The sequence below is a fragment of the Gossypium arboreum genome, chromosome 10 (genome assembly GCF_025698485.1).
Source record: "Gossypium arboreum isolate Shixiya-1 chromosome 10, ASM2569848v2, whole genome shotgun sequence".
Taxonomy (NCBI): Eukaryota; Viridiplantae; Streptophyta; class Magnoliopsida; order Malvales; family Malvaceae; genus Gossypium; species Gossypium arboreum.
In genome coordinates, this window is record NC_069079.1 from 51,070,120 (window position 1) to 51,142,208 (window position 72,089).

The following is a 72,089-nucleotide window of genomic DNA, read 5'->3' on the forward strand; positions in this document are numbered from 1 at the left end:
GAAGCCCCAATTCTAGTGCAACCCGAGTCCCAAGCAAAGAGTTTGTCATCTATAGCGACGCCTCTACTTGGGTTAGGTTGCGATTAATGCAAGAAGGTCGAGTTGTGGCCTATGCGTCGAGGCAATTAAAGCCACATGAGAAAAATTATCCGACTCATGATCTCGAATTGGCCGCCATCGTATTCGCCTTAAAGATTTGGCGACATTACTTATTTGGTGAAAGGTGCCATGTATACTCGGATCACAAAAGTCTCAAGTATTTGATGACCCAAAGAGACTTAAATCTGCGACAAAGACGTTGGCTCGAGCTGTTAAAGGATTATGAGCTGATCATTGACTATCACCCGGGAAAGGCGAATGTGGTTGCGGATGCCTTGAGTCGTAAATCGTTATTCACATTACGAGCGATGAATGTGCACTTGTCTATCCGATCCGACAGTGTGTTAGTGGCTGAATTGAAAGCCAAACCATTATTGACACACCAAATTCGAGAAGCTCAAAAAGTCGATGACGAGTTGGTTGCAAAACGGGCTGCGTGTGTTCCGAACAAGGACTCGGAGTTTCAAATCGACGATGACGATTGTTTGAGGTTCAAAAGTCGTCTGTGTGTCCCAAAGAATTTGGAACTCATTTCGATAATTCAATGAAGCCCATTGTAGCCGAATGGCAATCCACCCGGAGTACGAAGATGTACAATGATTTGAAACGCCGGTTTTGGTGGCATGGTATGAAGCGAGACATCTCCGACTTTGTTTCGAGATGTTTAATATGTCAACAAGTGAAAGCGGAACATCAGTGCCTTCGAGATTACTTCACCAATCACGATACCCGAGTGGAAATGGGATCGAGTCACAATGGACTTTGTATCCGGACCGCCATTGTCGACAAATAAGAAGGATGCGGTTTGGGTCGTGGTAGATCGATTGACTAAGTCGGCCCACTTTGTCCCCGTCGTCGGATTTTTCAATGGACAAATTAGCGGAATTGTACGCTTTCGATTGTGAGATTACACGGGTGCCTATTTCTATCGTGTCGATAGAGATCCGAGATTTACCTCGCGATTTTGGAAAAAGTTGCAAGAAGCTTTGGGTACCAAGTTGCATTTCAAGACCGCCTTTCACCCCCAAACCGATGGTCAATCCGAGCGGATAATTCGGATACTTGAGGATATGTTAAGATGTTGCGTCCTCGAGTTTAGTGGTTCATGGGAACGGTATTTGCCGTTGATTGAATTCGCTACAACAACAACTTTCAATCAAGTATTAAGATGGCACCCTACGAGGCCTTGTACGGTCGTAAATGCCGTGACGCCATTGTTTTGGACCGAGCTCGGTGAAAGCAAGATTTTCGGGTGGATTTGATTAGGGATGCTGAATGTAAAGTGAAAGTAATCCGTGAAAGTCTCAAGATAGCCTCCGATCGTCGAGGAAGTCGTGACGCGGATCTGAGGCGTAAGGATATCGAGTATCGTGGGTGATAAAGTGTTTCTCAAGGTATCGCTTTGGAAAAAGATACTCGAGTTCGGCCGTAAGGGCAAGTTGAGCCCGAGGTTCATTGGACCATATGAGATATCGAGCGAGTCGGTCCAAAGGCATATCGTTTGATTTTGCCCCGAACTCAAAAGGTTCACGATGTCTTTCACGTTTCGATGCTTCGACGCTATAGATCCGATCCATCGCACGTGATTAGTCCATCAGAAATTGAAATTCAAGCTAATATGAGTTATGAGGAAGAACCGATTCGTATCCTATCACGAGAAGTGAAAGAGTTGCGAAACAAGCGGGTTCCGCTAGTGAAAGTGTTATGGCTCAAGCACGGATAGAAGAAGCTACTTGGGAGACCGAGAACTCTATGAAAGAACGATATCCAAACCTATTTACCGGTAAGATTTTCGGGGACGAAAATTCCTTAAGAGGGGGGGAGTTGTGACAGCCCAAAATAGACCCTAGCCGGAATGTGGTTTCGGGACCACAAAACCGAGGCATAACAATAATTTAAAATTTATTTCGATGCCTATAATATGTGAGTATTCATGTATGACATTTTTTGATGATTGATTTAGTGTTATAAAGGTGAATTTCACTAGAAAGGACTTGTGTGAGAAAATTTAGAATTGAGATAGGCAAATGTGGAAGTGGCCTATTGATGCACACTAGGAAATGTTGTCCTTGCATGTCAAATTCCCCAAATTTGACTATAGTGGCCGGCCATGGTGATGAATATGGGCAAAAAAAAACATGTCTTAAACATGTTTTGCTAGTGGTGCATGTTAGAAATGATAAAATAAGAGTATGAAAAAAAAAAGAGAAAAAAATGTTCATTCTTCTCCATAGGCTTGGCCGAATGTACTAAGGAAAGAAAAGAAAAATTTGTTCATCCTTTCTCATCTTCTTGGCCGAAATTACTAAGGGAAAAGGGGGAGGATTTTTGCTTCATGCTTGGGTTGGAAGAGACCTAGAAGGAGATTTGGCTAAGTTTACATCAAGATTAAGGTATGTATGAGGTTGTGTTGGGAGTTTCATGCATGGTTTGGTTGCTAATTTGATGTGCATGTTAGCCATGGCTCAAATCTTTGTTATGCCATGGAAATGGTATTTGGCCAAAGTTGTTATGGTGATAAAGCCATTGCATGCTAAGTGTGAAGCTTGATGATGATGCATGCAATGATGGATTTTCTACTCATGAGTAAGATTTTGAGTTTTCTCTTGTTTTATCATGATTGAAGTTGAAAAGGAGCATGATTGTCATATTCGCCATGATGCATTCTTGAGCATGATTCATGCTTCTTGCATGTTAGTTAAAATTTGTGTTTTGGATGGCTATGGACACCTTGAAAATTCGCCATGCTCATATATGCATATATATGATTGCACATTATGTTTGGTTATGAACTAAGTGATGAATATATTGGTTTAAAGAAGAAAATGTGGAAGAATGCTTGTGAAATTGCAAGCACAATTCGCCTAGCACACATATAAGTGCTTGATGCTATATTATAAGTTTTAATACAATGTGCAAAGCATTAATTAGTAAATTGCATGCTGTTTTTGTGAGGTATTAAGTGCAAAATTGACCTCAACATGTACATGAATATTCGGCCTTGGATAGCCTATTGAAGGCCTTAGCATTTCCTTGATGCTCAAATAAATTGTATTGAATTGCTTGATGTAGTTTAAAATGTGCATGACCATTGTGTATTCAAGCTAAAGAGTGGCCATATGACCATTTAAAATCCTTGTCATATTCGCCATAAGCAAGCACAATGAGGTTTTAATAAATTGAATTTGTTTGAATTAGCTCAAGAGCTAAGAGGGCCACAATTGGACAAGGGAAGGAAAAGGTGATCGAATAGCCGAAAAAGCCGTTCGACAACATCCGAGGTAAGTCCTCAAGAAGTGACCTTACTTGAATTATGTGAGATGAAATATGGATGTGTATGATTATTGATTATGTGTGTATGAGTATTTGAATTCCACCCGGGCTAAGTCCCAAGGCGAATATGCTAATGATTATAATTGTGTTTGAGCCTTAGTAACGAAAATGAAATATGTATGTCCAATGATTATTGATGTATGTGTGCATGAGAAATTGAATGATATCGGGCTAAGCCCAAGACAATTATGCTGAAATTATATCCGGTTAAGACCAAGGCAATTGTGCTAGTGGCTATATCCGGCTAAGACCAAGGCATTCGTATGAAGTTATTCTATCCGGCTAAGACCAAGGCATTTGTGCACGTGATTATATCCGGTTATATTCAAGAATCTTGGGCTGGAGGTGAGTGTTGGTTGCTGTAATGAATTCAATTAGCACACTCGAAAAGCCCAAAGGATAAGGTACGTTATATGTGCATTGAAAGTCGACATGTTTGAGCAACATTCGCTCAATCGACTAATGAATTTCAGTTATTGAATTGATTGATACTTTGTGAAATTATATAATGATGAAGTGTGAAGTAGGAATGTGTACAAATGAAATGATGCATTTGGCTATGTGAATGTATTGCTGTAATTAGAGTTGATTATATCCCTTGAGACTTACTAAGCTTAAAAATGCTTACCCGCTGCTTTGGCTCTCGCTTTTCTAGATTTCGCTCGATGCAATCGGATTTGGGATCGTTGAAGTCGAAGTCATCCACACTATCAAGCCTCCATTTTGGTATAAATTTTGGTTGAACTTGAGATGGCATGTATAGGACTACCCTTGTTTGTTAAATATGTTGTAATGTAAGTATGTACGGCCATGCGAAAATGGCTCGAAAAGGAAGCATGAACTTAGACTAATTGTGGGTTGTATGTATATATTTGGTGTCATGATGTGGCTATGGCTTGGAAATGGGAATGTTGGTCATATGATCAGCCATTGGCATGGTTAAAATGATCATATATGAACCTATGTATGGCAAGACTAGTTGAATCATGGAGACTACCAAATAGGTAAGTCCTACCTTAAAACAGATGCTGCCAGCTGCAGTGGCGTGAATGTGAAAAATCACCAAAATTCATAGGAATGGAATTAAATAGTGAATAAGCTATGTAAATGAACCTTGATGAGTCTATTTTCATATGGAAGAAACGAAATGGTCATAGGAGTTACAGGTTAAGAGATATTAAAGCTATTGTGAGACAGGGCCAGAATGGTTTCTGGGTTCCCTGTCGCAAATTTAAAAATTCACTATAAATTATCCAAAAAGAATTAGGAGACATACCTTATATGTACAGATTCCATTTTGAGTCTAGTTTCATTAGAAACAAATTACACCAGCATTAAAGCCCTGTACAGAGAGATATTCAAGTTATACCGTGCGAAGGTCAGAGCAGTCGATCCCTGTAACATGGGTAACTTTAACTAATAAACTGTACCAATTGGCCCGACCAAAAATCCTAGAAATAAAACCATGGATGTATATATGAGTCTAAATTCAGGGAAAATTTACGAAACCAGTTTCCGAGTTTTGAAACTCGAGATATGATTTTTAAGGCGACAGTGACGCAGTTTTCCAGCCTGACTGGAAATGTCAAATTGGTGGGCAAAAACATGTGAACTTGGCTTGTTAACCCCTCGGGTCCGACACCGGCGATGGTCTCGGGTTTGGGGTGTTACATACTGACTTTTCTTTAATGGTCTAATTACCATATAAGGATCTCAAGTTTTGAATTCCATAGCTATTTGGTACTTATAGCAACTAGAACTTAACTTTTTCATTTTATGCAATTTGGTTCTTTCCCTAATTTAACACATAATCGATAAAACTTTCTTATCAGATTTTTTTTTCATATAACTTTCATATCATAATGTAGACCATGCAATAATATTAAAATAAATTTTCTTTCTGGCTCAGATTTGTGGACTCGAAACCACTGTTCCGATTTCATTGAAAATGGATTGTTACATTTCATGTACAAACTGGTCTTGCATTCTCACCTGTGAACCCAGGACGTAAAACATTTTAAAGCTAAAGTTTTATACTATTTTCAAATACCATTTTAAAGCATGATCTAACGATTTCTAATTATTCACTGAGTTCTCCCCGAATTCACCTACTCTTCTTTTACTCCTCAAGTAAGTATATGCAGATGGCATTGGCGAGGCCAATGATTTGGTGAGGCACCTGACTGATATTGACGAACCATAAAGATGGGTAATGGGTTATGTTATATGATTTTTTTTTGAAGAAAAGTTATAACATTGATTTAATTACTCGAATAATTAGTTTAAGGATAAGTTTAGCATGTTTTATTTTAAAGTTAATTTTAATCCTGCGAACCATGTCTTGAAATACATATGTTTTTTTCATTATTAGTATAAAGATGTTAATCATGTATGTTTATTTTTTTTACTACCTATGCACATCAATTATTTGCACACCCTTGTACGATACATTATTTACATGCGTACCCTTAGATTGTTGAAAGATTGACTAAGTCAGCACACTTTATTCTAGTCAAAACAGATTGCCCGCTTGAGAGGTTAGCAGAATTATATGTGTCTGAGAATGTAAGATTACATTAAGTTCCAACATCTATTATTTCTGATCGTGATTCGAGGTTTACATCAAGATTTTGGAGTAAACTTCATGAGGCTTTGGGCACTAAACTCAATTTCAGTATAGTGTTTCATCCTCACATGGACAGGCAATCACAATGAGTAATATAAATTCTAGAAGACATGCTATGATATTGTATACTTGAGTTCGAGGGTAGCTAGGAAAAATATCTATTGTTACTTGAGCTCGCTTACTATAATAGTTATTAATACAGTATTAAAACAACACCGTTTGAAGCTTTATATGGAAAAAAAATGTAAAACACCGTTGTATTGGTCCGAGCTGAGTGAATCCAAAATGGTAGAGATTGATTTGATTCAAAAAACTGAAGACAAGGTTCGAATTATTCGAGATTGTTTGAAAGTTACATCTGGTCTTCAAAAAATCGTACACGGATTTGAAAAGAAAAGATATAGAATCTGTTTTTGGTTATTGAGTATATTTAGAAGTTTATCCTTGGAAAAAAGTGCTACAATTTGGCAAGAAAGGAAAGTTGAGTCCGAGATATATTGGGCCATATGAGATTATTGAAAGAAACGGTCTTGTAGCTTACAGATTAGTTTTTCCTTCTAAACTTGAGAAAATTCACAATGTGTTCCACGTTTCAATGCTAAGACAGTACTGATCCTTCACATTTGATTCCTCATAGTGAGATTCAAATACAGCCAGATTTAACGTATTTTGAATAACTAGTGAAAATTTTGATTCGAAAAGTCAAAGAACTTCAAAATAAATGAATACCATAAGTAAAAGTCTTGCAGCATCGACATGGTACTGAAAAAGCTACCTGGGAAATTGAGGAATTGATGAAACTACAATATCCCAATTTATTCTCGGGAAACAATTTCGAGGAGGGAGAGTTGTAATAGCCCGTTTTTCAATGGTGATAGAATAGTGGTTTTGGGACCACAAATTTTCATTGTTTTGGCTCATAAATACTATTTATAGAGTCATAAGTTTGGTTAAGAAATTTTATCGTTTAGATAACTAATTAATGGAAAAGGAGTGTAAAATTTGTTAATTATAGCATTAAGATGATAAATAGTTTAATTGTTAAATGAGGGATGACTTATTTGGTAATTAGACCATAGTAAAAGTAGATGGATGGATTTAGACTTTGAATTAATTAAAATGTGTGATAATTTAAAGGATAAAGTTGTAATTAGTTAAATAAAACTCAAGTAAAAATAAAATAAAAATACTATCATCTTCTTAAAGGGATGAACCACCAACAATTGAAAAGTAAAAACACTATTGATAAAGCTTAAGGTTCAGCCATCAAGAGTTCTTGCATATCAAGACTTGGATCAAAAAGATAATAACCAAGGAAAAGAGAAAATAGCATATTCGTCCCTGCTTGTTGATCGGAATTAAATAGTAGGTAAGTCCATAGTATTTCAATATGTAAATAAAATTCTACTTATAGTCTTATATTATTGTCCTTTAGTTAATATGTTTATAGATAATTATTGTCTGAATGCACATGCGTGCCCTTGTTTGTACCTCGGTGCCCCTGAATGCACATACGTGCCCCTGTTTACACTTTGGTACCCCTGAGTGCACATACGTGCCCCTATGTATATAAGCTAACAAGTTTTTGTGGATTCTTTTGAAGATAACTGTCGCTGACATTTTGGAAGGATCAATCAACCGACTCACACTATACATCTAGGTTGGTAGTTTTTGCATCTCTTGTGGTAGTGGCATGTATATATAGAGAAAAATGTGGTTTTGAAATGTTGGTAGGTGTAGTTTATGAATGAGATATGTGTTTTGCTTTGGCTATGTTTTGTATTTATGAAACTACTTATATATTACATAGATGAACACATTGATGTTTAGTTGTTGAATTAAGTGGTTTTAATCATGATGCAATGCTTATTTGATCAATATCATATAAAGGATCTTTTGATCATTTCTTTTGACTAAATCTTTAGTATATATATGTGGTGTATTTGAATAGCATATTGGTTGGATGAAATAGATTGATTGATTTGGTATATTTAAATGTGTTGGAGTAGTGCCCAGGTTTATTGAATGTGTGCATAATTGGAGTGGTGGAATAAGTATGGTTTGGTCTTAAAATGGCATGGTTTTTGGGTTAAATTTGGTGCACACAGCCTGGGACACGGGCTGTCACACTTCCGTGTGATATACACAGCCGTGTGTCATTTGAGAGTTTCTTAGTGTTTCAAGTCAGTGAGTTACATAGCCTAGCGTACGGCCTGGTACACGGGTTTGTGAGGCAACTCAGTGAGTTACACAGGTGAGGACATGGCCATGTTTCCCTAGTTTGAATGTTACACGGCCTAGGGTGTTTTCACATGGCCTGGCCACACAGTTGTGTGACCCTTGCTTTCCAATTTTTACAACATTTTCTTAAAATTTATGTTTTGTTTCAAATTAATCTCAAATTGCCTCAATGCTATTTTTAGGGCCTTGAAGGCTCAATTTAGGGACGAAATGCTTATGATTGATATGTATTGAATGTCATTTATTTATTTAATATTATATTGATAAATGTTTCCTGGTTGCATGGTAATGCTCCGTGACTGTAATCTGGCGACAGAGACGGGTTAGGGGTATTACATTTAGTGGTATCAGAGCTATAATTTTTTGATTCTAAGACTAACGTACTAGAGTAGAGTTTAGTATATACATGCCACATATACCCTGTGTTAGTGTGATGCTTTTGATCCACTCTAATATTGTATTTTTCTTATTGATTCAAGATGTTGGCTGAGTCAAACTGGGCTGTAGTTAATGAAGTTGAAAGTAATGTTCAAGCTTCTAATCCTAAAGTAAGTAATAGTTCATCGATTTCAGAGTCTTTTGATTATAAAATAAGAAACGTGTTTCTTGGGATGATGAACCAATGGTTCAATGAATTTAAGCAAAAAAATCTTGCAACTCTGCCGCCACTATAATGCCCCGAATTTGGGGCCTAGAAGTATTAGGTCTTGAGCATGGGAATAGTTAGAAAGTTGTACATAAATGTTTAGTTATGCAAGAAAGTGACACAATTGTGTATCTGCTTCATTGGCTAAGTGTTCTGGGAAGAGTCTGAGAAGTCTTGGGTTCAAGCCTAGGCATGTGCAAAAAGTTCTGTTTTTAAAAGGTTTAAGCTCTATCCCTAGTCAGTGGGCTTATAAATAAAAATGGGTAAAATATGACAGAAAGGGCCTACTAGCCTAAGGGATAGGTGGTGTGTGATTGTTCCATGAGGTCTGAGGTTCGAGTCTTGCTTTGTACAATGGGAGCAATTTATTTTGCTGCTGTGTCGTGGAAGTGCTGAGGTTTGACTGAAACACTGAAGTGGTTGGTAGCATTCGAATTAAGTAGTTGGGGGAGGAGTGATCGGTTTGAGTGATTTGAGGAGGGATGCGGGGAGAAAATCATGGGAAGATGAGGTGAGAGGGAGTGTTGGTGCCGAAATTGGACTGTGTGTAACACCCCAAACCTGGCCCAGATGTTATGGCCGGATCCGACATGCCACATCGAAGCGTTCAAAACACTTCAGGTTGTTGTTCTAGAAAAACTTACTTAGTGTTTTAAAAGATAATTTCATTGCAGGTTAAAGTGAATGGAAGCTGTGCACCAGGTAGGAAATCGAAAAAGAGGAGGTGAGTCCATTGGACTGCTTAAGTACCAAGCTCCCTTCGGATCCAATCCTAGACATGCACACCGCCATTACCACACCTTAACGTCATGTATATTTTCAGGAAACCAATTTGATTAAGTTCTTTTTAGGAAAAGTGATTAATTTTGGAAAATATTTTCATTGCGGAAGCTTTGCTTGTTGTCGTGTTATTTTGAAATCAACTACTGTTTTTGAAAACATGCCTAAAAGCTATTCAATTTCAACAGTTAAATATAAGTAATACCTATCTTAATAAAACATATTAAAACCATCAAAAAGAAAGAAATAATTAAGCGGCCTTATTACAATTTAGAAACCCAAAACCTTAACGTAAATAAAAGGATGTCCAGTTCACCGAAAGAGAGTCAAACCTGCAGAATGTGTGGCCACTCCGAATCCCTCACAGCTCCAAGCCTACTATGGTTGGGGATTACTTGTGTGGATGAAAATAAAGGGGTGAGTTTGGGGAAACTCAGTGTGTAAATTAACCTAACCATAGCCTATATCGATTCAAACCCCAGAGAACAAAATAAGTTGGCCTTAGCCCAGAACAGAATTCAGAATAAAGCCCATAGGCCCATAATAGAATAGAATAGATATTACATGTTTATGCAAAACCCAACCCATATCCAACCACATGCACCCCCATACCAACCTTTCACCATGTGGGGAGACTACTCGACCCACCCAACCGCTACACGCTAAAGAAATATGCAGCATGGCTGCCAGAACAGATAATGTGACAGAGTCACCAGAATAGATAATTGTGGCAGAGCCACCAGAATAGATATATGTGGCAGAGCCACCAGATCAGATAATTGGGGCATAGCTACCAGGACGCTTCCTTCATAATATAACCCATGTCCCCATGCAGCAGATATACAATCATGGCATACATCATACAGAATTAAATCATCATGCTTTTCAGTCAAAAGTAACCCTAAGGGTATAATGGTAATTTTGCACCTAGGGGTATATCAGTAATTTCCATACATAGGGGTATTCAAGTAATTTCACTATTCTTAAGGTTTCCATGTATAACATAGCCATTTATGTATGACCAGAAACACTTACCGTGTTTTCTTATAGAAATTAGGCATGTTGGCCCACTATCTCGATTTTGGCCCATTAAGCCCAAAAAATCGAAATGCACAAAGTCGTGCACTCTACAGTCTTATCACTTTAATCTACCATATACATCAAACTATTAATCTCACGAGCATTCGCACACTCGCATGTTCTCAAAATACTGATTTTTCGGCATTTCAGCTCTCCGACTTTTACCGATCTAGTCTATAAGAGGGTGTCAGTTACACACCTGTTTGCGATGATATGCTGAGGAGATCCACACACAAACTACCTACAATTGGATTACTAACACGTTAATCTAACTATCAAAAACGAACTATGTATTAACCCCTTACCACATTCGGCCAAAAGCACCTTAGGCACTAGCGATCCTACCTTTGCCGAAGTTAGCGATTATGTCTAGATCCAGTCATTCCACTTGTCCAAGCCTTCGATCAACAGCCTTTGGATCCCACTATTATCAAAATAAAATAGTTATAACATACCTTAGAGCTACAAGCCCAAATCGACAGCCTCCCTAACCTTTAGGGGTTTCGGCTTTTCTAAAACCCGAAATAAATATTTAGTTCCAAAAACTTACCACCGGTTCCTTCAGTCAATGATTCCAATTAACTCATACTCGATTCTGATACAGATCTAACCCCTCAAATGATAACAAAAGTCGAGCCTTTAGTGATCTTAAAATTTAGCTATGACCCTATGGCTATGAGTTTTCGGCTTTTTGTAACAATGAAGAAAAGATGAGGGTTTTGTAGTGACTTTGGCGACAGAAACTTGGGGCTTAGAGGGCAAGAGAATCGGTCAAGAAGATGAGGGAAAATAAGAGGGTTTTTCCTAGAAGAAAATGGCACAAAAGAAATCAGGCTTTCGAGATTTCGACTTTTTGAGGCAATCGACTATAGGCTTAAAACAATAGTAAGAAAGTAGTGTAGAGTAGAGTGGTAGAAGGATTAGGCTATGGAGAAAAGAAGAGGATAAAGTAGATGGAGAGAAAGAGAAAAGAAGAGAAGAGGAGGAAGGATGGTCAGAAAAACAGCACAACTTACCCCTAATGCCAAACTTATACTTGGCATTTGACCTAGCCGAAACTTACCCCCTAAGGAAAACCCTTGGCCGGCCAACTCTTGCTCCTTAAGAGTGCACCATTCGGCCAACACTACTCTCCCTAATCATCTCCTAAATCCTCTCCCTTATCCCCTCCTTACTCAATCTCCTGAGTAATTCAAACTCCTCCTGACAGTCTTTTACTTGAGTTCCAAAACTTCCCCTTTCTAATCATAAAAATAATTCCCTTAATATGCTGTCATTGTAACTTGAACCTCAGCTCTCCCTAGCATCTGCACGCCACTTTTATAGCCTTCCCAGTGGCGTCACATGCCACTTTGCCACCTACTTCTTTGTGTTTTATTTTACCCAATTAATACTTAAAAGCCCAATTAACCAGAACCCCTTTCTCTTATGGAACTAAAATTAACTAAAGTTACCGAGTTTTAACTTAAGCTTGGGTCTTCTAGAGGCCCATTAACATAATTAAACCTACACCAAACAGACAAAACACATAAATTTTAAATTTTCCAACATACACAGAATTCCCGAACATTGGGGCATTACACTGTGGGCACACAAGAATTCAACTTTGGTTGCTCCCTTTCCTAATTTTTGGTTGCTATCAATTGCTTTGGGTTCCTTTCACTCTTTTTTTTAGGTGGCCAAATATTGCTATTGACAATTCGAGATTTTTTTTCGTGTTGGCCTATCTTGGTTCTTACCTTTTTCTTTGGAGGTCGATAGTGCAAGGAAATTTTGGCAGTAGCTTTCGTCCTTGCTTATTCTTTCAGGTTTTCACTTCTCTCTTTAGTCGAATGCTCTCTCTGCTCCTCTCTCTTTTCTTTTGGGACTAAACAACTTCCTTTCTTTTGCATCCTATTACCTTGGCCGTATATTACTTTTCTCTCCCTCTCTTCTTTCAGTTTTGGGCAATCCCTCTTGACTCTTTGCTTGTTCTTCGCCGATTTTCCTCCTCTATTCTTCCTCATTTCCTCCAACAGGCGTGTGTTGGCCGAGCATTGTTAGTTCAATCCTCCTCTTCAGTTCTTTGCCAAATCTATTCATCCTCTTGCTCTCAACTCCTGTTTCTCGTTGGTTTGGTAAGTCCTTCGATAAGAGACGAGGGTGTGGTTTCGATTGTTAAATTGCGTTAGGGTTCTGAATCCCTGTTATGTTAAACTTTGTTTGGCAGTATCGAATCATAGTGAACTTGTTTACCTGTGGATTGGTAGGCTCCACCGGTTGAAGCAGTGGGGGGTAAGTAACGTTAATGATTTTGTTTAGCGATTGTCTTTGTTTGGTCGGTTCTAAGTAACGATGGGCATGAAATTGTTATTTGGTTTAGGTGTGAGTTAACTCGGGAGCATACATATTAGGAATCCTATCAGGTGTGTAAAAACACTGCCCCTAATCGTAGATTAGCAAAAGCCAAAATAAGTGAATGATGACGCTACACGAGCGTAGGCTCGCTCGTGTGGTAGTCCGTGTGACTAAACATGGGCATTTAATCGTTGAGGCCACCCATGAGTGATTTCATGGGCCGAGGTTATATTGGGCCATGGTGGGCCAAAATGGGTCGTGTGGGCCCCAAATGGGTAAACCACACAGACGTGTGGAGAACGTTGGGCCAAGTTGTGTAATCCACACAGCCAAGCCCATTTCTGGGCTATGTGAGCCACACTAGCGTGTGGGCCCACATGGGCCCACAATATGGGCCTTGGGTCCATTCTCACTATTTGACTGTTAAGGTTGCACGGGTCACCCGAGACGACTGTGGACCTACTGTTAGGTCGGTATGTATCTTCTTGATTTTGGGCCTAGTCGGAATAGTGGTTTCATGACCATAAAATTTGAGATAGAAATAATTATTTTATGATTATTTTAAGGTCTATGATATGATTGCATGATTGTGTGAAAATTTCGTGAAGAAATTTTATGCATAAAGTACTTAAATTGAAATTAGGGACTAAATCGAATAATTTGCAAAACTTGCATTCTAGAAGTTTCTAGTATGAAATTGTTTTGAAATATTAATTAGGAGGTCTTAAATAGCAATTTTACCAATTTCTAAGTCCATGGACAAAAATTGGACATGGATGGAATTTTTGGAAAGTTTAGTAGTAAAAGCATTTTGGTCATTTAGGGGTAAAATGAATTAAAATACAAAATTAAAAGCCAATTTTGCTCATCTTCAACCCCATGACCGAATATAGCAAGGAGAAACCATGGCTAGGGTTTTTCAAGCTTCCAAGCTCAATTGTAAGTCCATTCTAGCCCCGTTTTTCAAGTTCTTTACGTTTTTGGAGTCCTGGTAGCTCGATTAAGCTTATGCTAGCAATAATTTAACCTAGGGTTTATATTTGGAAAAATACCCATAGGTGAAATTTGTGTATTTTTATGTTTTATTATAGAATATGAGGTTTTAAATTATGTTAGACAACTTGTGCTACTCAGTTTTAAGTGAAAACGAGCAAAAGGGCTTAATCGGTAAAAATACCTAATAGTCATAAGTACATGTTAGAGTGAGAATTTGATGTTGCCATAGAAGGGAAAAATGATCAGCATGTCATAAAACATAAGAAAATAGGCTGAATTTTAATTTACGAGCTTTGGGGAAAAAGTGTAAATATGCAAAAGTTTAGGGGCAAAATTGTAATTTTTCCAAAATATGATTTTGGGTCAATTTGAATAATATGAGTCCTAATTAGACTATATTTTAAATGATAGAGCAAGGAAAACTAAAATTCAGGCTAAAATGGGGAAAATACCAAGTTGTGGACGAAATGGTAAAAGTAGCCATTTTCGCATACGAGGTAAGTTCATATGTAAATGTTGGTAACATAGTTATTATTTGAAATGTTTTAATGTTATTTAAATGATATGATAATTATTATGAAATATCATACTTGTGACAATTGTTTGATAAAATGTCAAATTATGTGATATACTTGGAAAATGTGAAATACTACCGAGTATCGGTATCGGCATTCCGTAGAAGATGGTTGAGACACATGATTGGGAAAAAGGTCCCGTTGAACCTTAGGAATGGATTAGGATACAAGTGACATGTCACTAGGATGGTTGAGCATCCGAACTCCTTGAGTTGAGTCCGAGTTCACTTATGGATGCAAATGTCTGAACTCGTTGAGTTGAGTCCGAGTTCGTGAGATGTAACTAGGCATCCGAACTCGTTGAGTTGAGTCCGAGTTCACTCATGGATGCGAACGCCCGAGCTTGTTGAGTTGAGTCCGAGTTCGCTTATGGGCGGGTTACATAGTAGCTTAGCTATATATGTGGCACTTATGTGCAAACTTTCCATGTATCCGAATTATATTCCGATGTGTTCAATGGGTAAAGTTCTACTCAAATAGAGGAATACTCAAGATGAAAGGGACGTATTGCTAAGTGTTGTGAAATGGATACTTTGAACAGGTATGTACTTAACCCTCGGGTTGAAAACTCGATATAACAACAATATGGTAAGATGATAAATGAAAACGTGATATGAATGTCTTGGTGATGATTATGCAAATGATGTTTTATGTTTGCTTATATGGTTATGTTACTTGCTATTTGCATGTGAACTTACTAAGCATTTATGCTTACTCCCTCCTTTTCATTCCTTGTAGTTTTGACAAGCTAGCTCGGAAATCGGGAACGGTCGGAGGCACACTCACACTATCCGTATACCATCTTGGCATAATGGCTTGTATATTTTTAGTATGGCATGTATAGCATTGTAATCATTTTGTATATATGGTCTTATGATATGGTTATTGAGTGGTATAAAAATGCTTGGTAATGATTAGCCATTGGAATGGCTAATTATGATCATATTTGGTGTTATGTATGTCAAATTGCTAGCTAATCCATGGAAACCATGAAATAGGTAAAATTTACCATAAAATAGATTCAGACAGAAGTAGTGACGTGAATTTGAAAAATCACTAAAAATAGTAGAAATGGAATTAAATAATGAATAAGTTATGGAATCGAAGCTTGATGAGTCTATTTTCATATGGAAGAGCAAAATAGGTATATGAGCTATATTTTATGAGATGTTTAAATTTTTGTGAAATAGGGCCAGAGTGATTTCTGGATCCCCTGTTCTGATTTTGGAAATTCACCATAAATTGTAAAAATATAATTAGAAGTCATGCTTTATATGTAAAGATTCCTTATTGAGTATAGTTTTAAGAGAAACAAATTTCATAGTCATTGAAGTTCTGTATAGAGAGATATCTGATTCGTAATACACAGAGGTCAGAGCAATCGAACCTTGAAACAGGGGAGACTTTAACTAATAAACTGTACTAATTGGATCAACCAAAAATTATAGAATAAAATTAGTAGATAGATATATGAGTCTAGTTTCAGTGAAAATTTACGGATCTTAATTTTGAGTTTTGGAACTCGAGATACGAATTTTTAAAGCGACTGTGATGCAGTTAGCTAGCTTGTCTGGAAATTTTAAAATGAATTGTATGAGTTGTTTAAATAATGAATTAAGTCTGTTAACACCTCATGTTCGACTCCGGCGACGGTCTCGGGTACGGGGCATTACATTTAGTGGTATGAAAGCAGGTTTAGTCGGTTCTCGGACTAATTTAGCATGTGTAATAGTTTAGCTATACATGCCACTTATCTGTGATAGTGTGATGTCTTCCGACGCGTATGAGTATAGTCTTATTTAGAAAGGGTACTCTCCAACCGAGCTGTGCCGACCATGTTCAATGTTATGTGAAGGTATTTGAGTAAAATTATGATTATGATAAGTATCGGTTCAGAAAAGTATGAATAAAGGTTTATGATACATATGTGATAAATATTCATATTTGCTTAATGCTCATATGATGTAGTGTATATGGCTTACTTGATAAGATGAACGGAATAAATAGAAAGTAGTAGAGGTATGAATAAAAGTCATAATATTATTATACGAATGAAAATGTCCTTGTCTTGATTTGGACGTCGAATGTTGATGAATGTTAATGATATATAATTTTTATGAGATAAAGGATTATAATGAAATGAACTTATCTATGTTAAATTGTTGGACTGAATTATATGATTGTAATGATATGTACACAATGATGCATGAAATGAAAGTTGTGATTGTGATGCAAATATCTATGTTTGTTTGGCATTATATGATGTCATGAGCATGAATTAAATTAATTAAATGAATGGATAAGTAAAGCTATCTAGAAAACATAGAATGTATGCATAAGTATATTGTCTAAATGGGACAATAGGAAAATTGGTGTAAGCCAACATGAATGAATGACATGATTTTGATGATGTTGCTATGATGATGGGAGTTGTGTCATATGTGTATGTATAAGAAAGTCGAGTCAGAGGTCCTACAACCCCTCCCCCTTACCAAAGTGGTACTTATAATGGAATTTCATGAGATTTGTATTGAATAAGTTTTCGGTTGAGAACCCAAAGAGTTCAAAGATAGAATAATTATAAGTATGATCGAGATTGAAAATGAGCTGATAAGTAAAGTCATAGCCAAGAAAGTATCGGATTGACGTAAAGATTATTGGAGTTATGCATCGTCCCGTTAGAAAAGGAATTCTCCTTGGTAAACCGAATTACTCGTGCAAGGTCGAGAAAAGTGTAAATCAAAATTTATTCAGAACTGGCCTTCTTTAGTGAATGGTTTAATATGAAATTTGTGACGACAGAACTAGTTGGGGAAATGATAATTGAAATGTAAACTATCTGAGTGTGACAGTTATGACTAGACAGGTTTAGCAGTCTCTTTTGAGATGTTCTATGTGTTTACCCATTCTCAGAAATATTTCTATGGCTATTGATCTTCTGAAGAAATTCTTGTTATATGGGAATGTCTTTTAATCCTGGTGTTGGATGAAAGCATTGGTAGTCTGACTGGTTTATAATTTATATTGCTCTATTTCATCGGGTATTCTATTTCATTTCGTCTGATAAGAATTGATGAGAGAATACATATGATATTATGATTCTGTTTCTTCTACTTGATGCTTCATCTGATATATATGTATGGGAAGATATATTGATCTTGTTATATTTGATTTCAGTGGGATTAAATGATGTTTTCTTCTGGACTTTCTTTCTTTGAAGAATTATTGGGGTATTCTGTATTTTCTCTATGAGTTTGGTTTTCGATTCTCCGGCATAGTATCGTATCTTGGGTTCCTTTATTCTGGATTTCTTTATTCTGGATTTCTCTATCTTGGATTTCTTTATTCGGTTTCCTTGTTATCTTTGTTCCATAATTTTTCAATTATGACTCGTGTTCGAAGTGCGTTCTTCAGCTCGTGATAATCATGTCAAATATGACTATACTTCTAATTTGATATTGGTAATGTGGTGATTTTAGTATTGGGGTTTTTTCTAATTTCTGTGTAAGGATTTGACATCAGTAAAGGCATAAGTGATAAAAGCGCGAGTTTCAGTCAGTATGGTGAATTATCTATTTGAAAGATTTCATGTGACAATTATTTCAGGATTATTTTTCCCAAGTCTGATAATAGAATTTCATTTTGTACGAATAAATAGTCTGAACGAGAAGTGTATATTTATTAGAAAGAGTTTGATATTAGTTAAAGTCACTACGAATGATAAGGTTTTCATCTTGTGAAAGCTGAAAAGTTTATTACATGTTGGCAGAGTTTGGATAGATGAGAATATTGGTAACCGAAGCGTCTGAACTAGACTAGTCTACATTGAGTAAAGACTTCCTGACTTTCAGTAATGTACTGTTGTATGAATTGTGATGTGTTTCAAGACAGTGAGGTAATGTGATAGTTTAGAGCATTCGATGTTACATAAAATCGGAGTTGTTAAAGGGGTTAAAACCGAGCATTGGGATCTACCAAAATTATCCTTGTCAGTGTTGATATTGGGGTGGAAATGAGAAGGATTATTCTTGAGGCCATATCAGAATTATTTCCATGGCAGAAAGAGGAAAATGTGATGTATCCTATTGTTAAATGTTTGGCGAGATCTATAAATCATATCTGTATTAAATGGATTCCTACTCATCAGATTCATGGAATTTCAGGTCTCTTTGATTGTTGGATTTCTTGAAATTCTGGTCTCCATTAATCAAGTTAAGATCCAGATTTTATGTCATGATATCATGGGAAACTGAGAAGGGTTGAAAATTTAAGAACAGTTGAGAGTTGAGACTGTAAGCTTTCAGATCATATGAGAAATTAAAGAGATGTATTGGAGGTACAGTCTAAGTGAAATTTCTTTGGCACCGAATATGAGATTAAAAGTGAAGACCACTTTTCTGGTAAGATTTTCGGGGACGAAAATCCCTAAAGGGGGGAGAGTTGTAATATCCTGATTTTGGGCCTAGTCAGAATAGTGGTTTCGTGACCATAAAATCCGAGATAGAAATAATTATTTTATGATTATTTTAAGGTCTATGATATGATTGCATGATTGTGTGAAAATTTCGTGAAGAAATTTTATGCATAAAGTACTTAAATTGAAATTAGGGACTAAATCGAATAATTTGCAAAACTTGCATTCTAGAAGTTTCTAGTATGAAATTGTTTTGAAATATTAATTAGGACGTCTTACATAGAATTTTACCAATTTCTAAGTCCATGGACAAAAATTGGACATGGATGGAATTTTTGGAAAGTTTAGTAGTAAGGGCATTTTGGTCATTTAGGGGTAAAATGAATTAAAATACAAAATTAAAAGCCAATTTTGCTCATCTTCAACCCCATGGCCGAATATAGCAAGGAGAAACCATGGCTAGGGTTTTTCAAGCTTCCAAGCTCGATTGTAAGTCCATTCTAGCCCCGTTTTTCAAGTTCTTTACGTTTTTGGAGTCCCGGTAGCTCGATTAAGCTTATGCTAGCAATAATTTAACCTAGGGTTTATATTTGGAAAAATACCCATAGGTGAAATTTGTGTATTTTATGTTTTATGATAGAATATGAGGTTTTAAATTATGTTAGACAACTTGTGCTACTCGGTTTAAGTGAAAACGAGCAAAGGGCTTAATCGGTAAAAATACCTAATAGTCATAAGTACATGTTAGAGTGAGAATTTGATGTTGCCATAGAAGGAAAAATGATCAGCATGTCATAAAACATAAGAAAATAGGCTGAAGTTTAATTTACGAGCTTTGGGGAAAAAGTGTAAATATGCAAAAGTTTAGGGGCAAAATTGTAATTTTTCCAAGATATGATTTTGGGTCAATTTGAATAATGTGAGTCCTAATTAGACTATATGTTAAATGATAGAGCAAGGAAAACTAAAATTCAGGCAAAAATGGGGAAAATACCAAGTTGTGGACGAAATGGTAAAAGTAGCCATTTTCGCATACGAGGTAAGTTCATATGTAAATGTTGGTAACATAGTTATTATTTTAAATGTTTTAATGTTATTTAAATGATATGATAATTATTATGAAATATCATACTTGTGACAATTGTTTGATAAAATGTCAAATTATGTGATATACTTGGAAAATGTGAAATACTACCGAGTATCGGTATCGGTATTCCGTAGAAGATGGTTGTAACACCCCAAACCCGAGACCATCGCCGGTGTCGGACCCGAGGGTTAACAAACTAAGTTCACAGGTTTTTGCCCACCAATTTGACATTTCCAGTCAGGCTGGAAAACTGCGTCACTGTCGCCTTAAAAATCATATCTCGAGTTTCAAAACTCGGAAACTGGTTTCGTAAATTTTCCCTGAATTTAGACTCATATATCCATCCATGGATTTATTTCTAGGATTTTGGTCGGGCCAATTGGTACAGTTTATTAGTTAAAGTTACCCCTGTTACAGGGATCGACTGCTCTGACCTTCGCGCGGTATAACTTGAATATCTCTCTGTACAGGGCTTTAATGCTGGTGTCGTTTGTTTCTAATGAAACTAGACTCAAAATGGAATCTGTACATATAAGGTATATCTCCTAATTCTTTTGGATAATTTATAGTGAATTTTTAAAGTTGCGACAGGGAACCCAGAAACCATTCTGGCCCTGTCTCACAATAGCTTTAATATCTCTTAACCTGTAACTCCTATGACCGTTTCGTTTCTTCCATATGAAAATAGACTCATCAAGGTTCATTTACATAGCTTATTCACTATCTAATTCCATTCCTATGAATTTTGGTGATTTTTCACATTCATGCCACTGCAGCTGGCAGCATCTGTTTCAAGATAGGACTTACCTATTTGGTGGTCTCCATGATTCAACTAGCCTTACCATACATAGGTTCATATATGATCATTTTAACCATGCCAATGGCTGATCATATGACCAACATTCCCATTTCCAAGCCATAGCCACATCATGACACAAAATATATACATACAACCCACAATTAGTCTAAGTTCATGCTTCCTTTTCGAGCCATTTTCGCACGGCCGTACATACTTACATTACAACATATTTAACAAACAAGGGTAGTCCTATACATGCCATCTCAAGTTCAACCAAAATTTATACCAAAATGGAGGCTTGATAGTGTGGATGACTTGACTTCAACGATCCCAAATCCGATTGCCTCGAGCGAAATCTAGAAAACTAAGAGCCAAAGCAACGGGTAAGCATTTTTATGCTTAGTAAGTCTCAAGGAATATAATGAACTATAATTTACAGCAACACATTCACATAGCCAAATGCATCATTTCATTAATACACATTCTTACTTCATACTTCATCATTATATAAGTTCGCAAAGCATCAATCAATTCAATAACTGAAATTCATTAGTCGATTGAGCGAATGTTGCTCAAACACGTCGACTTTCCAATGCACATATAACGTACCTTATCCTTTGGGCTTTCCGAGTGTACTAATTAAATTCATTTCGCAACCAACACTCACCTCCAGCCCAAGATTCTTGAATATAACCGGATTTAATCACGTGCACAAATGCCTTGGTCTTAGCCCGGATAGAATAACTCATACGAATGCCTTCGGCCTTAGCCCGATATAGCCACTAGCACAATTGCCTTGGTCTTAACCGGATATAATTTCCAGCATAGTTGTCTTCGGCTTAGCCCGATATCATTCAATTTCTCATGCACACATACATCAATAATCATTGGACATACATATTTCATTTTCGTTACTAAGGCTCAAACACAATTATAATCATTAGCATATTCGCCTTGGGACTTAGCCCGTGGAATTCAAATACTCATACACACATAATCAATAATCATACACATCCATATTTCATCTCACATAATTCAAGTAAGGTCACTTCTTGAGGACTTACCTCGGATGTTGTCGAACGGCTTTTTCGGCTATTCGATCACCTTTTCCTTCCCTTGTCCAATTGTGGCCCTCTTAGCTCTTGAGCTAATTCAAACAAATTCAATTTATTAAAACCTCATTGTGCTTGCTTATGGCGAATATGACAAGGATTTTAAATGGTCATATGGCCACTCTTTAGCTTGAATACACAATGGTCATGCACATTTTATACTACATCAAGCAATTCAATACAATTTATTTGAGCATCAAGGAAATGCTAAGGCCTTCAATAGGCTACCCAAGGCGAATATTCATGTACATGTTGAGGTCAATTTTGCACTTAATACCTCACAAAAACAGCATGCAATCTACTAATTAATGCTTTGCACATTGTGGCCCAAAACTTATAATATAGCATCAAGCACTTATATGTGTGCTAGGCAAATTGTGCTTGCAATTTCACAAGCATTCTTCCACATTTTCTTCTTTAAATCAATATATTCATCACTTAGTTCATAACCAAACATAATGTGCAATCATATATATGCATATATGAGCATGGCCAATTTTCAAGGTGTCCATAGCCATCCAAAACACAAATTTTTAACTAACATGCAAGAAGCATGAATCATGCTCAAGAATGCATCATGGCGAATATGACAATCATGCTCCTTTTCAACTTTAATCATGATAAAACAAAGAGAAAACTCAAAATCTTACTCATGAATAGAAAATCCATCATTGCATGCATCATCATCAAGCTTCACACTTAGCATGCAATGGCTTTATCACCATAACAACTTTGCCCAAATACCATTTCCATGGCATAACAAAGATTTGAGCCATGGCTAGCATGCACATCAAGTTAGTAACCAAGTCATGCATGAAACTCCAAACACAACCTCATACATACCTTAATCTTGGTACAAGTATGGCCAAATCTCCTTCTAGTTCTCTTCTAAACCAAAAATGGAGCAAAAATCCTTTCTTCCTCCTTATGATTTTCGCCAAAAGATGAGAAAGGATGAACAATTTTTTTGTTTTCTCTTCTTGGTTGCACGGCAATGGGGGAATGCTACTCTCACACACATTTTTTTCATTCTTTTCTTACCCATGCTTATTTGTTTATGATTTCTCCCTAATGCCCAACAAAACATGTTTCATGACATGTTTAGCCCATATCTCTTTGTCATGGCCGCCATCACTTGTAAAAAGGGAAATTTGACATGCAAGTCCATTATTTTGCATGCATGCTTTAATTAGTCATCACATATTTCCCTATCGTACTTTCAAAGTTCACTACTAAGTCCTTTCTTATAAATTAGCACCTAATTAATAAAAATCGAGACACGAAATATTTACGCATACCAATTCCACATACAATAAGCACGGAATATAACACTTAATTATTCTTGTGACTCGGTTTCGTGGTCCCAAAACCACTCTCCGACTAGGGTCACATTCCGGGTGTCACAACTCTCCCCCACTCAAGAGATTTTCGTCCCCGAAAAGCTTACCGGTAAATAGGTTCGGATATCGCTCTCTCATAGAGTTCTCGGTCTCCCAAGTAGCTTCTTCTATCCCGTGCTTGAGCCATAACACTTTCACTAGCGGAACCCGCTTGTTTCGCAACTCTTTCACTTCTCGTGATAGGATACGAATTGGTTCTTCCTCATAACTCATATTAGCTTGAATTTCAATTTCGATGGACTAATCACGTCGTTGGATCGGATCTCTAACGTCGAAGCATCGACACGTGGAAGACATCGTGAACCTTTTGAGTTCGGGGGCAAAATCAAACGATATGCCACCGGACCGACTCGCTCGATATCTCATATGGCCCAATGAACCTCGGGCTCAACTTGCCCTTACGGTAGAACTCGAGTATCTTTTTCCAAGGCGATACCTTGAGAAACACTTTATCACCCACGATACTCGATATCCTTACGCTTCATATCCGCGTCGACTTCGACGATCGAAGGCTATCTTCAAACTTTCACGGATTACTTTCACTTTACATCAGCATCCCTAATCAAATCCACCCAAAATCTTGCTTTCACCAAGCTCACCCAAAACAATGGTGTACGGCATTTACGCCCGTACAAAGCCTCGTAAGGTGCCATCTTAATGCTCGATTGAAAGTCGTTGTTGTAAGCGAATTCAATCAACGGCAAATACCGTTCCCATGAACCACTAAACTCGAGGACGCAACATCTTAACATATCCTCAAGTATCTCGAATTACCCGCCGGATTGACCATCGGTTTGGGGGTGAAAGGCGGTCTTGAAATGCAACTTGGTACCCAAAGCTTCTTGCAACTTTTTCCAAAACCGCGAGGTAAATCTCGGATCTCTATCCGACACGATAGAAATAGGCACCCGTGTAATTTCACAATCGAGAAACGTACAATTCCGCTAATTTGTCCATTGAAAAATCCGTGCGTCACGGGGACAAAGTGGGCCGACTTAGTCAATCGATCTACCACGACCCAAACCGCATCCTTCTTACTTGTCGACAATGGCGGTCCGGATACAAAGTCCATTGTGACTCGATCCCATTTCCACTCGGGTATCGTGATTGGTGAAGTAATCTCAAGGCACTGATGTTTCGCTTTCACTTGTTGACATATTAAACATCTTGAAACAAAGTCGAGATGTCTCGCTTCATACCATGCCACCAAAATCGACGTTTCAAATCATTGTACATCTTCGTACTCCCCGGGTGGATTGCCATTTGGCTACAATGGGCTTCATTCAGAATTATCGAAATGAGTTCCGAATTCCTTGGGACACACAGACGACTTTTGAACCTCAAACAATCGTCATCGTCGATTTGAAACTCCGAGTCCTTGTTCGGAACACACGCAGCCCGTTTTGCAACCAACTCGTCGTAGACTTTCTGAGCTTCTCGAATTTGGTGTGTCAATAGTGGTTTGGCTTTCAATTCAGCCACTAACGCACTGTCGGATCGGACAGACAAGTGCACATTCATCGCTCGTAAAGTGAATAACGATTTACGACTCAAGGCATCCGCAACCACATTCGCCTTTCCCGGGTGATAATCAATGATCAGTTCATAATCCTTTAACAGCTCAAGCCAATGTCTTTGTCGCAGATTTAAGTCTCTTTGGGTCATCAAATATTTGAGACTTTTGTGATCCGAGTATACATGGCACCTTTCACCAAATAAGTAATGTCGCCAAATCTTTAAGGCGAATACGATGGCGACCAATTCGAGATCATGAGTCGGATAATTTTTCTCATGTGGCTTTAATTGCCTCGACGCGCAGGCCACAACTCGACCTTCTTGCATTAATACGCAACCTAACCCAAGTAGAGAGGCGTCGCTATAGATAACAAACTCCTTGCTTGGACTCGGGTTGCACTAGAATTGGGGCTTCATCAAATAAGTTTTCATTGATCGAAGCTTTTTGGCATTTCTCCGTCCATTCGAACTTAACATCCTTTTGGAGTAGCCGTCATCGGCGTGGCTATCGTTGAGAACCCTTTACAAAACGTCGGTAATAACCAAGCAAGCCCCAAAAAGCTTGAACCTCGGTAATATTTCTGAGGCTTCCAATTTAGTATGGCTGAAATTTTATTCGGTCGACTCGAATACCGATCAGATACCACATGACCCAAGAAGCTAACCTCTTAACGAACTCACACTTGCTGAACTTAGCATATAATTGCTTGTCCCGTAAAATTTGCAAAGACTAACCGCAGTGTTCAAGATGTTCGATCTCATTTCTTGAATAGACCAAGATGTCATCAATGAACACGACTACGAATCGATCCAAATATGGTCTAAAGATTCGATTCATTAAATCCATAAATACCGCAGGGCATTAGTGAGCCCAAACGGCATCACCAGAACTCATAGTGACCATATCTCGCTCAAGGCGCCTTGGGCACGCCCAATCTCGGATTCGCAATTGATAGTAGCCCGATCTCAAATCTATTTTCGAGAACACCGAGGCTCCCTTCAGTTGATCGAACAAGTCATCAATACGTGGCAACGGATATTTGTTCTTTATCGTCGCTTTGTTAAGCTGACGATAGTCGATGCACAGTCGCATGGTTCCATCCTTCTTCTTCACGAACAGACCGGCAAGCACCCAAGGCGAAAAACTCGGCGAGCAAAACCTCTATCCACCAATTCTTGCAACCGAACTTTCAACTCCTTTAATTCCGTTGGTGCCATACGATATGGAGCTATCGAAATTGGAGTGGTACCAGTACCAATTCGATGCCAAATTCTATTTCCGAACAGTGGTAAACCCGCAATTCTTGGGAAAACATCCGGTATTCACAAACCACGGGCACAGATTCGGGTTTCTTCTCGATTCCTTGTCATCGAGTACGTACGCAAGGTACGCTTCGCACCCTTTTCTTACATATTTCTGGGCCAACATCGCTGATATTACAGCTGGCAACCCCTTTAAGTCCGTGGACTCAACCCGAATTATTTCATTATTCGCGCACTTCAAATCGATAGTCTTGCTCTTGCAATTTACAACCGCATCGTGCATGGTCAACCAATCCAAACCAAGAATAACATCGAACTCATCGAATGGCAAAAGCATTAAGTCCGCCGGAAAACAAGAACCTCGGAACACTAGGGGACTTTTCTTGCACACTTTGTTAACAAGCACGTAATGACCCAAGGGTTTGACACCGAATTACAAACTCGAGAGACTCAATGGGCAAAGTCTTCTTGGATGCTAAGGTTTCACATATATATGAATGAGTAGAACCAGGTCAATCAAAGCAATTACATTTGTATTGAAAAGAGTGAAAGTACCGGTAATAACATCCGGAGAGGCAGATCCTCGGCGTGCGCGTATGGCATAAGTCCTAGCAGAGCACGAGCCTCGGATCGATGGTAGCATCTCTAGATCCTCTCGACCGCCATCGACATTGCCCATATTTCTAGGTGGTCTACCTCGGCGATGGTAGCACCGGGTTTGCACTCGACTTGCATTCTGTTCATGCATCCTCGGGCAATCCTTCATAAAGTGGTCGGCCGATCCACACTTATAGCAGGAGCGATCACGAAACCAACAGCTCCCCGAATGCCATTTGCCACAATGTGGACACTCCGCCCTCTCTCGGCGATCATTTCCGCCACCGTGATCGAGGTGACTCGTGTGGTCACAGGGGGTCGATCGCGTCCTCGTCTAGAAAAGCCCGAAACGCCTCTAGACCGGCTCGCATCATCTCGAAATCTCTTCGATGCTTGTTGAAGAGACTTTCCCGAGGACCTCTTTCGGAATTCTCCAATCCCCACATCGCTTTTTGTTTCTCCTTTCTAAGCTCTTGACTTTACAAGCTCGCTCAACAAGTACTACGAACTCTCGTATCTCGAGAATGCCAACAAACATCCTTATATCATCATTCAGCCCATCCTCGAAGCGTTTACACATAATAGCTTCGGACGAAATGCATTCTCGCTGCGTCTGGCTAAGCCTCACAAACTTTCGTTCGTAGTCGATAATCGGACATAGAACCTTGCTTAAGATCAAGGAATTCCCTCCGCTTTTGGTCGATGAATCTCGACTAATATACTTTTTGAACTCGTTAGAAAGAATTCCCAAGTCACTTGTTCTCTAGGCACCACGAAGTCGAGTACTCCACCAATAGTAGGCGGACTCGCGTAGCAAGGAGATGGTACACTTTAAGCACTCATCGGTGTATGGGATAGCTCATCAAGCACCCGGATAGTGTTATCTAACCATAATTCAGCTCGCTCGGCATCATCATCATCCGTAGCCTTAAATTCAGTGGCCCCATGTTTTGAATCCTATCGATGGGGGCTTACCCGACCTATTTGGTCGATTCACGGAGGTATTGTAGGTGCGGGGTTGCATTAAATCGGGAATGGAGGTGGTGGAACAGTAGTGTTGGTTCGAATGTATTGATTAAACCATTCGTTCATCACACTATAAAAGGCTTGCCTAGCCTCGTCATTAGGATTACTGGCCATAGGTTGAGAGTCATGGCTGTCCCTTGCGCGGAGCAGCGCCACACTCTCCACATCATCAGCTATCGCTTCGGTTGGGATCGGGATCCATTGCTATAAACAAACATGAAGTCAAATTGTCGAATTCATCACACTATCGATTCATCATTTAATGGCATGTATAGCTAGACCCCAAACACATCACGGTAGTCCTAGAATCGACTAAACCATGGCTCGATACCAATAAAATTGTAACACCCCAAACCCGAGACCATCGCGGTGTCGGACCCGAGGGTTAACAAACTAAGTTCACGTGTTTTTGCCCACCAATTTGACATTTCCAGTCAGGCTGGAAAACTGCGTCACTGTCGCCTTAAAAATCATATCTCGAGTTTCAAAACTCAGAAACTGGTTTCGTAAATTTTCCCTGAATTTAGACTCATATATCCATCCATGGATTTATTTCTAGGATTTTTGGTTGGGCCAATTGGTACAGTTTATTAGTTAAAGTTACCCCTGTTACAGGGATCGACTGCTCTGACCTTCGCGCGGTATAACTTGAATATCTCTCTGTACAGGGCTTTAATGCTGGTGTCGTTTGTTTCTAATGAAACTAGACTCAAAATGGAATCTGTACATATAAGGTATATCTCCTAATTCTTTTTGGATAATTTATAGTGAATTTTTAAAGTTGCGACAGGGAACCCAGAAACCATTCTGGCCCTGTCTCACAATAGCTTTAATATCTCTTAACCTGTAACTCCTATGACCGTTTCGTTTCTTCCATATGAAAATAGACTCATCAAGGTTCATTTACATAGCTTATTCACTATCTAATTCCATTCCTATGAATTTTGGTGATTTTTCACATTCATGCCACTGCAGCTGGCAGCATCTGTTTCAAGATAGGACTTACCTATTTGGTGGTCTCCATGATTCAACTAGCCTTACCATACATAGGTTCATATATGATCATTTTAACCATGCCAATGGCTGATCATATGACCAACATTCCCATTTCAAGCCATAGCCACATCATGACACAAAATATATACATACAACCCACAATTAGTCTAAGTTCATGCTTCCCTTTTCGAGCCATTTTCGCACGGCCGTACATACTTACATTACAACATATTTAACAAACAAGGGGTAGTCCTATACATGCCATCTCAAGTTCAACCAAAATTTATACCAAAATGGAGGCTTGATAGTGTGGATGACTTGACTTCAACGATCCCAAATCCGATTGCCTCGAGCGAAATCTAGAAAACTAAGAGCCAAAGCAACGGGGTAAGCATTTTTATGCTTAGTAAGTCTCAAGGAATATAATGAACTATAATTTACAGCAACACATTCACATAGCCAAATGCATCATTTCATTAATACACATTCTTACTTCATACTTCATCATTATATAAGTTCGCAAAGCATCAATCAATTCAATAACTGAAATTCATTAGTCGATTGAGCGAATGTTGCTCAAACACGTCGACTTTCCAATGCACATATAACGTACCTTATCCTTTGGGCTTTCCGAGTGTACTAATTAAATTCATTTCGCAACCAACACTCACCTCCAGCCCAAGATTCTTGAATATAACCGGATTTAATCACGTGCACAAATGCCTTGGTCTTAGCCCGGATAGAATAACTTCAGACGAATGCCTTCGGCCTTAGCCCGGATATAGCCACTAGCACAATTGCCTTGGTCTTAACCGGATATAATTTCCAGCATAGTTGTCTTGAGCTTAGCCGGATATCATTCAATTTCTCATGCACACATACATCAATAATCATTGGACATACATATTTCATTTTCGTTACTAAGGCTCAAACACAATTATAATCATTAGCATATTCGCCTTGGGACTTAGCCCGTGGAATTCAAATACTCATACACACATAATCAATAATCATACACATCCATATTTCATCTCACATAATTCAAGTAAGGTCACTTCTTGAGGACTTACCTCGGATGTTGTCGAACGGCTTTTTCGGCTATTCGATCACCTTTTCCTTCCCTTGTCCAATTGTGGCCCTCTTAGCTCTTGAGCTAATTCAAACAAATTCAATTTATTAAAACCTCATTGTGCTTGCTTATGGCGAATATGACAAGGATTTTAAATGGTCATATGGCCACTCTTTAGCTTGAATACACAATGGTCATGCACATTTTATACTACATCAAGCAATTCAATACAATTTATTTGAGCATCAAGGAAATGCTAAGGCCTTCAATAGGCTACCCAAGGCGAATATTCATGTACATGTTGAGGTCAATTTTGCACTTAATACCTCACAAAAACAGCATGCAATCTACTAATTAATGCTTTGCACATTGTGGCCCAAAACTTATAATATAGCATCAAGCACTTATATGTGTGCTAGGCCGAATTGTGCTTGCAATTTCACAAGCATTCTTCCACATTTTCTTCTTTAAATCAATATATTCATCACTTAGTTCATAACCAAACATAATGTGCAATCATATATATGCATATATGAGCATGGCGAATTTTCAAGGTGTCCATAGCCATCCAAAACACAAATTTTTAACTAACATGCAAGAAGCATGAATCATGCTCAAGAATGCATCATGGCGAATATGACAATCATGCTCCTTTTCAACTTTAATCATGATAAAACAAAGAGAAAACTCAAAATCTTACTCATGAATAGAAAATCCATCATTGCATGCATCATCATCAAGCTTCACACTTAGCATGCAATGGCTTTATCACCATAACAACTTTGCCCAAATACCATTTCCATGGCATAACAAAGATTTGAGCCATGGCTAGCATGCACATCAAGTTAGTAACCAAGTCATGCATGAAACTCCAAACACAACCTCATACATACCTTAATCTTGGTACAAGTATGGCCAAATCTCCTTCTAGTTCTCTTCTAAACCAAAAAATGGAGCAAAAATCCCTTTCTTCCTCCTTATGATTTTCGGCCAAAAAGATGAGAAAGGATGAACAATTTTTTTTTGTTTTCTCTTCTTGGTTGCACGGCAATGGGGGGAATGCTACTCTCTCACACACATTTTTTTCATTCTTTTCTTACCCATGCTTATTTGTTTATGATTTCTCCCTAATGCCCAACAAAACATGTTTCATGACATGTTTAGCCCATATCTCTTTGTCATGGCCGGCCATCACTTGTAAAAAAGGGAAATTTGACATGCAAGTCCATTATTTTGCATGCATGCTTTAATTAGTCATCACATATTTCCCTATCGTACTTTCAAAGTTCACTACTAAGTCCTTTCTTATAAATTAGCACCTAATTAATAAAAATCGAGACACGAAATATTTATGCATACCAATTCCACATACAATAAGCACGGAATATAACACTTAATTATTCTTGTGACTCGGTTTCGTGGTCCCGAAACCACTCTCCGACTAGGGTCACATTCGGGGTGTCACAATGGTTGAGACACATGATTGGGAAAAAGGTCCTGTTGAACCTTAGGAATGGATTAGGATACAAGTGACATGTCACTAGGATGGTTGAGCATCCGAACTCGTTGAGTTGAGTCCGAGTTCACTTATGGATGCAAATGTCCGAACTCGTTGAGTTGAGTCCGAGTTCTTGAGATGTAACTAGGCATCCGAACTCGTTGAGTTGAGTCCGAGTTCACTCATGGATGCGAACGCCCAAGCTTGTTGAGTTGAGTCTGAGTTCGCTTATGGGCGGGTTCCATAGTTGCTTGGCTACATATGTGGCAGTTATGTGCAAACTTTCCATGTATCCGAATTATATTCCGATGTGTTCAACGGGTAAAGTTCTACTCAAATGAAGGAATACTCAAGATGAAAGGGACGTATTGCTAAGTGTTGTGAAATGGATACTTTGAACAGGTATGTACTTAACCCTCGAGTTGAAAACTCGATAGAACAACAATATGGTAAGATGATAAATGAAAATGCGATATGAATGTCTTGGTGATGATTATGCAAATGATGTTTTATGTTTGCTTATATGGTTATGTTACTTGCTATTTGCATGTGAACTTACTAAGCATTTATGCTCACTCCCTCCTTTTCATTCCTTGTAGTTTTGACAAGCTAGCTCGGAAATCGGGAACGGTCGGAGGCACGCTCACACTATCCGTATACTATCTTGGCATAATGGCTTGTATATTTTTAGTATGGCATGTATAGCATTGTAATCATTTTGTATATATGGTCGTATGATATGGTTATTGAGTGGTATAAAAATGCTTGGTAATGATTAGCCATTGGAATGGCTAATTATGATCATATTTGGTATTATGTATGTCAAATTGCTAGCTAATCCATGGAAACCATGAAATAGGTAAAATTTACCATAAAATAGATTCAGACAGAAGTAGTGACCTGAACTTGAAAAATCACTAAAAATAGTACAAATGGAATTAAATAATGAATATGTTATGGAATCGAAGCTTGATGAGTCTATTTTCATATGGAAGAAGAAAAACAGGTATATGAGCTATATTTTATGAGATGTTTAAATTTTTATGAAATAGGGCCAGAGCGATTTCTGGATCCCCTGTTATGATTTTGGAAATTCACCATAAATTGTAAAAATATAATTAGAACTCATTCTTTATATGTAAAGATTCCTTATTGAGTCTAGTTTTAAGAGAAACAAATTTAATAGTCATTGACATTCTGTATAGAGAGATATATGATTCGTAATACACAGAGGTCAGAGCAGTTGAAGCTTTTAACTAATAAACTGTACTAATTGGATCAACCAAAAATTCTAGAAAAAAAATTAGTAGATAGATATATGAGTCTAGTTTCAGTGAAAATTTACGGATCTTAATTTTGAGTTTTGAAACTCGAGATACGAATTTTTAAAGCGACTATGATGCAATTAGCCAGCTTGTCTGGAAATTTTAAAATGAATTGTATGAGTTGTTTAAGTAATGAATTAAGTCTGTTAACACCTCATGTTCGACTCCGGCGACGGTCTCGAGTACGGGGCGTTACACGGTAAGTGTGCCTGGACCCCTAATTGATAAAATGACCATTTTGCCCTTATGTGGTAAAATGACTGTTTTTCCATTATTTGGTAAAATGACTATTTTTCCCTTATGTGGTAAAATGACTATTTTTCCCTTATATGGTAAAATGACTATTTTGCCCTTATATGGTAAAATGACTATTTTGCCCTTATTTGGTAAAATGAATGTTTTACCCTATGTGATGTATATATATGTGCATGTATGACTGTATTTTTGCATGTTTTTTAAACTGTAATGGATACATGTGTGATTCTAAGATATCACATGACATGACTATGTGATGCATTGCATGGAGATGGGTTTATGCTGATCTGAAGAAGCGTACTAAAAGGCTTCGAGCCTAAATTACTGGCAGCCCAGTTGCATATTACTGTTTAGTGCTGTAACAGGTGTTAATTCTGGAGTGTAAGGATGGGTGGGTTGATTATATCCCCACATAGAGTGCAGGGTTGGACGGAGATGAAGTGTAAAGGCTGGATGGGTAGGACTTGTATTCTGTTACTACACTGATTACTATTACTGCACTGTTTATTGTTACTACAATGGGCCAAGGCCCGAACACATGACTGTTTCTATATTGAGATAGGCTAAAGCCCCAACTGATATTGTCATTGTTACAAAAAAAGGGCTTAGGCACAGTCTGTGCTTGTTTTCTGACTATTTGCTTATATGGGATTACGCACTGAATTTTTGTAAACTCACCTATCTGTTTATCTGTACAGGTAATCCCCAGTCTTGGGCAGATCGGTGCTACGAAGGATTCAAAGGTGGCCACACAACCGCCTGGACTTCCTTATTTAATTTTAAATTATAAGTATTTTAATTTGGGTATCTTTTTATGTAATAAGGTGTCTATAAATTTTTAATCTTTAATTTGGGCTTTTAATTATTTTAACTCATAACTGCTAGCAGTTTCAAAAGTATTTTTTTCCAAAAATACGAAGAATACGTAATTGCTTAAGAGCTTCCGCAAGTGACAATGTTTTAAAAATTAAAAGCATTTTAACATGAGTAACATTTTATGAACGACATGTTTTAAAAAGATCATTAAGAATATGTAACAAAGGTAAATATAGAAAAAGGCTTTTCTTTTGATATCAAGCTCACTCCTATGTGACATCGCCAGATTCGGCCATAACGTCTAGGCCAGGTTTGTGGTGTTACAGCCACCACCCTCTATTGTGCCTCCTTTGGCTCCCCTGGGTCCTCAAAATCTTATACTGATGACAGTTACTCAAGTATCCATAGATAAAACCAAAAAATGTGGAGCAGAAGAATTTATAGGCAAGGTTGATGATGATCCTACAAAAGCGGAGTACTAGCTAATGAATACGAAGAGAGTATTCGCAGAATTGATGTGCACTCCTGAAGATTGTTTGAGATGTGTTGTGTCATTGTTAAAAGATGAAGCATACTTATGGTGGGACACTTTGAGCACGATGACACCAAATGATTGTATTAATTGGGATTTCTTTCAGATTGAACTCAAGAAGAAGTATGGTAGTCAGTTGTTTATTGACAAGAAAAAGAAAATTTTCTTGAGTTAAAATAGGGAATTGGTCTGTAGCTGAGTATGAGCGGAAATTTTTACAGTTAAGCAAGTATGTTTGAAATATAGTATCAAATGAAGAAATGTGTATTAGATTTGAGGATGGGTTGAATGATGATATACGTATGTCTGTAGTAACATTAAAATTACAGGAATTTGTAGAACTTTTTCAATGAGCCCAAAAAATTGAAGAAATTTGCAAGAGTAATTGACAGTCAAATTTGAAATTTTGAGATTTTAACAAAAAAGGGTCGTTTAAGTCTGCTCAAATGTCTCTATCAAAGAAATTTAGAAATGACACAAGTTAATTGACTGCCCCTTTAGAGTTCACTGGCAGAGATAAACCAAGGCAAACAATTTTAAATCTATTAATTCTCCAGCGGCTAGTGTCAAAAGTTTCAAAAATGTGGAGAGAATTGTTCCTGTTTGTGATGATTGTAACAAAAAGCATTTTGGTGAGTGTCGGTCAAAGTTGGGAACTTGTTTCTATTGTGGTTCTATTGATCATTTTCTCTATGATTGTCCAAAAAGGAAAAATGATTTTGGCTATCAAATAAACAAGCATGAAGCAACCTCACATAGAGGTAGACAATCTGGAAATGATAGAAATATTACTTCTGGTCGAGGAAAGAATAGTGACATGAATAAATGATCTGAAGCAAGAACACCAGGTAATGTAACACCCCAAACCTGGCCTGAAAGTTTGGCTCGAATCTGGCGTGTCACATTGAAGTGTTTTTCGAAAACCATGTTTCCATTAAAAACCCTTCTTAATAATTAAAAACTATACCCACACGCAACATTACAAGTTCCCGAAATACCGGTATTTTAGCATTTCGGCTTCTCAGCAAATATTAATCTAAGCTATTACGAGGGTTAGTACACACTTGTTATGGGTTGAAGTTGAAACGTTTCCATAATCAATCACCTACAATAACCACCACTTGTCACTCAAACTTAACTAATCCAATATCAATATATGTAAATCCTAAGCACATCAGTCATACGGAACATAAGGGCATATTCATCATTTTACCATACAAGGGTATTACGGTCACTTTACCCTACAGGGGCTTTACGGTCTTTTTACCTATTAGGGGTATTTTAGTCATTTCATCCTACAAGGGTGTTTTGGTAAATCTACAACCCAAGGGTATTTCAGTAATTTTGTAAACCAATGGTATTCCTATAATTTTTAAAAAAGTCAAGGGTATTTTTGTAATTTTGTAAATCAGGGGTATTTTGGTAATTTTACAAATTGAGGGTATTTCGGTAATTTCTCAAACCAGTGGTATTTTGGTAATTCTATCCTACAGGGGTATTTTAGTAATTTCACAATCGAGGGTAAAACGGTAATTTTGTAAATTGAGGGTAAAATGGTAATTTTGTAAATCGAGGGTAAAACGATAATTCTATAAATCGAGGGTACTTTGGTAATTTTACAAGTCGAGGGTATTTCAGTAATTTGGTAAACTAAAGTATCTAAACAGGGATAACAATACGAATAGACCTAAAGCCTATTCTCGGCCCAAATGGCCCACACGCTCGTGTGGCCCTTTTAGCCCAAATCTAGCCACAAATATGATATTCACCTAGCCTAGTCCAATATTTACTACACAATCAAACAACTTATCCAATTGGGCCCGTAGGCCCATTGGGCCCACATGGCTCGAAGTAGCCATCCTACAGCTAGAGTAGTGAGAAATACACACCTGATAGGAGACTGGAGTTAATCCACGCTCCGAGCACTCTTAGCCGACGCCCAACCCAAACGAGCACGCCATACAGCAAAAGGGATCAGCCAAGAAAGGCACCTTTACTCTCCTCATGGTTCTCTCTATTTAAATCCAACTTCGCATCCACTCTTATGTTAGCTTCTCGATGTGGGATCCCTCCATCATCAGAGTTTAAATTCGACACCAACTCTTGCCGCCCCCTGTTACCAAATAAATGCGCTTTGATTGCCATGAATTTCGAACCCTGGACCTCCTTGCCAACTCTATGACGCCACCTTTCCACTTCACCACAGGCTCTTTTTGTGTCATGTTTTATCCCCAATTAATTATAAGGTCTAAAGGCCAAAGTCCAGGTTCCCTTAAAAAAAACCAAAATAAATTGCAAGAGCCAAGGCTTGAACCCAGGCTCCCATACAACCTTAATGACGCCACAACCACTAGACTACAAGCTTCCTTGTGTCATTTATTTAACACAATAATTTAAAAACCCTCATCCAAGCATCCAGGTTTTTTTTTCACTTAATACCAAAATTTTTGCTAAAGCCCAAGTTTGAACCTAAGATTTCTCTAACATTTCTCAGGGCCATTAACCACCAAAGCAGACATTTAATTGTGTCATTTCATTAAACAATTAAATACCTATATACAACCTCCTTACGGACCCGCACTCAAGGCCCAATACTTCTAGGCCCAAATTCGGGGTGTTACAGGTAGAGCCTATGCAACCAGAGCTCGTGAGGAAGCTACTGCCCCAGATGTTATTGCTAATACTTTTTCTCTCTTTGATATTAATTTATATGTATTAGTTTATCCTAGATCAACTCACTCGTACGTATGCACTATATTTGTAGACCAAATAATTTTCCTATTGAGTCCACTGAATATACTGTCAAAGTAACGAATCCATTAGGTCAACATGTTTTAGTTAATCAAATATGTAAATTGTGTCTACTGAAAATTAGGGGTTACCATTTTCACGCTAGTTTGATGTTGCTACCTTTTAATGATTTTGATCTCATTTTGGGAATGGACTAGTTGTTTGAGCATGATGCAATAATGAGTTGTCGAAGGAAATAAGTTAGTTTGAAGCGTCTGAATGGTGAATTTATTTGCTTTAGGGAAGATGGGGCCGATTTTACTACAAATGTGGTTTCAGTACTGTCAGCTCAAAAATTGATTAAAAGGGATGTGAAGTTTATCTAGCCTACGTTCTTGACGTGAAAGTGGTTGAATCAAAAATTGAGCAAGTGTCGATAGTAAAAGAATATGTTGATGTTTTTCCTGAAGAACTGCCTAGGTTGCCACTAAATCAAGAAGTAGAATTTATGATTGAAATTGTGCCTGAAACAGCTCTAATTTCGGTAACATGATACAGGATGGCCCTCACAAAATTGAAAGAGATGGAAATACAGTTGCAAGAGTTGTTAGATCATGGATTTATTTGACCGGGTGTGTCACCTTGGGGTGCTCTAGTTTTGTTCGTGAAAAAGAAAGATGGATCAATGAGAATTTGTATAGATTATCGACAACTGAGTAGAGCCACCATTAAGAATAAATACCCATTACCTCCTATTGATTATTAGTTTGATCAGTTAAAAGGAGCTATAGTGTTTTTTAAGATCAACTTGAGATCCTGATATTATCAGCTACGAGTTAAAGAGCAAAATGTACCAAAACCTGCATTCAGAACTAGATATGGTCACTACAAATTTCTGGTGATGCCATTTGGTTTGACTAATGCTCCTATGGTATTCATGGACTTGATGAATTGAGTATTTTAGCCATATTTAGATTGGTTTATTGTCGTATTGATTGATAACATCCTGATTTATTTACTGAACAAGTCAGGTCATCTTGAACATTTAAGAGTTGTGATGCAAACTTTGCGTGAAAAACAGTTTTATGCGAAATTCAATAAATGTGAATTTTGGCTACAAGAAGTTAATTTTTTGGGACATGTTATATCTGCTGATGGAATCAGGGTTGATCCAAATAAAGTATCTGGGATTGTTGATTGGAAAATTCCGAAGAGTGTTTTTAAAGTCTGAAGTTTCTTGGGATTAGCCAGTTACTATCGGTGATTTGTCAAAAACTTCTCGATCATTGCTTCACCTATGACAAAGTTACTATAGAAAAACGTCAAATTTGTTTGGTCTGATAAGTGTCAGCAGAGTTTTGATTAGCTGAAAAACATGTTAATAGAAGCTCGAATATTAACACAGTCTGAAATTAGGACCGCATATGTTGTTTACAGTGATACATCTCTCAATGGTTTGGATTGCATGTTAATGTACTCAGGGAATGTAGTAGCTTATGTTTCTCAACAGTTAATACCACATGAAAGAAATTATCCTACTCATGATCTCGAGGTGGCTACGATTGTTTTCACTTTGAAGATATGGAGGCATTATTTATATGGTGAGAAATGTCATGTGTATACTAATCACAAAAGTTTAAAGTATTTAATGACGCAGAATGAATTGAATCTAAGACAACGACATTGGTTAGAGCTACTAAAAGATTATGATTTGGTTATCGATTATCATCTAGGAAAGGCTACAGTGGTTTCGAATGCAATTAGTCGAAAATCATCATTACTTGCACTTTAGGTGTTAAACACTCATTTAGCTCTGAATGACGATGGTTCTATACTAGCAGAGTTGAGGACTAAACCCTTGTTTCTACAACGAATTCGGTAGTTAAAAAATGACAATCTGAAGTTGATTATGAAACAAAACTTGGTTTAGAATAATTTGATTACTGAATACAGCATAGGTGATGATGGCACATTGTATTACCGAGATAGAATTTGTGTTCCGAATAATTTAAAATTGAAACGTGATATTCTATCAAAGGCGCATAGTAGTACATATTCCATTCATCCTGGTAGTATGAAGATGTATTGTGATTTGAAACAGATGTACTAGTGGCCGAGTATGAAACACAAGATTTGTGTATTCGTAGCTAAATGTTCGATTTGTCAATAAGTAAAAGCAGGGCATCAGGTGCCCTCAGGATTATTACAACCTGTTACGATTCCTGAATGGAAGTGGGAGTGAATCACGATGGATTTCGTATCCAGTTGCCTACAACTCCGAGAAAGAAAGATCTGATCTGGGTGATTGTTGATAGATTGACTAAGTCAGCACACTTTATTCTAGTCAGGACATATTACTCACTTAAGAGGTTAGCAAAATTATATGTGTGAGAGATTGTAAGATTACATAGAGTACCGACATCTATTATTTTTTATCATGATCCAAGGTATACATCGAGATTTTGGAGTAAACTTCATGAGGCTTTGGACACTAAACTCAATTCAGTACAGCGTTTCATCCTCAGACGGGAGGGCAATTAGAACAAGTAATATAGATTCTGGAAGACATGCTATGATGTTGTATACTTGAGTTTGAGGGTAGCTGGGAAAAATATCCACTGTTAGCTGAGTTCGCTTACAATAATAGGTATCAATCCAGTATAAAAATGGCACCATTTTAAGCTTTATATGGAAGAAAATGTAAAATGCTATTGTATTCGTTCGAGCTGAGCGAATCCAAAATCATAGAGATTGATTTGATTCAAGAAACTTAAGACAAGGTTTGAATTGTTCGAGATTGTTTGAAAGTTGCATCTAATAGCAAGAAATCATACACGGATTTGAAAAGAACAGATATAGATTTTGTTATAGGTGATTGAGTATTTTTAAAAGTTTTTCCGTGGAAAAAAGTGCTACGATTTGGCAAGAAAAGAAAGTTGAGTTCGAGATTTATCGAGCTGTGCGAGATTACTGAAAGAAGTAGTCTTGTATCTTACAGATTAGTTTTTCCTTCTAAACTTGAGAAAATTCACAATATGTTCCACGTTTCAATGCTGAGATGGTACATATCTGATCCTTCACATGCAATTCCTCATAGTGAGATTGAATTACTGCCAAATTTGACATTCTGAAAAACTAGTGAAAATTTTGACTCGAGAACTCAAAGAACTTTAGAATAAACGAGTATTGTTACTAAAATTCTTATGGCATCAACAAGGTACTAAAGAAGCTACCTGAGAAACTGAGGCATCGATGAAACTACAATATCCAAATTTATTCTCAGGTAACAATTTCGGGGACGAAATTTCTTAAGGGGGAGAGTTGTAAAAGCACGTTTTTCAGTGGTGGCAAAGCAGTAGTTTCAGGACCACAAATTTCTATTGTGTCGACTCGTAAATACTATTTATAGATTATTTACGGAGTCATAAGAGTTGTAGTAAAATTTTATTAAGAAATTTTAATGTTTAGATAACTAATTAAAGAAAAAGAAATAATTTGTAAAAGGTACAAAACTTGTTAATTATAGCATTAAGATGATCAAATAGTTTAATTATTAAATGAGGGAGGAGTTATATGGTAATTAGACCATAGTAAAAGTAAATAGATGGATTTGGTATTTGAATTAATTAAAATGCATGATAATTTAAAGGATAAATTTGTAATTAGTTAAATAAAACTTAAGTAAAAATAAAATAAATTTACTATAATCTTCCTAAAGGAACGAACCACCGAAAGTTGAAGAGTAAAAACACCATTGAAAAAGCTTAAGGTCTGGCCATCAAGAGTTCTTGCATTTCAAGACTTGGATCAAAAAGAAAATAATTGAGGAAAAGGGAAACTAGTGAATTAGTCCCTACGTGTTGGTTGGAATTAAATAGTAGGTAAGTCCATAGTATTGTCCATAGTATTTCAATAGGTAAATAAATTTCTATTTGTAATCTTATATTATTGTTCTTTAGCTAATATATTTATAGATAATTATTGTATGAAAGCACATATATGCCCCTGTTTGTACTTCAGTACCCTTGAATACATATATGTGCCCCTGTTTGTACTTCTGTACCCCTAAATGCACCTACGTACCCCTATTTGTACTTCGATACCCTTGAATGCACATGCGTGTCCCTGTTTCTACTTCGGTACCCCTAAATACACATTGTGCCCCTATTTATACTTTAGTACCCCTAAGTTTACATATGTGCCACTGTTTGTACTTTGGTAACCCTGAATCAAATAATATGTGAACTGTGTCAAATTGTATTTAGATTAAATGTTATACTATGTCCTTACTGAGCTATGTAAGCTTACAGGTTTTTGTGGATTATTTTGTAGATAACCGTTGCGGACATTTTGGAAGGATCAATCAACCAACTCACTCTATCCATCTAAGTTGGTAGGTTTTGTATCTCTTGGCGTAGTGGAATTTATATATAGATAAATATGTGGTTTTGAAATATTGATAGATGAACACCTTGATGTTTAATTGTTGAAAAAAGTGGTTTTAATCATGGTGCAATGCTTTTTTGCTCAATATCTTATAAAGGAGGTCTTTTGATGTTTTTTTTTTGACTAAATGTTTAGTATATATAAGTGGTGCCTTTGAATGGCATATTCGTTGGATGAAATAGATTGATTGATTTGGTATATTTAGATTTGTTGGAGCACACAGCCGAGACACGGGTTGTCCATGTGTCATTTGAGAGTTTCTTAGTATTTCAAGTCAGTGAGTTACACGGCCTAGCACACGGCCTAGCACACAGTCTAGCACACGGACGTGTAGGACAACTTAATGAGTTACACGGGTGAGGACAGGGGTTAAGACACGGTCATGTGTCCCTAGTTCAAATGTTACACGGCATAGGGTTTCCCATGGCCATGTGACCCCTATTTTTCAATGTTTACAACTTTTTCTTAAAATTTCTATTTTGTTTCAAATTAATCCTGAATTACCTCAAAGATATTTTTAGGGACTCGAAGGTTCGATTTAGGGATGAAATGCTTATGATTTATATGTTTTGAATGACATTTACTTATTTAATGTTATATTGATAAATGTTTCCTGATTGTATGGTAATACTCCGTAACCCTAATCTGGTGACGGAGACAAGTTGGGGTGTTACAATGGAGACAAGATAGGACACAACCTTCAATTTGTTCAAGGCACGAGGCCTCCCTTGTAATGCCTCGAACCCAATCTGATAAACTGAATTCGAATCTAGGGTGTTACTACTCAAGTACATATGTAGCTCACTCAATTATACAAATTTACATTCAATTACAACTATTTAATTATAAGTTTCTTTGATAAATACATAACTGCGAATAATACAAGAACTCAATTGGTATACATAAAGAATTTATTTACAACTATGATTGCATTGATGTCCTGGTCTATTATAATTATTCGGTGTAAAAGACTTCTATAAAACAACTCAGACTCGAACATGCCAACAAACTTGTTTTGTATGCATACTAGCTCGATACACTGCTCCTTTGGCGTAGCCATGGCATTATTGTAATAGCCCGTTTTTGAGTCAAATCAAAACAGTGGTTTTGGGACCAGAAAAATCCGAAGTCAAAATATTTATTTTATTATTTTAACAAGGTCTACAGCATGATATATTAATTATGTGAAAGTTTCGTTAAGAAATTTTACTATTTAAATGCTTAATTCGGTAAAAAGGACTAAATTGCGTAAAGCATAAAACTTGTGTTCTATTAGCTAAAATGGTCAAATAGCTATAGGACATTAAAGTAAATGTCCTTAAGTGATAATTAGACCATTTATGGTTAGTGAAGATGATAGCATGGCAAATGGTGTAATTTTGAATTAATTTTAAGGTTAAAATGGTAAATGGTTATTTTGGCTGCTTATTGAGCTGTAAAAATGTGGTTATTTATGCTTGTGAAATTTTGTGTTATAGGGTGGAAAAATGGATTTGCAAATAGCCTATACTTTTTCCACACGGGAAGAGACACGGGCGTGTGTCTCAGCCATGTGCGACACACGGTCATGTGTCCCCTAGGGTACCCTTTCGAATTAAGTTAGTATACCCTACAGTTTTGACATGGCCTGATACACAGGCGTGTATGGCCATTTCAAAGAGCACATGGGCTAGACACACGGACATGTGGTTGGCCGTGTGACCCAAGCCAATAACCTCTTCAGTTTTCACACAGCCTGGCACACGGGCATGTCCTTGGCCGTGTGACACAAGTCAATATGTATACCCTATTTTCACACGGTTTAAGACACAGGCATGTCTATTAGCCGTGTGAGGCACACGGCCGGTTCACATGGGCGTGTGACATTTTAAAATGTTGAAATTTTTCTAAGTTTCTAAAATTTTAATATGTTATCGATTTAGTCCCGAATGCATGTTTAAAGCTTTGTAAGCTCGATTTAAGTACATATTGAATATGAATGAATGTTATTGACTAAAATAAGATGTTTTTGGATAAATGATTGTTCTAAATTGAGTTACAAGTCTGGTAATGTCTCTTAACCTATTCCGGTGGCGGTTACGGGTTAGGGGTTGTAACAGTCTGATTTAGACCCTAATCGAAACAGTGGTTTTGGGACCACATATCCTCGTCAAAAAAATATTTAAATATTATTTTTCGTGTTTATGATATGTGAATAAGCATGTGTGAAAGTCTCGTATAAAAATTTGAATGTTTGTGTGCTTAATTTTGAAAAAGGACCTAATCGTGTAAAACGTAAAAGTTGCCTGCTATTTGTTAAAAGTGTTTATTTCAAATGTCTTTATAATTGAAGGTCCTTATGTTGCAATTGGACCATTAACATGGTCAATGGACTTTTATGGACAACCATTATAAGTTTTTATTATTATTTCATTAACGGCAAAATTGGAATTTATTTAATTAAGTTAATATTAAGTAAATAAAACATAAAATTTGGCCATTTCATGTTCATCTTGCTGAAAATACAAAGAAAATAAAAGAGAAAAAGCTTCCTAGGGTTCGGCACTTTGATTTGGTGAATTAGGTATGTGTTTTGCTCGATTTTTGATAATTTCTACGTTTTGTAATCGTTGCTTCGTATACTATCAGGCCCATGCCTCAATTTCTGATTTTGATGATGACTTTGAAATGTGCCATGGATAAATTCATGAGCTTTATGTTGTTATAAGGTGAAATATGAAAGTTTGATATTGGCTTTATATGTTTTGTCTTTGGATTTTTGATGATTTTGAGTAAAATGGGCTAAATTGTGAAATTGTAAATTGAGGGACTAAAATGTGAAATAAATGAAATGTGTGGACTAGTATGAGTGCTATAAATATTTGGCCAAGCATGAGTATATGCAAATTATGTGTATTTTGTGATTTTGTGAATTAGGGATTAAAGTGTCAAAATGTGAAAATGTGAGGGCTAGTTTGCAAATTTCCCTAAATATGTGTTTATGGATTGTTTTGAGTGAATTTATGATTGAATAAGTTAAATTTGAATTTATATAGATCAAGATTTAAAGAAAACAGAGTTAGATTGGGGAAAGTCGAAAGTTGTCGAGTAACTGATTTCATCCATCCGGATCAGTACGAGGTAAGTAAATATACAATAAACGAGTTTGAATTGAGTTATTATTTTTCATATGATATCGAATTGTGATGAATGAATATTCAAGCTCAATATGTGCTATTTGAGAAAGTATCGACAAAGTTTCGACGTCTAAAAAGCCCCGTACGAACCCTAGGAATAGTTAGGATACATATGTCATGACATAGGATTTCGTGGGACGTTGGCATCGACTTCTATTTTACGTATAAGACCATGTCTGGGACATCGGCATCGTATCTGATTTCATATAAGACCCTGTCTGGGACAGTGGCATCGATATTTGATTACATGTAAGACCACGTCTGGGACATTGGCATTCTATACGTTCTTTGAGCTATCCGCGTATCCTTACGTTTTTGAACAGTTCAACGGGCATTTTGAGAAAATTAATGAATAAGTGAATATATATTCGATTCAGGTACGTTTGAATTGTGTGCTATAATTGAAAATGAAAGGTAAGTATATGTGCAAATGATGATCTATGATCCAAGTATATGAATATGAGGTTTGTGTTGGTAATTGGCACCAAAGGATAAGTAATATGATGATGTTTATATACTTTAAATGATAAGTTTAATTGTATATGGCTTACTAAGCTTTTGAAAGCTTACTTGTGTATGTTTTCATTGTTTTATCGAAGCTACAGTGAGCTCGAGGATCGTCAAGGATTGTCACCATACTATCGAACCTTATTTTGGTAGTTTCAAAAATGTATATATTGAAGTATGGCATGTATAGGCTAGAAGTGTTTAAATTATGTTTTGTGATGTATATATATTTAACCATGTGACATGGCTTTGTATGGATGTGTTTATGATATGGTTTTGGTATATGAATTGTGAGGCAATATGATATATTTGGTGTGTTTATGTATGAATATAAGAAATGGCAAGATTGGTAAGCTTTTGGCATGTGATAGCTATGGTAATTGATAAGTTTTGATCATGAAATTGAAAAATATGTTTGGTAAGATTTTATTTTAGATTTGTTATAATTTGGTTGATGAATTGATATGGAAATTTGGTTGGCAATGATAAGTCATGAATGGCTTATGTTTTGGTTGTGAATTGGTCATAAAATGCTGTGCAAATATGCTTGGTTTGGTGCTTGTAAATTTGACCCAATTGGGGTGACAAGTTGGCTATTCAAATGGCCTATTTTTGTCCATATAGGCAGGGACATGGGCGTGTGTCTCAGCCGTGTACGACATACGGCTATATTGCACGACTGTATGTCCCCTAGGGTACCCTACAATTGTAAGTCAGGCTCGAGCACGGCCAAGGCAGACGACCGTATGGCTAGCCGTGTGGCCCAAGTTAGTCTCGACCACGGGCATGTCTTGTGGCCGTCTAAGCAAGTCAGTATGTATACCCTATTTTGACACAGCCTAGACACACGGGTATGTCTAATGCCGTGTAAGGCACACAGCCTATTTACACAGGTGTGTGACCTGTACATCTTTGAAAATGTTTAAGTTTTGAAAATTTTCGTATATGTTCGGTTTAGTCCCAACCCCTTTTTAAAGCATTTTTTAGGTCTCAGAGACCTATATAAGGGGGACTCTATATTGATGTTGATGTCTGATGCTTTGATGATAATGAAATGAAAGTTAAATGTTTCGATTCAACTGGTAATGCTTTTAACCCTAATCTGACGATGGATACGGGTTAGGGGTGTTACATTTTATTGGTATCAAAGCTATGGTTTAGTCGGTTCTAGGACCACCATAGCGTATGTGAGTCTAGCTATACATGCCATATTTATGAACTGCGATAGTGTGATGAATCCTAACATTGAAATGTGTTTTTATATAGCAAATGGATCTCAAATGAGCCGTAGCGGATGACGTCAAAAGCAATACGCCTTCTCTTGCGCAATGGACGGCGCCATCCGATTCTAGACCGGCTACTAGTAGCCGTGATGGTGAGGCTAGACAAGTCTTCTATCAAATGATGAACGATTGATTTAGCCAATATATTAGAACCAATCCGGCTATTCAACAACCCCCACCCCTAGTCAATTCTCCGCAAGCTCCTGCTATATCTTTAGTGAATCTGGTTCAGTTAGGTAAGCCTCTATTAGATAAGATTAGAAAGTATGGGGTCGAAGAGTTTTGAGCTATGGGGCCGAAGAGTTTCGAGCTATGGGGCTGAAGAGTTTCGAGCTACAACAAATGATGATGCTAAAAAGGCTGAGTTCTTGTTATAGAACAAAATAAGAGTGTTTGATGAATTGTCGTTGAATCCTGAAGAATGTATAAAATGTGCCGTTTCACTTTTGAGAGATACGGCATACTATTGGTGAAAAACTTTGATATCGATAGTTCCGAGTGAGTGAGTCACTTGGGATTTCTTCCAAGCTGAATTTCGAAAGAAATACATCAGTCAGAGGTTTATTGATTCAAAACGTAAAGAGTTTCTTGAGCTTAAACAAGGCTTTATGTTTGTCACAGAATATGAGCGGGAATTAGTAAGACTGAGTCAGTATGCTCATGAATGTGTATCTAGAGAAGCAATAATGTGCAAAAGATTTGAAGATGGCTTGAACGAGGATATTAGTTTGTTAGTTTGGATTCTCGAGATTAAAGAATTTGTTGTGCTAGTTGAGCCAGCATGTAAAGCTGAAGATCTAGGGAAAGAGAAAAGAAAAGTTGATTATGAAGCTAGAGAAGTGCGAAAGAGATCATCAGGCAAGTCATTTCAATCTGTATCAAAGAAATTTCGAGATGATAATAGTCGTTCAAAGGCTAATGTGGGACATTCGATTAGAGATCTTACAAGATCCCATTCGAGCTTCAAAGCTCCAGCTACATCTGTTGCCAGTGTTGGAAATGCTAAATCCGATCGCCTTGAGTGCAAGCATTATGGTAAAAGACATCCCGATAATTGTAGACTATATGATCGGGCTTGTTTTAGATGTGGATCGTTAGAACATTTTATCTGTGATTGCCCCGAATCTGTCGAGAAAGAAATTGTACAAAGCCCGAGGCCAAGTGGCAATACATCTCGTGGTAGACCTTCTAGAAATACGAGAAATATAAGTGGCAGTCAAAGAGGGACAATAGACACAGCTGTTAGATTCGAGGCTCGTGCACCTGCCAAAGCCTATGCTATCCGAGCTCGTGAGGAAGCTTTATCGCTAGACGTGATTATGGGTATATTTACTATTTATGATACTTCTGTGATTGCTTTGATAGATCCTGGATCAACACATTCGTATATATGCATGAACTTAGTGAACAGTAAGACTTTTCCTTTAGAGTCTACTGAATTTGTAATTAGAGTTTTGAACCCCATAAGAGATGTGTTTTGGTTGATAAAGTCTGCAAGAATTTTCCATTAATGTTTCGAGACAATTGTTCTCCAGCTGATCTGATGCTGTTGGCCTTTGATGAATTTGATATAATTCTAGGTATGGACTGGTTAACCTTGCATGATGTTGTTGTGAGCTGCAGATGGAAAATTATTAATTTGATATGCAAGAATGATGAAATAGTCAGAATTGAATATAGTGATTTGAATGGATTGTCTACTATGATATCTTCGATGAAAGCTTTGAGTATTGTAAGAAAGGGTTGGGAAGCCTACTTTCCTTATGTAATTGATTCGAAAGTGTCAGAAAAGAAAGTTGAATCAGTGCATGTTGTATGTGAGTTTCCTGAAGAACTTTTGGGTTTACCTGGTACTATTCTAATTTGACATTGAGTTAGTACCTGGTACTACTCTAATTTCGATAGCTTCGTATAGAATGGCTCCGATCAAATTAAAAGAATTAAAGTTTCAGTTGCAAGAATTGACCGATAGAGGGTTTGCTAGACCGAGTTTCTCACCTTGGGGTGCTCCGGTTCTGTTTGTGAAAAAGAAAGATGGTACGATGAGAATGAGTATCGATTATCGTCAATTGAACAAAGTGACAACCAAGAATAAGTATCCTCTGCCCTGAATTGATGACTTGTTTGATTAGTTGAAAGGAGCTGCTGTGTTTTCAAAAATAGATTTGAGATCGGGCTATTATCAGTTGCGAGTAACATATTTAGATGTTTCGAAAACTGCTTTCCGAATGAGGTACGGCCATTATGAATTATTAGTTATGCCTTTCGGATTAACTAATGCACCTGCTATCTTTACGGATTTGATGAACAAAATTTTCAGACTGTATTTAGATCGATTTGTTGTTGTATTCATTAATGACATATTGATTTATTCATGTGATGAAATTGAACATGCCAAGCATCTGAGAATAGTACTAAAGACTCTGTGAGATAAACAGTTGTATGCGAAGTTTTGCAAATTTGAATTTTGGTTGCGTAAAGTTGGTTTTTTTGGGTCCTATTGTATCAGCATCTAATATTCGAATTGATCCGAACAAGATTTTAACTATTTTGGATTGGAAACCTCCGAGGAACGTCTCTGAAGTCTACAGTTTTCTAGGACTTGCCTGTTATTATAGAAGGTTCATAAAAGGCTTTTCTATGATTGCAACTCCGTTAACGAAGTTACTTCAGAAAGATGTGAAGTTTGAATGGTCTGAAAAGTGTCAGAATAGCTTTGATCAGTTGAGAACTTTGTTGACTGAAGCTCCGGTATCGGTACAACCCAAATTGGGTAAAGAATTTGTTATCTACAGTGATGCTTCGTTGATTGGTCTGGGATGTGTTTTGATGCAAGAAGGTAAAGTCATTGCTTATGCTTCGAGACAACTGAAACCGCACGAAAAGAACTATCCAACACATGATCTTGAGTTAGCTGCAATTGTATTTGCTTTAAAGATTTTGCGCCACTATCTGTTTGGTGAGAAATGTCACGTATATTCTGATCATAAGAGTTTGAAATATCTGATGACTCAGAAAGATTTGAATCTACGACAAAGAAGACGGCTTGAATTGCTAAAAGACTATGACCTTGTGATTGATTATCATCTGGGTAAAGCAAATGTTATTGTTAATGCTTTGAGTTGAAAATCATTAATTGCTTTGCGTTCGATGAATGCTCATTTGGTTCTATCTGATGATGGTTCAGTTTTAGCATAATTGAAAGCAAGACCTTTGTTCTTACAATAGATTATTGAAGCTCAGAAGATTGATAATGAAATTTTAGAAAAACGAGCTCATTATGATTTAGAGTCTGATTTAGAATTCAGAGTTGATAAAGATAATTGTCTGAGATTCCGAGATAGAATTTGTGTTCTAAGAAATCCAGAGTTAATTCAGATGATTTTGAATGAAGCTCACAGCAGTCGGTTATCTATTTACCCGGGTAGTACGAAAATGTATAATGATCTGAAACAGCTTTATTGGTGGCATGGTATGAACCGAGACATTTCTGACTTTTTTTGAAATGTTTAGTCTATCAGCAAATAAAACTCGATCATCAGGTACGTTTTGGGTTGCTTCATCCAATCATGATACCTGAGTGGAAGTGGGACAGAGTCACGATGGATTTTGCATCTGGTCCACCATTGACACCGAGCAAGAAAGATACAATCTGGGTTATTGTGGATAGATTGACTAAAACGGCTCACTTTGCTCCGGTTCGAACAGATTATTTGCTTCACAAGCTTGCTGAGTTATAGGTTTCTTAGATTTTTAGATTACATGGTGTGCCTATTTCTATTGTTTCGGATAGAGATATGAGGTCTACATCGTAGTTTTGGAAGAAACTACAAGATGCACTAGGTACTAAATTACATTTTAGCACTGCTTTTCCATCCGCAAATAGATGGTCAGCCTGAGCAAATCATTTAGATACTTGAGGATATATTGAGATGTTGTATTCTCGAGTTTGAAAGTATGCGGGAACAGTATTTGGCTTTGATAGAATTCTCTTATAATAACGGTTTTCAATTAAGTATCAAAATGGCACCATACGAAGCTTTATATGGTCGCAAATGGCATACACCTTTGTATTGGACTGAGCTCAGTGAAAATAAGATTCACGGAATTTATTTGATAAAAGAAACCGAACAGAAAGTAAAAGTGATCCGAGATAGTTTGAAAGTAGCTTCCGATCGTTAGAAATCTTATACAGATTTGAAAAGAAAAGACATTGAGCTTGAAATCAGCGACAAGGTGTTTTTGAAAGTATCTCCGTGGAAGAAAGAGAAGGCAAATTGAGTCTGAGATTCATCGGGCCGTATGAGATTACCGAGTGTATTGGGCCGGTAGCATATAGATTTTTGTTGCCACCAGAGTTAGAAAAGATTCATGATGTGTTTCACGTATCAATGCTTTGATGATACAGATTCGATCCTTTGCGTGTGATTCCTCCATTTGAGATTGAAATTCAGTCTGATATGACTTACGAAGAAAAGTCGATCCGTATCTTAGCTCGAAAGGTTAAAGAGCTTCGAAATAAGAAAATTTCGTTCGTAAAAGTGATGTGACATCAACATGGTATTGAAGAGGCCACGTGGGAGCCTGAAGATGCTCAGAGACTGCAATATCCGAATCTGTCCAACGGTAAGATTTTCGAGGACGAAAATCCCTAAAGGGGGGAGAAATATAACAGTCCGGTTCAGATCCTAGTTGGAACAGTGGTTTCAAGACAACATATCCTCGACACAAATTGCGAATGAGCATGTAACACCCCGAACCCGAGACCGTCGCCGGAGTCGAATACGAGGTGTTAAGAGACTTCAAACCACTTATTGAGAATTTCCCAGACAAGCTGCCAATCTGTGTACTAGTCACTTCAAAAATCATATCTTGAGTTTTACAACTCAAAAATCAGTTTCGTAATTTTTCCCTGAAACTAGACTCAGATTTCCATCTACAGATTTTTTTCTAGAATTTTTGGTCTAGCCAATTAGTACAGTTTATTAGTTAAAGTCTCCCCTGTTGTAGGGATCGACTACACTGACCTTTGTGCATTACGAATTGGATATCTCCCTGTACAGGGCTTCAATACTGATTCCGTTTGTTTCTATAGAAACTAGACTCAGAGAGGAATCTACAAATATATGGCATGACTCCTAATTATCTCTGGTTAATTTACAATGATTTTCCAAAGTCGGAACAGGGGATCCAGAAACCGTTCTGGCCCTGTTTCACGAGAACTTTAATATCTCTTAAAATACAGCTCATATGGTCGTTTTGTTTCATCCATATGAAAATAGACCCAACAAGCTTCGAGTACATAATTTTTTTAGCTATAATTCCACTTCTACTATTTTTAGTGATTTTTCGATCTCATATCACTGCTGCTGTCCGCAACAGTTACTGCAGTAGACTATGCCAATTTCATGAATCCTTCCTTAGCCTTACTACTCATCCATCATACGTGACACAAATTATGGCCACCTTATCAAAATTAAGGTTTCTAAGACTCGTGGCTATAGATTCTAGCATCCCACTCAAACGACCACATAGGCCATTTTCACATGGCTTAAAGTTTACAACCCAAAATCTAACAAAACAAAATAGCTCATACATGCCAAATGTTCTCCTAAGTCGACTAAGAAGACAATACCAAAATTGCTCACGGTGTGATGACTTCGTTGTGATTCTGAACACCCAAAAGGAGACGAGCCCAAGGAACCTAAAATGGGTGACAAGAAAACACCGAGTGAGTTTATAACTCAGTAAGTCATAAGCATTCCACAACCATCCATTAATACAATTATCATAAAATGAAATAATGAAACAAGGCCAAATGTCCCACCATACCGAACTATACCATAGTTCCTTAGATCTTCGGATCAATCTCATACCAAGTCATACATTTACATTTCATATACTATTCAATAGGATATTTGAAGCAATTTCCATACATCATTTCATTTCCGCAACAATCATGCAATCAAATGAACTTTCATCTATTCCACGATACCTTATTTACGGAATGCAATTGAGATCATCACATAGATTTAAATCTTACCAACTCCACCCGAGCATGAACATAGCATCTATTAGCCATGAACTCAAGGTACTTACTCTTTCCGCTGTCCATACTCATCTCGATAAAGTCACGCCTCCATATAAATGTTCAATCGGAGATATGTGTAGAGTTCGCACACATAGTGCTTAATACTCAATCACGCACACTTAGTGCCATATGATTCAAGCCCGCACACATAGTGCCATATAGTCCAAACTCGCACACTTAGTGCCGTACATTACAAGCTCGCACACTCGGTGCCAATCTCACACCGTACACATCTATTTCTCGCACACTTAGTGCGAAGCAAACTTCCTACACATTTCACTATCTCTTTTACGCTCAACATTATCATCTTTTCATACACATACATTTGTATATATTTCATCTCATTAAACACAATTGCATAGATATTACAATCATTTAAGCAATATCAAATATATGCTTAATGACTTACCTTGTGTTGGGTAAAATAGTCCAAGTCGGCTACTCGATGACCTTCGCCTTTCCCTTGCTTGATTCTCCTTCTTTAACTCCTTGAGCTTAATCAATAAATCAACTAGTTTAACCATCTCGCTAAACATTCATAATTCAATTACACATGCATATGTATGTTTGTATATTCGCAACCATCCTCACTTATTACCCATTTAGTCAACAATCTAAGCCAAGATAAGGCTTCAATATGGTTGCCTCTAACCGAATACATGCTCACCAATTTCCCTTCATGTGGCGAATATGCATGTCCATGTTGAGGCCATTTATGCACTTATTACCACACAAAACAGCATACATTTTACTAACTAATACCTTTCCATATTGTAACTCAATACACATCTATCATTTCCTTCATAACCAAAACATCATCATAAGTAAGTATATACCTTAAGATAGTATATACGTCATACCAATACATCATGCTCAAACATATATACATATATGTATGCTAGAGCTGAATCTCAAGTTGATTGTAACTAAACATGAACATGATTTGAAACACAAATCTTACTCTCCATGCAAAGAGCATAAATCACACTTGGGGATGCACCATGGCGAATACATCACAACACCATAATTTTGGTCATGATTACACAAAGAACTTAGTATATCATTCAAAAATGCTCAAAGAAAATCTAAGAGTCCTCAATCCACCATCACATGTATCATCATCAAGCTTCATATTTAACATGCAATGGCATTAACTCAAAATCCACCTTGGCCAAATACCATCCCCATGATATAACAAAAATTTGGACCATGGGCTAATAAGAACATCAAGTTAACAACCGAAAACATGCATGAATCTCATGGCACAACATCAAACATACCTTAATCTTGATGCAAATATAGCCAAACCTCTTCCTAATCCTCTTCCAACCCAAGCATGAAGCAAAATTCCTCCCTTCCCCTCTAGTATTTTCGGTCAAGAGAGAATGAAATGGATGAGCAAAATTTTTTTCTTTTCTTTTCTTCCATGTACGCCAATGGGGGGGTTTCACTCACACACACACATTTTTTTTTCTTTACTACCCATTGTTTCCCCCTAATGCACCAACAAAACATGTTTCATGACATGTTTAGCCCATACTCCCTTGTCATGGCCGGCCATCACTTGTAAAAAGGGGGTATTTGACATGCAAGGCCATTGTTTTGCATGCATGCTTTAATTAGTCATCATACATTTCCCATCATACTTTCAAAGTTTTCTACTAGGTCCTTTCTAGTGAAATTCACATTTATAACTCTAAATTAAAGCATCAAAATGTCACACATGAGTTAACACATATTATAGGCATCAAAATAAATATCAATTTATTTTTATGCCTCGGTTTTGTGGTCCCGAAACCACATTCGACTAGGGTCGTTTTAAGGCATCACAACTCTCCCCACTTAAGAAATTTTCGTCCCGAAAATCTTACCGTAAATAGGTTTGGGTATCGCTCCTTCATAGAGTTCTCGGGTTCCCAAGTAGCTTCTTCCATCCGTGTTTGAGCCATAACACTTTTACTAACGGAACCCTTTTGTTTCGCAACTCCTTCACTTCACGAGCTAGGATACGAATCGGTTCTTCTTCATAACTCATATCGGCTTGAATTTTAACCTCTGATGGACTAATTACGTGCGACGGATCAGACCTATAGCGTCGAAGCATCGAAACATGAAAGACGTCGTGAATCTTTTCAAGTTCAGGGGGCAAAATCAAACGATACGCAACTGGACCGACTCGTTCGGATATCTCATATGGCCCGATGAACCTCGGGCTCAATTTGCCTTTACGGCCAAATCTGAGTATCTTTTTCCAAGGCGAAACTTTAAGAAACACTTTATCTCCCACTTGATACTCAATGTCTTTTTGTTTCAGATCCGCGTCAACTTTTGATGATCGGAGGCTATCTTCAGATTTTCACGGATTACTTTTACTTTCTGTTCAGCATCTTTAATCAAATCCACTCCAAAATTTTGTTCTCACCGAGCTCGGTCCAAAACAATGGTGTACGGCATTTACGCCGCGTACAAGGCCTCGTAAGGCGCCATCTTAATACTTGATTGAAAACTATTGTTGTGGCGAATTCAATCAAAGGTAAGTACTGCTTCCATGAACCATCGAACTCGAGGATACAACATCTCAACATATCCTCAAGTATCTGAATTATTCGCCGGATTGACCATCGGTTTGGGGGTGAAAGGCGGTCTTGAAATGCAACTTGGTACCTAAAGCTTCTTGCAATCTCTTCCAAAATTGCGAGGTGAACCTCGGATCTCTATCCGACACCACGTAAATCGGTACCCGTGTAATCTCACAACCGAGAAACATACAATTCAGCTAGTTTATCCAATGAAAATCCAGACGCACGGGATAAAGTGAGCCGACTTAGTCGACCTATCAACAACAACCCAAATCGCATCCTTCTTGCTCACGACAATGGCGGTCCGGACACAAAGTCCATTGTGACTCGATCCCATTTCCACTCGGGTATCGTAATCGGTGAAGTAATCTCAAGGCACTTGATGTTCGCTTTCACTTGTTGACATATTAAACATCTCAAACAAAGTCGGAGATGTCTCGTTTCATACCATGCCACCAAAACCGTCGTTTCAAATTGTTGTACATCTTCGTACTCCCGGTGGATTGCCATTCGGCTACAATGGGCTTCGTTCGAATCATTGAAATAAGTTCGAATTCTTTGGAACACACAGACGACTTCGAACCTCAAACAATCGTCATCACCAATATGAAACTCCGATTCCTTGTTCGAACACACTCAAATTGCTTTTGCAACCAACTCATCATCAACTTTACGAGCTTCACGAATTTGATGAGTCAACAATGGTTTGGCCTTTAATTCGCTACTAAAACATTGTCGGGTAGAATAGACAAGTGTACATTCATTGCTCGTAAAGCAAACAAGGTGATTTCCGACAATGCGTCCGCAACCACATTAGCCTTTCCCGGTGATAATCAATGACAAGCTCGTAATCTTTTAACAACTCGAGCCAACGCCTTTGTCACAGATTTAAGTCTCTTTGAGTCATCAAATATTTGAGACTTTTGTGATCCGAATACACATGGCACTTCTCACCAAATAAGTAATGTCGCCATATCTTTAAGGCGAATACGATGGCAGCCAATTCGAGATCATGGGTCGGATAATTTTTCTCATGTGGCTTTAATTGTCTCGACGCGTAGGCCACAACTCGACCTTCTTGCATTAATACGCAACCTAACCCAAGTAGGGAGGCGTCACTATAAATGACAAACTCTTTGCCAGATTCGGGCTGCAATAAAATTGGAGCTTCCGTTAAATGAGTTTTCAATTGATCGAAACTTTTCTGACACTTTTCCGTCCATTCAAACTTGACATCCTTCTGAAGCAGTTTCGTCATGGGTGTGGCTATCATCGAGAATCCTTTTACAAACCGTCGGTAGTAACCAAGTCCCAAAAAGCTCGAACCTCGAATATTTCTGAGGCTTCCAGCTAAGTATAGTTGAAATTTTACTCGGTCGACTCGAATACCCGTCAGATACCACATGACCCAAGAAGCTAACCTCTTAACCGTAACTCACACTTGCTGAACTTAGCATATAACCGCTTATCCCGTAAAATTTGCAACACTAATCTCGGTGCTCCGCATGTTCGGTCTCATCTCTTGAATAGACCAAGATGTCGCCAATGAACACCACTACGAACCGATCCAAATATGATCCAAGATCCGATTCATCAAATTCATAAATACCGTAGGGCATTAGTGAGCCCAAACGGCATCACTAAGAATTCGTAGTGACCATATCTTGTTCTCAAGGCGCTTTGGGTATATCCAAATCTCGGATTCATGAATCGATAATAGCCCGATCTCAAATCTATTTTTGAAAACACTGAGGCTCCCTTCAGTTGATCGAACAAATCATCGATACGCGGTAACGGATATTTGTTCTTTATTGTTACTTTATTAAGTTGACGATAGTCGATGCACAACCTCATGGTTCCGTCCTTCTTTTTCACAAACAACACTAGTGCACCCCAAGGTGAAAAACTCGGGCGAGAAAAGCCTCTATCCACCAACTCTTGCAACTGAGCTTTCAACTCCTTTAATTCCGTTGGTGCCATAAAATACGGAGCTATCGAAATCGGTGTGGTCCCAGGTACAAGTTCAATACCAAACTCTATCTCTCGAACAGGTGGCAAACCCGGTAATTCTTCGGGAAAAACATCCGGGTATTCACAAACCACCGCAAGACAGATTCGGTTTTATTTCTAACTCCTTATCATCAAGTACATACGCAAGGTATGCTTCGCACCCTTTTCTTACATATTTCGGGCCAACATTGATGATATTACACCGGCAACCCCTTTAAGTCCGTAGACTCAACTCGGATCATCTCGTTATTTACGATCTCAATTCAATAGTCTTGCTTTTGCAATTCACAACCGCATCATGCACGGTCAACCAATCCAACCCAAGAATAACATCAAATTCATCGAACGGCAAAAGCATCAAGTCCGCGGAAAACAGAACCTCGAATGACTAGAGGGCATTTCTTACACACTTTGTCGACCAAAGACGTAACGACCCAAGGATTTGACACCGAATTAAGAACTCAAGAGACTCAACGGTAGAGTCTTCTTTGGATGCTAAGGTTTCACATACATATGAATGAGTAGAGCCGGGGTCAATCAATGCAATCACACTAGTATCAAAGAGAGTAAAAGTACCAAGGATAACGTCGGGGAGGATGCCTCTTCTCGTGCGCGGATAGCATATGCTCTAGCAGAGCACGAGTCTCGGATCGAACAACCGTATCGAGACCCTCTCGATTACCACCCCTACCTCCCGAAATCCTCGGGGTCTACCTCTAGCCGTCGTCCACTAGATCTTGCACCTTGCATCTTATTCTTCTCATCTAGCTCCGTGCAATCTCTAATGAAGTGGTCCCTCGAACCGCATCCATAACAGCCCTATTAATGACTTACCCCAACATTCACCTATGTGTCGCCTTCCACATTGGGGGCATTCGGCTTTTCTTGATGATTATTGCCTACACTAGCTACCGAGGTAGCTCGTGAGTCCATCGATGGTCGTGTTTCAATGGAAATCCCGATCGCCCTCGACTTATTTGTGTCCTCTTTGAACTTCTTTACAGTAGAAAATGGAGCCTTGCCCATCGATCTTTTACGATAATCTCTAGCTTCAAATTTAGCCTTCCTCTTCTCCTTCCGAGCTCTTCCGCCTTGCGTGCTCGTTCAACTAGTGTTACAAATTCTTTTATCTCCAAAATACCCACCAAGAGCTTTAACTCTTCATTCAATCCTCTTCAAATCTTTTGCACATAGCAACCTCATCAGCCACACACTCCCGAGCATACCGACTAAGTCTTACGAACTCATGTTCAGATTCGAGATCTCATCATACGACCTTGCTTGAGCTCCAAGAATTCCTTACGCTTTTGATCGATGAACCGTTGACTAATGTATTTCTTTCAAAATTCCGTTTGGAAGAAATCCCAAGTAACTTGTTCCTTTGGGACTATGGAAATTAAGGTCCTCCACCAATAGTAGGTGAGTCTCGCAACAAGGATATAGCACACTTAAGACATTCATCGGTGTGCATGACAGTTCATCAAACACTCTAATGGTGTTATCAAGCGAAACTCACCCTTTCAAAGATCGCCAAGAACTATGGCCTTAAACTCCTCGGCCCCACGCTTCGTAATCAAGTCCACAAGTGGTTTACTCACCTCACGGATCAAGAATCGATGGCATTACGGGCTCTTGGGGTGGATTATTTAAATTTGGGAATGGTTGCACACCGGATTGGTTCGGGCATATTATGCGACCTACTCATTCATCATGGTGAAGAAGGCTTGTTTCGCCTTCATCTTGATTATTCGTGGATGACCGAGGCTCAACAGTGGTGTCCCTTGCAGAGCAGCCGCTACACTTTCAACGTCATCCGCCAAGGGTCTCTACCCCGGGTTCCATTTGCTAATCAAAACAAAAATTTCAACCGTCAAGTCATCACATTTTAAGCACTAACACATTGGCATGTATAGCTAGACTCACACGCGCTACGGTAGTCCTAGAACCGACTAAACCATAGCTCTGATTCAAATAAGATTGTAACACCCCGAACCCGAGACCGTCGCCGGAGTCGAATACGAGGTGTTAACAGACTTCAAACCACTTATTGAGAATTTTCTAGACAAGCTGTCAATCTGTGTACTAGTCGCTTCAAAAATCATATCTTGAGTTTTACAACTCGAAAATCAGTTTCGTAATTTTTCCCTGAAACTAGACTCATATGTCCATCTACAGAATTTTTTCTAGAATTTTGGTTGAGCCAATTAGTACAGTTTATTAGTTAAAGTCTCCCTGCATGTGGGATCGACTACACCGACCTTTGTGCATTACGAATTGGATATCTCCTGCATGGGGCTTCAATATCGATGCCATTTGTTTCTATAGAAACTAGACTTAGAGAGGAATCTACACATATATGGCATGTCTCTGGTTAATTTACAATGATTTTCCAAAGTCGAACAGGGATCCGAAACCGTTCGCCCTGTTTCACGAGAACTTTAATATCTCTTAAAATACAGCTCATATGGTCATTTTGTTTCATCCATATGAAAATAGACCCATCAACCTTCGAGTACGTAATTTTTTAGCTATTAATTCCACTTCTACTATTTTTAGTGATTTTAGATCTCATATCACTTCTGCTGTCCGCATTCTTTGCGATGAGAGACTATGCCAATTTCATGAATCCTTCCTTAGCCTTACCACTCATCCATCATACGTGACACAAATTATGGCCACCTTATCAAAATTAAGGTTTCTAAGACTCGTGGCTATAGATTCTAGCATCCCACTCAAACGACCACATAGGCCATTTTCACATGGCTTAAAGTTTACAACCCAAAATCTAACAAAACAAAATGGCTCATACATGCCAAATGTTCTCCTAAGTCGACTAAGAAGACAATACCAAAATTTGCTCACGGTGTGATGACTTCGTTGATGATTCTGAACACCCAAAAGGAGACGAGCCCAAGGAACCTAAAATGGGTGACAAGAAAACACCGAGTGAGTTTATAACTCAAGAAGTCATAAGCATCAACAACCATCCATTAATACAATTATCATAAAATGAAATAATGAAACAAGGCCAAATGTCCCAACCATACCGAACTATACCATAGTTCCTTAGATCTTCGGATCAATCTCATACCAAGTCATACATTTACATTTCATATACTGTTCAATAGGATATTTGAAGCAATTTCCATACATCATTTCATTTCCGCAACAATCATGCAATCAAATGAACTTTCATCTATTCCACGATACCTTATTTACGGAATGCAATTGAGATCATCACATAGATTTAAATCTTACCAACTCCACCCGAGCATGAACATAGCATCTATTAGCCATGAACTCAAGGTACTTACTCTTTCTGCTGTCCATACTCATCTCGATAAAGTCACGCCTCCATATAAATGTTCAATCGGAGATATGTGTAGAGTTCGCACACATAGTGCTTAATACTCAATCACGCACACTTAGTGCCATATGATTCAAGCCCGCACACATAGTGCCATATAGTCCAAACTCGCACACTTAGTGCCGTACATTACAAGCTCGCACACTCGGTGCCAATCTCATCACCGTACACATCTATTTCTCGCACACTTAGTGCCAAGCAAACTTCCTACACATTTCACTATCTCTTTTACGTTCAACATTATCATCTTTTCATACACATACATTTGTATATATTTCATCTCATTAAACACAATTGCATAGATATTACAATCATTTAAGCAATATCAAATATATGCTTAATGACTTACCTTGTGTTGGGTAAAATAGTCCAAGTCGGCTACTCGATGACCTTCGCCTTTCCCTTGCTTGATTCTCCTTCTTTAACTCCTTGAGCTTAATCAATAAATCAACTAGTTTAACCATCTCGCTAAACATTCATAATTCAATTACACATGCATATGTATGTTTGTATATTCGCAACCATCCTCACTTATTACCCATTTAGTCAACAATCTAAGCCAAGATAAGGCTTCAATATGGTTGCCTCTAACCAAATACATGCTCACCAATTTCCCTTCATGTGGCCGAATATGCATGTCCATGTTGAGGCCATTTATGCACTTATTACCACACAAAAACAGCATACATTTTACTAACTAATACCTTTCCATATTGTAACTCAATACACATCTATCATTTCCTTCATAACCAAAACATCATCATAAGTAAGTATATACCTTAAGATAGTATACGTCATACCAATACATCATGCTCAAACATATATACATATATGTATGCTAGAGCCGAATCTCAAGTTGATTGTAACTAAACATGAACATGATTTCGAAACACAAATCTTACTCTCCATGCAAAGAGCATAAATCACACTTGGGGATGCACCATGGTCGAATACATCACAACACCATAATTTTGGTCATGATTACACAAAGAACTTAGTATATCATTCAAAATGCTCAAAGAAAATCTAAGAGTCCTCAATCCACCATCACATGTATCATCATCAAGCTTCATATTTAACATGCAATGGCATTAACTCAAAATCCACCTTGGCCAAATACCATCCCCATGATATAACAAAGATTTGGACCATGGGCTAATAAGAACATCAAGTTAACAACCAAAACATGCATGAATCTCATGGCACAACATCAAACATACCTTAATCTTGATGCAAATATAGCCAAACCTCTTCCTAATCCTCTTCCAACCCAAGCATGAAGCAAAATTCCTCCTTCCCTCTAGTATTTTCAGTCAAGAGAGAATGAAATGGATGAGCAAAATTTTTTCTTTTCTTTTCTTCCATGTACGGCAATGGGGGGTTTCACTCACACGCACATTTTTTTTCTTTACTACCCATGCTTATTTGTTTATTGTTTCCCCTAATGCTCCAACAAAACATGTTTCATGACATGTTTAGCCCATACTCCCTTGTCATGGCCGGCCATCACTTGTAAAAGGGGTATTTGACATGCAAGGCCATTGTTTTGCATGCATGCTTTAATTAGTCATCATACATTTCCCATCATACTTTCAAAGTTTTCTACTAGGTCCTTTCTAGTGAAATTCACATTTATAACTCTAAATTAAAGCATCAAAATGTCACACATGAGTTAACACATATTATAGGCATCAAAATAAATATCAAATTATTTTTATGCCTCGGTTTTGTGGTCCCGAAACCACATTCCAACTAGGGTCGTTTTAAGGCTGTCACAGAGCATGTGTGAAAGCCTCGTATGAAAATTTGAATGTTTGTGTGCTTAATTTTGAAAAAGGACCTAATCACGTAAAACATAAAAGTTTTCTGATGTTTTTTAAAAGTGCTTATTTGAAATGTCTTTATAATTGAAAGGTCCTTATGTTGCAATTGGACCATTAACATGGTTAATGGACTTTTATGGACAACCATTATAAATTTTTATTATTATTTTATTAAGGGCAAAATTGGAATTTATTTAATTAAGTTAATATTAAGTAAATAAAACATAAAATTTGGCCATTTCATGTTCATCTTGCCGAAAATACAAAGAAAATAAAAGAAAAAAAGCTTCCTAGGTTGGCACTTTGATTTGGTGAATTAGGTATGTTTTTTGCTCTGTTTTTTATAATTTCTACGTTTTTGTAATCGTTGCTTCATATACTATCAGGCCCATGCCTCAATTTTTGATTTTGATGATGATTTTGAAATGTGCTAGGATAAATTCATGAGCTTTATGTTGTTATATGATAAAATATGAAAGTTTGATGTGGGGTTTATATGTTTTATCTTTGGATTTTTGATGATTTTAAGTAAAATGGGCTAAATTGTGAAATTTGCAAATTGAGGGACTAAAATGTGAAATAAATTAAATGTGTGGACTTTTATGAGTGCTATAAATATTCGACCAAGCATAAGTATATGCAAATTATGTGTATTTTGTGATTTTGTGAATTTGGGACTAAAGTCCCAAAATGTGAAAATATGAAGGCTAGTTTGCAAATTGCCTGAAATATGTGTTTATAGATTGTTTTTAATGAACTTATGATTGAAATAAGTTAAATTTGAATTTATATGGATCAAGAATTAAAGAAAACAGAGTTTGATTGGGGAAAGTCGGAAGTTCTCAAGTAACCGATTTCATCCATCCGAACCTGTACGAGGTAAGTCAATATACAATAAATGTGTTTGAATTTAGTTATTATTGTTCATATGATATCGAATTTTTATGAATGAATATTCAAGCTCAATATGTGCTATTCGAGAAATTATCGACGAAGTTTTAACGTCTGAAAAGCCCGGTACGAACCCTAAGAATAGTTAGGATACATATGTCATGACATAGGATTTCGTGTAAGACCACGTCTGGGATGTTGGCATTGACTTCTATTTTACATGTAAGACCATGTCTAGGACATCGATATCATATCTGATTTCTTGTAAGACCCTGTCTGGGATAGTGGCATTGATGTTTGATTACATGTAAGACCATGTCTGGGACATTGGCATTGTATATGTTCTCTGAGTTATCCGCGTATCCTTACATTTTCGAACGGTTCAATGTGCATTCTGAGAAAATGAATGAATAAGTGAATATAAATTCGTTTAAGTTATGTCTGAATTTGTACTATAATTGAAAATGAAGGGTAAGTATATGTGCAAATGATGATCTATGATCCAAGTATATGAATATGAGGTTTGTGTTGGTAATTGGCTCCAAAGTATAAGTAATTTGATGATGTTTATATGCTTTAAATGATAAGTTTAATTGTATATGGCTTACTAAGCTTTTTAAAGCTTACTTGTGTGTGTTTGCATTGTTTTATAGATATCGAAGCTACTGTGAGCTTAGGGATCTTCAAGGATCGTCACCATACTATCGAACCTTATTTTGGCACTTTTAAAAATGTATATATTGAAGTATGGCATGTATAGGCTAGAAGTGTTTAAATTATGTTTTGTGATGTATATATATTTAGCCATGTGACATGGCTTGGTATGGATGTGTTTATGATACGGTTTTGGTATATGAATTGTGAGGCAATATGATATATTTGGTGTGTTTATGTATGAATATATGAAATGGTAAGATTGGTAAGCTTTTCGCATGCGTTAGCTATGGAATTGATAAGTTTTGATCATGAAATTGAAAAATATGTTTGGTATGATTTTATTTTAGATTTGTTATAATTTGGTTGATGAATTGATATGGAAATTTGGTTGGCAATGATAAGTCATGAATGACTTATATTTTGGTTGTGAATTGCTCATAAAATGCTGTGCAAATATGCTTGGTTTGGTGCTTGTAGGTTTGGCCCAATTGGGGTGGCAAGTTGGCTATTCAAATGGCCTATTTTTGTCCACATGGGCAGGGACACGGGCGTGTATCTCAGTCGTGTGCGACACATGGCTATGTTGTACTGCCGTGTGTCCCTTGGGGTACCTTACAATTGTAAGTAAGGCTCGAGCACGGCGAAGGTACATGAGTGTATGGCTAGCCGTGTGGCCCAAGTCAGTCTCGACCACGGCGAAGGCACATGGGCATGTCTTGTGGTCGTGTGAGCAAGTTAGTATGTATACCATGTTTTAACACGGCCTAAACACACGGGGATGTCTAATGTCGTGTGAGGCACAAAGCCTGTTTACACGGGCGTGTGACCTATACTTCTTTGAAAAAGTTTAAGTTTAGGAAAAATCAACCCTTTTCTAAAGCATGTTTTAGGTCTCAAAGACCTATATAAAGGACTCTATATTGATGTTGATCTCTGATGCTTTGATGATTATGAAATGAAAGTTAAAAGTTCTGATTTGTCTGGTAATGCCTTTAACCTCAGTCCGACGATGGATACAGGTTAGGGATGTTACAGGGTGTTACATTTGTTGGTATCAGAACTATGGTTTAGTCGATTCTAGGACTAACGTAGAGTAAGTAAGTCTAGCTATACATGGAATATTTAAAATTGTGATAGTGTGATGACTCCTGACATTTTCAAATGTGTTTTAATGTAGTAATGGATCTAGAACGAGCTGTAGTAGATGACATAGCAAGTAACGCGCCAGCTCCCGCTCAAGGGACTACTCCTACTAAATCTAGACCCATGTCTAGTAGTCACGAGAGTAAGGCTAAAGAAGCCTTTTTTCAGATATTGAACGAGTGGTTCACACAATACATTCGTATGAACCCAGCTATTCCGCAACCTCCACCCCCACCTGTTTCCCAACCAATCCCTGTAGCTCCTCAAGGTATTGATCCTTTGCGATTAAATAAACCACCTATTGATAAGATACGGAAACACGGAGCTGAGGAATTTAGAGCCACTGCTAATGATGATCCTGAGAGAGCCTAGTTTTGGCTTGAGAACACGATTTGGGTATTCGATGAATTATCTTGCACCCCTGAAGAATGTTTAAAGTGTGTTGTATCCCTATTAAGAGACACTGTGTATCAGTGGTGGAATACCTTGATATCTGTAGTTCTGCAAGAACGAGTTACTTAGGATTTCATTCAAGTTGAATTTAGAAAGAAATACATTAGCCAAAGATTCATCGATCAGAAAAGAAAAGAATTTCTTGAATTGAAGTAGGGTCGTATGTTAGTCACTGAATATGAAAGAGAGTTTGTACAACTCAGCAAATATGCTTGTTAATGTGTATCTTCAGAAGCTATAATGTGTAAAAGATTTGAAGATGGATTGAATGAATAAATCAGAGTGTTGGTTGGAATTCTTGAGCTAAAAGAGTTTGTTGTTCTATTTGATCGAGCTTGTAAAGCCGAAAAACTTTGCAAAGAGAAAAGAAAAGCCGATTCGGAGGCTAGAGATTCTGGAAAGAGATTTACGGGTAAATTACATCAGTCGGTATTAATGAAATTTAAAGACTATCATCCTCGTTCTACGGCTTCTACAGGAATTTTGACTAAAGAAAGAGATGCAAGACATTTCAGCTCTAAACCTCAAGCAACATCCGTTGCCAGCATGGGAAGTGTTAGAAATGTTGGACCAGAATGTAAACACTGCAATAAGAAGCATTATGGTGAATATAGATTAGTGAGCGAAGCTTGCTTTAAATGTGGATCATTTGATCATTATCTCTGAGATTGTCCAGAAAAGTTTACCACTGAAAGAGAACAACCAGCAAAAGAAAGTAACACTGCTACTAGAGGGAGACCGCCCCGAAATACTAGAAATGTGAGTGGTAACTGAGGTATTACGAGAGATTCAACTGTGATATCTGAGGCACGAGCACCTGCCATAACTTATGTTATACGTGCACGGGAGGAGGCATTATCGCCAGACATTATTACCGGTACTTTTTCTCTTTTTGATACTGATATAGTTGCGTTGATAGATCCTGGATCAACCCATTCTTATATCTGCATGAATTTAGTGTTTAAAAAGAGTTTGCATGTTGAGTCTACAGAGTTTGTAATTAAAGTATCGAATCCCTTAGGGAAATTTTTTTTTACTTGATAAAATTTGTAAGAATTGTCCTCTGATGATCCGGGGTTACTGTTTTTGGGCTGACTTGATGCTTTTACCATTCAATAAGTTTGATGTGATCTTGGTATGGACTGGTTGACTATGCACAATGCGGTTGTGAATTGTAGACAGAAGACTATCAAATTGAAATGTCAAAATGGTGAGATTCTTTGGATTAAGTCTAATGATTCGAATGAATTACCCACTGTGATATCATCTATGTTAGCTCAGAAATATTTGAAAAAGGGTTATGATGCATATTTTGCATACGTATTGGATACAAAAGTGTCTGAATCAAAGATAGAATATGTACCTGTTGTTTGTGAGTTTTCAGATGTTTTTCCAGAGGAATTATCAGGTTTACCTCCAATCAGAGAAGTTGAATTTGGAATTGAATTAGTGCCCGAAACAACACCGATATTGATAGCTCCGTACAGAATGGCTCCAACAGAATTAAAAGAGTTGAAAGCTCAGTTACAAGAATTGACAGACAGAGGTTTTGTACAATCGAGTTTTTCTCCCTGGGGTGCACTAGTTTTGTTCGTGAAAAAGAAAGATGGCACGATGAGAATGTGTATCGGCTATAGACAGCTCAATAAAGTGACTATAAAGAACCTCTACCGCGGATTGATGACTTATTTGATCACTTGAAAGGGGCTACAGTATTTTCAAAGATTAGTTTGGGATCATGTTACAACCAATTGCAAGTCAAAGATTCAGATGTGCCGAAAACTGTGTTCAGAACAAGGTATGGACATTATGAATTCCTTGTTATGTCTTTCGGTCTAACTAATACTCCTGCCATTTTTATGGATTTGATGAATTGAATATTCAGATTGTATTTAGATAGATTTGTTGTTGTATTCATTGATGACATCCTGATCTATTCACGAGATGAAACTGAGTATACCGAACACTTGAGAGTTGTGTTACAAACTCTACGTGATAAGCAGTTATTTGCGAAGTTCAGTAAATGTGAGTTTTGGCTCAAAGAGGTTGGATTTTTGGGGCATATTGTTTCAGTTGACGGTATTAGAGTTGATCCGAACAAGATTTCTACTATTGTTGATTGGAAACTTCCGAGAAATGTTCTGAAGTCTGTAGTTTTCTAGGCTTAGCGGGATATTCCCAAAGATTTGTAAAAGGATTCTCAATAATTACGACACCGATGACACGACAATTACAAAAGGATGTGAAGTTTGAATGGTCAGAATAGTGTCAACAGAGTTTTGAACAGTTGAAAGCATTGTTAACAGAAGCACCAATTTTATTACAACTTGAATCGGGTAAAAAGTTCGTAATCTATAGTGATGCGTCGTTAAACAGTCTTGGATGTGTTTTGATGCAAGAAGGAAAGGTTATAGCTTGTGCTTTCTAATAGTTGAAACCGTATGAAAAGAATTATCTAATGCATGATTTAGAGCTGGCTGGGATTGTATTTGCATTGAAGATTTGGAGACACTACTTATATGGTGAAAAATGCCACGTTTATACAGATCACAAGAGCTTGAAATATCTGATGCCAGAAAAAGATTTAAATTTGCGACAACAAAGATGGCTTGAATTGTTGAAAGATTATGACTTTGTGATTGATTATCACCCAGGAAAAGCTAATGTTGTTGCTGATGCCCTGAGTCGAAAATCTTTGTTTGCATTACGAGCAATGAACACCCATTTGATGATTTGTGATGATGGGCCTATTTTAGTCGAATTAAATGCTAAACCGGTATTTCTTCAACAAATTTATGAAGCTTAGAAAGATGACAGTGAATTACAAGCTAAATGAATTCAATATGAGTCTATTTCTGATTCAGAATTTCATATTTGAGCTGATGACTATTTAATGTTCCAAAATAGAATTTGTGTAACGAAAAATACATAGCTTATTAAGAAAATTCTGCATGAAGCACACAGTAGTCCCTTTTCTGTTTATCCGGTAGTACCAAGATGTATAACGATCTGAAACAATTGTATTGGTGGTTGGGAATGAAACGGGATATATCAGAGTTTGTATCGAAATGTTTGATTTGTCAACAAGTTAAAGCTAAACATCAAGTACCATCTGGTTTACTGCAGCCTATGATGATTCCTGAGTGGAAATGGGATAGAGTTTCAATGGATTTTGTGTCAGGATTACCTCAAACTCCGAAAAAGAAAGATGTTATCTTGGTCATCGTTGATCGACTAACAAAATCTGCTCATTCCATACCAGTACATACAAATTACTTCAGTACTGCTTTTCATCCTCAGACTAACGGTCAGACCGAAAGAGTTATTTAGATTCTCGAAGACATGTTGAGATGTTGTATTTTAAAGTTTGAGGGTAGTTGGGAAAAATACTTACCGTTGATTGAATTCGCGTATAACAACAGTTTCCAAACAAGTATAAAGATGGCACCGTACGAAGCTTTATAGGGCCGTAAATGTCGAACTCCGCTATACTGGACTAAATTGAGTGAGAAAAAGATTCAGGGGGTTGAATTAACCAGAGAAACTGAAGAAAAAGTGAAAACGATTCGAGAAAGTTTAAAAGCAGCTTCAGTTCGACAAAAATCCTATGCAGATTTGAAACATAGAGAGATTGAATTTCAAGTTGGGGACCGAGTATTTCTAAAAGTGTCACCGTGGAAAAAGGTTCTTCGATTCGGCCATAAAGGAAAATTAAGCCCGCGATTCATCGGGTCGTATGAGGTTATCAAGAGAATAGGGTCTGTAGCATATCGATTGTCGATACCGTCAGAACTTGAAAAGATCCATAATGTTTTTCACGTTTCTATGTTACGTCGATACAAATCCGATCCATCACATGTGATCTCTCCGATAGATGTTGAGATTCGACCGGATATGCCGTATAACGAATAACTGAATCGAGTTTTAGCTCTTGAAATAAAAGAATTGAGAAATAAACATATAGCTCTAGTGAAGGTTCTTTGGCATAAACACAGAATTAAGGAAGCTATGTAGGAACCCGAAGAAGTTATGCTAAAACAGTACCCTAACCTTTTCACTGGTAAGATTTGCTGGGACAAAAATCCCTAAAAGGGGGGAGAGTTGTAACAACCCGTTTTTTAGTCAAATCGGAATAGTAGTTTCGGGACCACAAATCTGAAGTCAAAATATTTATTTTATTATTTTAATAAGGTATAAAGCATGATAATTAATTATGTGAAAGTTTCGTTAAGAAATTTTACTGTTTAAATGCTTAATTAGGTAAAAAGGACTAAATCGCGTAAAGCATAAAACTTGTGTTCCATTAGCTAAAAGTGTCAAATAGCTATAGAACATTAAATTAAAGGTCCTTAAGTGATAATTAGACCATTTATGGTTAGTGGAACATGATGGCATGACAATTGGTGTAATTTTGAATTAATTTTAAGGTTAAAATGGTAAATGGTTATTTTAGCTGCCTATTGAGTTGTAAAAATGTGGTTATTTATGCTTGTGAAATTTTGTGTTAAACGGTGGAAAAATGGCTTTCCAGATAGCCTATTTTTTTTCCACACAGGCAGAGACACGGTCGCGTGTCTCAGCCGTGTGTGAGACACGGCCATGTGTCCCCTAAGGTACCCTTTCGATTTAAGTCAGTATACCCTACAGTTTTGACACGGCCTGATACATGGGCGTGTATTTCCATTTCGAAGGGCACACGGGCTAGTCACACAGGCATGTGGTTGGCCATGTGACCAAAGCCAGTAACCTCTCCAGCTTTCACACAGCCTGGCACGGGCGTGTCCTTGGCCGTGTGACACAAGTCAGTATGTATACCCTATTTTCACACGGTTTAAGACACAGGCGTATCTATTAGCCTTGTGAGGCACACGGCCTGTTCATACGGTTGTGTGACATTTGAAATGTTGAATTTTTTCTAAGTTTCTAAAATTCTATCGGTTTAGTCCCAAATGCATGTTTAAAGCTTTGTAAGCTCGATTTAAGTACATATTGAATGTGAATGAATGTTATCGACTGAAAAAGGATGTTTTTGGATAAATGATTGTTCTAAATTGAGTTACAAGTTTGGTAATGCCTCTTAACCTATTCCGGTGATGGTTACGGGTTAGGGGTGTTACAATTATCCCTCTTGATGTAGACCCAAATCAACCTACATGTAATATAACACACAATGGTAAGTTGATGAGAACTTTAGTGAGATAAACAGCAGTTACCTGAATTGTTTTTACACGTCATATCTAGAAATTCAACTAACCATGTCATTGTTCTTTGTTCTTCAACTCATCTGTGGTGAATACCTTCCTAGAATTTCATTCTTCATACCATAGATGTCACAACTTATTCTAGAGTCATGCATTACCCTCCAAATCTTCAATACATACCTCATTTTCTTCACTCCTCACTTTCGTGATTCCTTAACCATCCCCATTCTAGAGGCACATATAGAAAAAATATTGTTATTCTTACATTCATATTCTAAGCCATCATTTCTTCGAAATCCATGAATGATTTTGTACATAGGTAGAAGATACATTCTTTAATTATAATGTTTGATCCTTACTAGAGGACACTCTTTTTTCCTCTAATAATTACAGACAGATAACCTTCTTCAATTTACCAGACATAGCCTTTACTCAGATTTGTTTTTCAAGTCTAACTCGCCCATCCTTTGAATTCATCACATGCTTTGGCGAATTCCAAAATTTTGGTTCTTATCTTAAGACCATGCGAGATCGGCCCCAATAACTAATATAGAGCTCATCACAAGGAAAAATCATTACATTATCTTATCGAAAGTGTAACATGATACGCCACAAGGGATTTTGATTCAGATTTCATTATAACTTCTATTCCTTCAGAGTTTGTCGAGAATATCATTCTTTCTTTCAAGGTCTGCCACAAAAGTGTTTTCTTTAGATGGTTGCCACAATGACCATTCTTTTGTGTATGCCACGAAGGCGTTCCTTTCATCATTTGCCACATGGACTTTCCTTTCCTTAGATCGCCACAAAGGCTTCCATTTCGTAGATTAACATAAAGGCATCCATTTTCTGGCATGTTCATGATAGGGATTCACCTAAACTCACATTTCGTGAGGCTTTCCCCTCATCATCTTAGGTCACGTAGAAAAACCCGTTAGGTAATAACCTTCATTTAGTTCTTTCCATATGATGTCGTAGCCCACCATCTAAGGTCTTACATGATATGGTGCCATGGCCATGGGCTTTCCTTACGAAGATTATGTTTGAATTCCCAACGGACCTCTTTAGAATCCATCGTGGAGTACAAACACAAACACTTAACATATCTTTCATACAGTAGCACCAAACTTAACATACATCTTATCTTACACATTCCAGACATGTTTCTTACAATCATATCTTTTACTCTAGATTTTTTATCACATACTCTACACTTGTCAGATTTTTACAAACTAGACATGCAAATCATATCCAACATTCATATATTAGCATACTCATCATATCATCCTTTTCTAATCTCAGTTCATGGTTCATA